The following is a 72,089-nucleotide window of genomic DNA, read 5'->3' on the forward strand; positions in this document are numbered from 1 at the left end:
CTATGCATGTCATTTTTTATTATTTTCTTCAAGTCAAGTTAATAGTTCTTTTTCTGATCTTCCAGTTCACTCTAGGTGCAAGAAGAGAGCATACTCAAGAAACTACCAAATCAATAACTTTCTCTTTTCTGATCCTCCAGATCACCTTGCAGTGCAAGAGGAGAGCATACTTTGATAGGTTATCAACTTCTTTCCTTGAAATTTTTATGTTTTTTTTTTTAAGAATATGGCTACTTAATTTCACTTCCCCGGCAACGGCGCCAAAATGTTTAGTCAATTTAGTGTTCCTAAATTGATGTCATTAATTGTCAACCTGGGGCTCGTAAGCTGATGAAGTGAAGGTGTACTATATGTACTTAAGCAACCTCTTAGAGCTTTTTGTCGTTTGGGGTGTTGTTTGTGGTTAATTTATCTTCCTAAGATGGAGTGGTGATTTATAAACAGATGAGTGATAGTGTGTGTAAGGTGAGTTCTAGATGAGTGAGAGTGTGTGATTAGTGGTTTCTAACTACTTGCTAAAAAGGAAAATCTTGAAAGAAATAAATAACTTGAAATGACTTGAAAGCAAAGAACCACTTTCTAATGGCACTAGACACCATTCATGCTGCTGCAAATAAAAGGTAAGAAAATCACTTTAAAAACCAATGATAATGTTTATCTCTTCCTAACTCCCTGCTTCTAACACATAGTACTGTGTAAAACACGATTAGGAAGTAGCTAAAGATGAGTTAGAAAAGTGATCAAAAATGAGAAAAATCTACTTTAAAGACTAGTTATAATGTTCAGCTCTTTCTAACTCTCTGCATCTAACACATAGTACTGTGTAAAGCACAATTAGAAAGTAGTTAAAGATTAGTCTAAAAAGTACTCAAAGCCAGCTGTAATTTATCAGTATTCTGATCTCTAAAAGATAAACAATTTGTGATAAAGAGACCATTCATATGTTAGCAGACAACTTCGAGAAATTAAACTAAAAATCAGCTATGAAAATAAAGTAAAGGCAGCAACTTTGAATCTGTCAACTGAAAATACCATCAGTTATAAAGCAAATACATAAACACAAAAACAATCCCGGGTTAAAAACCTGCAAAAGAACAATACTGATCAGCTTAAAATAAAGGCTGGAAATGAAATAACATGAAAGTGAATCAAGCTGTACATGTTTCAAAGAAAAGGAAATGCTGAATGGAAAATAAGGAAATGCTGAATATAAAATACTATACAAGGGCTAACATGAACAGGGACCCTCCATTCATACAACCCAAAGAAGACTCAAGGATTTGAAAACTTCAGAACAACGTTGTCTTCTATTACTCCATATGCAGAAAATTACAGTCAAGAGTGCTAGAACAGCACTATCAAAACAGAGTCTTGGAATGCACTAAAATTATAACAAGTTCATAAAACACAGCAACTAAAAAGTAACCTTAAGCGTATGCAAACGCTAGTTTTTATAGGCATCTAAACGATTGCCTAATGCGGAAAGCTAGAAACTGAAAATTAACTAATCTGTCATGCGTAATAAAGGTTCAGCAACACGTCATAAGCCTCGTGGATGAGCTGGAGGTTCTGGTCGTTATGGGAATTGAATCCAGAGTTGGATTATGTCTTCCACAACCTGCGTAACACGGACAACTCACCAGTTGCATTGACGTGACCCAACAGCTTACGCAACACCGTTAATCTGCCTTTGTTGACCGTGGCTTGACCCTCGTTGACCGAAGGTGTAGATGATGTGGCTGACCGAACTAACAGCACAGGAACCTCGAGCACCTTTATTCCTAAGTGCCCATGTGGCTCGTTTTGTAAAATGACACGTGGAACCTTGAGATTAACAAAAAGGCTGCGGAATCATCAGATGGCTGCGGAATCGTTGAATGGCTGCGGAATTGCCAGACAGCTGCGGAAACTCTGTAAATATGTCAAAATCTAAACAAAACAGTCACACATTAGCGAAGTTCACTTAATCATGCTTAAAGACATTAAATGTAATGATCTGGGTTGGTTTGCAAGGAAAATGAGGCAAAAGAGAGAGATGAGTGAGGGAAAACTGTAGGTAATGATGAATAATCAAGTGCAAAGTAGAGGCTCTACAAGACTCTCTAGTGACAAACAAGACAAACAAGAGCAATCCTTCTCTAAACATGCATTTACTATATGGGAAATCAAGTGTTTAGATCCTACCTGTAATCCAACGCTGTTGTAGCAGTCCAGCTCCGCTGATCCGGATGAGCTCCTCCTTCACTTTGAAACCTGCATACACTAACAATCAAACGATTAAATAACACTTGATAATCTCATAAAATAAAACATATTTAACACATAGACCAAGGAGTACATGAAACAACTCATAAATAACAAGTTATTGAGAAGAATGGACTCATTTGCATTAATAGGTAACAAAAGGAACAAATAGAACCTGAGCCTTGGTGTTGTGCAAGTCCCTCCCAGGGTCCATCAAGAGTTCTCCTTTACTTTGACAAAGCTCACCCACTTCCAAATAGAACAAGCAAAGATGGCAATCTCTCCTCACAAGCTTCTAAATGGGAGTCCTAATTCCTGCAGCATTTACCCTTAGAAATGTATAGCTTCCAACCTCCCCTCCTTCTGGCCCAATGCCTGTATTTATAGTGCTCAAGAGGAGGTTAATTAGGTCCACCATCAATGGGATAATCCCCTCTTTGGATGGGATAGCTCCCTTATTGATGGGATAAGTTCCTCTTTGGTAGGGGTGCATGAACCATCTGGAGGCGCTCAATACACGTCGAACAACCTTCTAGAATGCTCTAGAAATGACCACAAGTAACTTTTTAAAGATGAAACTTGCGCATTTTAACCTTTACAGGGGGACACACCTGCCCCTTTACATACAAAGCGTCCAAAGACGCAGCTTTTGTGAACATTGGGTGCGTCCCCGCAGGTAAGGTTGAGAGAACCTGCGTACCCAGAGATAAATACATTTATAAAGACTTTCTCTCTTTTTTGGAGTTTGACATGGAGAGCAGAGGTATAAGACTTGCCTAAGAGGATAGCATGACTGTCGATAGAGCCATACTAACTGTAAATAGTCATGGTGACATTTTTTAGTGTAACAATACTACATCTCCCCCCCCCTTGAAGTAAACAATATCCTCAGTGTTTCCTCTACCTTTATCCCTTCCGAAAATGAAGGAGATGCTTCTCGCAATTTCTTTCATTTCTCAGGTAGCCTCCTTAGGGATGAAATGAGTCCATTGCACTTTAACCTGGAAATGGTTTGATTCTAGATTAGAACTCACTCTTGTTTCAATATCGTATTCAATTCTAGCATGTCTTCATTCATGTTAAGTAGATACTGCCAATTTTTCATTCATGCACCCAACAAAGGTCAGAAATATCAATATAAGCACACCATCAATATTAATTAACAACAACAGGTAGACAAAAAATAGAAATACAAAATTGAAGAAGGATGCAACTCTTTGGTGAGACAATCACTCACTCAGAATATTTCACCACAACAATCACTTGCATTCACCAGGCCATCAAACAATTACATATATATAGGATTATATTATTGTTGAACAACTTCTTAGAATATAGGAACTGCCAACCAACAAAGTATAAATAAGGCAAACAGTTCAACAACACATAAATGGTTCTAATTATAGGAGAATCTTCTAAATATTTCTCCATTACATACCCCCTTAAATTATGGAGAAATGTGTTTTCTACCACAACCAATTGATTCCAACATACTTCAACTTTTCCTTTCTAAGAGGCTTTGTAAAAATGTCAGTCACATTTGCATTAGTATTACAACATATTAAATCAATTTCCTTGGATTGCATCTTTTCTCTAACAAAATTATAATGTGTCTCAAAATGTTTTGATCTTGCTTGGTACACAGGATTGTTGGCTAGCTTGATGGTGCTTTGATTATTACACTAGATAATATTTAGCATTTTATGTACTTATCCAATGTCTTCAAGAACTTGCCTCAACCAAATTACTTCAAACGTAGCATTGTACAAATCTTTGTACTCAACTTTAGTGGATGAGAAAGAAACAATTGGATGTTTCTTAATACTCCAAGCCACAAGCCCATATCCAAGGCCAAATGCATAACCTGAAGTTGATTTTTTGTCATTAAGATTTCGAACCTGATTTGAATCATAATAGCCTACTAAATAAACAAAAAAAAAAATAGCATATTAAATACCAAAGTTAATTGTTCCTTTCAAATACTGAGGAACTCATTTCCTTGCTTTCTAATGGATTTCAAGAGGTTTTGCCATAACTGAATTAGAATACTATAACATATGCTATGTTTGGATTGGTTGTAGTGATATAGTTTAAACTTCCCACTAGTTGACAATACATTATACCACCCACCTCTCTTATCCCATCACTACTGTAGAGTTTGACATTCTTCTCTAATGGTATTGATATTGCCTTACATTGGTCCATTTTAAATCTTTTCAGTAGCTCCCTAGTATGCTTACTCTATGTAACCAATGTTTTTCCACCTTCTCTCCATGTCTCAAGAACTAAGAAATAATGCAATTCATGAAGGTCTTTCATTTCAAATTCCTGTGAAAATTGTCCTTTAATTTCATCAATTAACTTAGAAACATTTCCTGTTATAATAAGATCATGAACATACAAAGAAATCATACTAACATGCCCCTTTTGATCTACCTTGATATACCAATTAGGGTCACTTTTTATTTTCATAAAACCTTTCTAAAGAGAGAAAGATTCAATCTTCACATACCATGATCTCAGGTCTTGTTTCAAGGCATATAATGCTTTCCTTAACTTATAAATAAGCTTCTCTTAATCCTTTTCAACAACCCCTTCTAGATCAACAAGATATACTTCTTCTAGTTCCTCATTCAAGAAGGTAGACTAAACATCTATTTGATGTAATTTCCATTTATGTTTACTAGCTAAAGCAATCAATCTCATTCTATTTAGCTTAGCTACAAGTGCAAAATTTTCTTCATAATCAATCCCCTATTTTTGTGAGAATCCTTTTGCAACTAACCTGACCTTATATTTTACTATACTTCCATCAAATTTAAATTTAGGTTTGAATAAAAATCTATATCCTATGGGTATCTTATTTTTCAGGAAATTTTGTCAATTCCCAAGTATCATTCTTAATTATAGAATCATATTCTTCCTTCATTACATCTCTCCACTCTTTATGTTCATTAGCTTCTATGAAATACTAAGGTATTATGGCATTCATAACTTTAGCCATTAAGGCATAATCTTTAAATATTACTGGTGGTTGAGTTTAACGATATGATCTTCTAGGTACTTTGATGTTTTGATCTCTTATCCTTCTTCATCATGAATAATCTCTTCCTCTTGGTGTAATGTGACAATTAGAGGTGTCCTAGCCACTGGATTCTTCCTCTTTTCATTCCTTCTTATCATCTACTTCCTCTTTGACATCATCACACTTATAAGGGATATGCCATTCATCATATTTTTCATTCTTATGACCTTAATTTGTAATCTCATGAAATAATACATCTCTACTTACAAATATTTTATGTATGCAGGGATCAAAGAACTTATAAGCTTTATGATTAGAATAGTAACCTATGAAAATACACTTGTGGTTTTTGCATCAATTTTCCTCTTGTATTCTTTCGAAACATGAGGGAACGCTTTGCTACCAAATATTATTAGATAACTTATTTTTGGTTTATAACCATAAAATGCTTCAAAAGAAGTATTATGATCTAAAATTTTTTTGGAATTATATTTTTTTAGGTAAACAATAGTATTAATAACTTCCACAAACCAAAAAAAAATTGGTAAGATTTTTACCTTTTAACATTCTTTGTGCACAACTACTAGGGTTATGTTCCTCCTTTCAACTACCCCATTATGTTGTGGAGTATATGGTATTGCATATTGTTGTACAAATGCATGGGATTTGTAGTGTTTCATGAATTTATTTGAAATATATTCTCCTCCTTAATCTGATTAGAGGATCTTGATGTATTTTCCTGTTTTCTTTTCAACCATAGTTATGAACTCTTTAAAATATTAAAATACATCAATCTTCTTTCTCATGAAGTATACCCATGTATATTTCATAAAATCATCAATAAAGATGAAGAAATAATATGCTCCACCTAATGGTCTAGTCTACATAAGACCACATATATATGTATGCACAAGTTGTAGAACATCCCTTTTCCTCTTATATATATGAGTAGGGAACTCTTCCCTATGCATTTTCCCTAACACACACCCTTCACATGTAGAATACTCATTCTTAAGTATTGGAATCCCTTCTACCATTTCACATTTTCTTAATAGTAATAAATAATGAAAATTAAAGTGGCCATACCTTTGATGCCAAAGAGTTTATGTTGAAATTATCATGGATTCCAATGCTTGATGGATTTTGGTTGCCACATTGAGCTTATACAATCCTCCAATTCTAACTCATGTTGCAATGACCTTGAAGTTATGTTGCATGTCTTTCACACAACGTGAATTTACAAATTCAACCTTCAAGACTTTATTAGTTATAGTAAAGATTGATTTTAGATTCTTCTTAATACTACGCATGTACATCACATTGTGGATTAGTTTAACATGAACATGAGGTAATGTCACCGACACATCACCATACCTTTGATTTCATGTGCACGATCATCTCCAAGATATGTATTCGTACGATTGTTAGTTTCATGAAAGTTCTCAAACCAGTGGCTATTGCAAGACATATGTATGGATGCTCCAGAATGAAAAAGACCAAGTATTTGGATCATCTATTTCTGCAGATAGTGTAGCATCTGTAACAAATAGTTGAAGGTTTTTGATGCCATCGTTCATTATTTCTCCTCTATCAACAAAATCACTAGTGTGACTTTTATTTCTATGTTTGGGCTCATGGTATTTTATTTTCATGCAATCTCTAGAGTAGTGTCCAAACTTTCCACCTTAATGACATTTAATATCAACCTTTGGAAATGTCATACCCAGTTGTGATTTTGCAAATAGTGGCTTACCAAATGTTGGCTTTACTTGTGGTGATTTTCCTCCTTTATTACCTTCCCAAGGATTCCTTTTGAAAGGTGGCTTCCCTTTCACCATCAATGCCAAATCATATTTTTGAGGCTTAAGATTCTTTCATCTTTCTTAGGATCCTACATGAGTATCCCTACCAACTTATCAAAAGTGGGAGCTTTCTCCCTTGCTGCAAGACCTATAATGAAAACATGATATTCATCTAGCATCACATTTAAGGTTATAGTGAATAGGTTAGTGTTAGATACTGCTTCACCTACGTCTCCAAGTTTAACTTTAAAATCATTAATTCTTGAAATAAAATTGATAATAATTTCAATTTATTCCATTATAATAGACATAATCTTACTCTTCAAGGACATGAATTGATTTGTATTTTTGATCCATACAATTCCTTCAGCATCATCCAAGTCTCGTTCGACATCTTGTAGCCTCTAATATGTAGTATAATGTTGTCTTTTACAGACATTTGTAACAACACTTTCACCTTAGTCTCTTGCTTCTCCCAATCTTGAATTGATGCAATTATAGCTCCTGCAACTACGTCTGGACTCACTTCATCACCAATTTCTATTGACTAGATATTGTATCCTTCCATCATTATTTGCATCTTAAACTTCCAATTCACGTAAATAGCGCCATCCAACTTGGTTGCTTCATTCAAGTATGATTCTGCTAAGGGATTAACCATCCCAAAATAGAAATTTCTCCAACTTTCAAATCACTCAACAATTTTTAAGCCCACATTCAACAATTGGGCTATTAAAAAGAAGCATAAACAACTTAAGAAAAATCAAACCAATTTTATGCATATTTGTGGCAACTGATTCTATAACAACTCCTTACTTCCTCTAACACTTTCACACTCCTGGATTTGTCCAATAAGGTCACCCCACAATTCCCATAATCTACCAAATTTGCAGCCTCACATATAAATCTATCTTCTTCCTCTCCTTTTTATTTTATTTTATTTTATTTACCACACTTCATGTCAAGATTTCACACTACATCTATGGCTAACTACAACTCACAACTTATCAAAAAAACATCATGAAAATTGAGAGGCATTTAAAACAATAATTATACAACTTCACTTCTAAAAAAATGAGGAGGTAAGACAACTTTTGGAGACGCCCAAGTCGAGATTTGCAAAGGATTTAATAGAAATAGAAATAAAATAGTTATCATGCACCCTAATGTTTGTAAGGAGTTCATTTCATCCTTCATGCCCAGTAATTTTATATAGGTTTTGATGAAGAGAGTATGTGAGCATTTGAAAAATTTGGCCAAATTTCAAAGTTTCAAATCCAATCCAATTTTCTTTGAAATCCACGCCTCCAAAATTGAAGAACCACACATTGCTATTCCTTCGAGTCCTTCATAATTTTCTTCACACTCAACACACTTCTCGAGGTTTGACCCTGCCTTAATAACACCATGCCACTATGCCAAACATATCTCTTCATGTGCACAACAAAACACAATAAGTTTGTTTCATAAATTATGATGAAGGTCGTTATCTCCTTGTCAGTGCATGAATTCCACAACCATAATAAGAAATTTCAATGAGGGTGTGCTTGCTATCAACAATATCGTGAATTTTTTTTGTAAGAGCATTATCACGTCCCTCACATGATTTTTCCAATTGACCTACACCAAACTTAACAAGCACAAGATGATACACATAGTGTGAAACTTTTTATCCTCTATGTGCACTTCTCCTAATCGAACATTTCCGTGGTGTTTAATCTTGAAAGTTTAACACATATAACATTCACTTCACACATCGAATAGAACTTCACACACACCAATTCACACTTTCTTCACCACACCTCTATGCAACAAGTCACACCCTGGACAAAACCACAAATCAAACTCAACATCTCACATGACCCTCAATCTTATAACTGCTTTGATACCAATACAAAAAATAGAAAGACATAATTGAATAATAATACAACTCTCTGGTGAGATAATCGATGACTCGGGACTCTACACCACAACACTCACTCACATTTACCATACCATCAAATAATTACATATGTAATATTATATTATTATTGAAAAGATTCATCAAATATAGGAACTGCCAACCAACATGTTGAAATATGTAACTAGGTTCGGTCTTCATATGTACTCTTGATTCTTGTATATTGTAAAATGAAAAAAAATATTATTATTATTATTTTTTATAGCATGGGTTTCATGCTCAAGGTCATTTTATTTTAGGTCAAAGCACCCATTGAGTGCTTCTAGGTTTTTTCATTGAGTCAAGAAGTCAAAGAGTCATTGTCATATGTAAAAGACCCCATTGGGAATCTTGTAACATGTCAAAAGAATTATTTTTGAGTCAAAAGTGTCAAAATACCCCTCCAAGACCAAGTTAGCCTGGAAGTGAAGAAGTCAGCCTAATTAGGGCATGTTGTCCTCCTTGGAAGCCTATATATAAGAGAGCATTCAACCTCCTATGGACTCACTCACTCATTCACTCATCTATCAAGCGAAGGAAAAGAAGAAGAAGGCAAACAAAGGACTTGAAGGAAGAAGGAAGATAATATTTTTGATCTCTCTCTCTCTCTTTATCTCTCACACGTGCAAAAGGAAGGCTAGGGTTTTGCAGCTACTAATCTAAATGTTTCAAGAATTCAAGGAGGGTCGAAATCTAAGGAAAAAGAGGCAATTTTATCTCTCATAAGGCATAGAAGAAGAAGGATTCCAAGTGAAGGGAGGAGGAATCTATAGAAGCCCTAATTCTCCCACATGTGGAAAACCTACAGCGGGTTGCACATGGCCAAAAATTTCAGACCTGCAGTGGGGGATGAAAATATGATGCTAGGGGTCAAAGTTGTGCTACTAGAAGAGATTTGACTTGCTTTGACTTGGATAGAAGAAACACATCATCAAGAAGGTTTGACTTGGTCCTTCAAGGATATTGATCTTGGTCTGAAGGTCTTGGAATTAGTCATTTGAAGAATATATAAGAAGAGAAGATATTTGTGGGTTTTCCTCTCAAGAGGAGAGGTTTTGGCCCTGGCTAGCAGCCTACATCTTGTGTCCTTGTGTAATATTTATCTTCATGATTTGGTAGTTGTTTGATGATAAGAACAACATAATAATGAGAAAATAAGAAGCTCATAATCAAGAAAAGTAAAATAACATCACACGCAGTTATCAAGTATAAGAGAAATCACCTCATTTATAGCCATATTGATTTCTCAAGAACTTTTTTCTAATTGGCCTATGCCCAACTTAACAACCATAAGATGATACACACAGTGTGAAAATTTTTATCCTCTATGTGTACTTCTCCTAATCGAACCTTTCCATGGTGTTTACTCTTAAAAATGTAACACATATGGCATTCACTTCACACGTTGAATAGAAATTCACATGTAAAACTTTACACTTTCCTCACCCCAGCTCCATGTAGCAAGTCACACCCTCGACAGAATCATGAATCACACTCAATACCTCACTTGACCCTCTATCTCATAACCACTCTGATACTAATACAGAAAATAGAAACACAAGATTGAAGAAGAATTCAACTCTCTAGTGAGATAATCGATCACTCAGGAGTCTACATCACAACACTCACTTTCATTTACCATAACATCAAACTATTACATATATAATATTAGATTATTATTGAAAAAATTCCTGGAATGTAGGAATTGCCAACTAACAAAGTCTAAATAACTCAAGCAGTTCAACAACACAATTGGTTCTAATTATAGGAGAATATTCTAGAGATTTATCCATTATTCCAACATAGGTCACTTGGTATGCTTATCCAATGGATATTCCAAGTGACATGGAATCCATTAAATGACTTCACTATGTAATCTCAAGGCATGGGGATTACCAATTCCATTTTTATACCATTCACATAGTGATCATAACACTTTGAAGTATTAATTACTTACTTTGCTACTTATGATGGCATGCAACTTATAATCTATCACATCATACAACCTCATTGTTCTTTTATCTTTATTTCACAATATCAAATATACATTAGCCATGCATTCTCATTTTCATGGTTGTTATATCACTATGTATTTTTTTCAAGTGGACTCTGTAATGTCCACTTTAGTTATTTTTTCATTCTCTTTTGTCCCCTTTTTGTCATTTATTTTATAAATGATATTTGATCAAGGTATTCATTTCTATTTGGATTTATTATTTAGCTCTCCTTCTAGAGATCCTTTTATTTTTCCTTCCTCACACCTAACAACCATCAAGACCAAACCACAAAAGGAAAAAAAAAAAGGTAACCACCAAAGCAACATAAAGGAAAAAACAAGAAGCAAAATGGCCATGCTCAATGTCAATAAAGACAAGAAAACTGCAACCACTGATGCATGCATAAATCCCCCCACCACCTCATCCATTTATTTTCCTCAAACTCACTCCCTCGAGTTCCCATTTCCTTCTGCATTACAAATAGTTAGTTAAGGTGTCTAGAGGTTGCATGTGTTTTTCCTTTGTGAAACAACCATGGGGTCCTTTCATTATGCACTCTTATGCATGCCAACTATCATGTTAGGACAATTTTCTTAAACATATTCATTCATTTCTGTAGTGCCATAAGTACATATTCATATCATGCACTTAATAAACATTAGACAATACTTCAAATGTTCCTACAATCAAAGAATCACAGTCAATATTTTTAGAACACTTATCTTGAGAACCATTGACGGGTAGCACACTACTGCCTAATGCACTTACCACATTGGCACATGTCAACAGGGATATCCTGTCACTTTCACCACTATCCCATTATCACCTTCTTTTTCATAGCCTTGATTTTTCAAGACTACATACAATGGTTTCATTGGCTCCCCAATCGACTGTTAACATGTTCCTAGTCACATGCTCACCATTGCCCACTATTAGTCATTTGACTCATGTTAGGAAAATAAATTTCTCAGTCTTTATGCATGCACATCCATTACTGTATCCACCTAGCATCTCATTATTTGATATATATTTAGTGAACATGCATCTCTACACTATTTCATATTTTACATGTTTATCATGCCTATATTTTCATTCATCAACTTATGGCGTCTTTCCAAATATTTTAAGGAAAATACATCAAATTAGCAAAATCCAGGTTAATATATTTTACCCTCATACTTATGGTTGCAATCCTCAACTCAACATTTTGCAATTGCATTGAGTTTCTGTAGGGAATCTAGTCGATATCCTTCCTATTTATCATGTTGCATCAACTCAAATCGATTTGTAAGTATAGGAGTTACAAATAGAAACCATACCAACCAATCAAAACTTTCTTGTCATTTTTTGTTTTAGAAAAACTTAACTCTTTTCTTTTGTGAAGATATAAAATAGGAAAATTAGTGAAACCTTCAACAAATCTACAATACGATTTTGTAACCTCATAAAGATTAGATGTCCACCACATATTTCAGGTATATGCCAATCGGGATTACTTTGACCTTTTCAGGGTCCATTTCAATTACTTCTTAGGAAATTGCATGTTCTGAAGGTTAACTCTCGTCTTGATTAAATTCACACTTACTAAATTTAGCGTAAAGATGGTAGTTCTCTAAGTATTTGCAACACTACTCCTAAGAAATTTCATGCTTATATGGTGTCTTGGAGTAACCAATATGCTATTATCACTGCCATTTTTAATTTGAGAGTCTCAAAATGATTTTCCTGCTTTGTCACTTTTTATTTTTTTTGAGACCGATTTTTCTCTCAATTGTAAAATATTGTGATATTCTATCCCAACTTTCCACCATTTTGATGTTTTGAAATAGAAATTTTAAACTAGTAATTCCTATGCAACCTACAATTACCTATCTTCTCATGTTTCTTTTTCTTTGAAATTATCACTGGCCATCCTCTCTTCCACAATTGTTAGCTTATTTAGATGTGTCTTACTAGGAAATCCTCATCACATAATCGTGAACTCTGAAACTTAAGAAAGTTAAGCTACAATAAAATCAATCTTTGTAATTCCTTCATCAAGGACATCAAAAGATTATCTTGAAATTCTAAAAAGCTATAAAATGCTAGAATAATATCACTAAACAAAAGAAACATTATGGCTTTTAAATGATTTTAGATGGAATTAGTTCTTATTACAATCCACATTTTGATTGTTCTTACTAGGATTCTTAACTATTCTATAACTGTAATGAGTTTCATGTGGTTTCCCTCATCAGGAGACCTTATAGTTAAGAATCTTTCTTAGTTCATTAATTCTTCCATAGGTCTTGTTAGTGATGAAACTCGAGGCCTACTCATATCAACCATGGCAGTTTATTTATAGCCATATGTTATAGCTCTTAGCATACTCATACATGAGTTATGTTGTTATTATATGGTTTTTCCTTGATATAGATGTTTTGTATATCTAAACACGTTTTAACAAATTTTGACATTGAGTATGCCTAGAATAATCATTTTGAGTTCATCATATTTTCTGCTATATTTTATTTTGTATTCTACAGGGTTCTCAACCCTTCTTCTAATCATGTTTCCAATTGGTATATGCATACCTTAACCATGTCTAGTATAACTTTTTATTTTTTGTATATACTCCAATGTTTCCTTTCAATTCAATCATAAATATCAAATCAAATTATTTATAGCGTAGGTTTCCAAACGTTCTTAGCATATTTGATGTGATTGTTCTTTTAAATAAATTCCTGAGTATATAAGCATGTAATTTTGTAAATATTATATATTCCATAGTTATTCTCGTTATTCACCCAATATATACATATTTAATTTTTCTAATTTTTATATTATCCATGTTTGATTTGAGAAGGTCTCTGTGTTTCATAGCATTTACTATAAGTTTTGTCCCTTTGTGGCTTACTTCTTATTGCTCTTTAGTCATGGACATACCAGATTACTTTTCCATTGGGTTTATTACTTTCTTATCTTTCCACTAAGTATTTCCCTCATCCTTTTTGTTTTCCTTAGTTCCTTCTTCTTCTCTAAATGATTTGATCAAAATCTAGCACTTGAGAGCCCTTTCTAGGTAGGCTTTGTGCGAAGAGGTAGTCATGGACTACTTGTACCCAAAAAGTTCTATAACTACTATCGAAGAGTATTTTAGTGTAATAACTAGGTATTTTATATTTTAAAACCATGATTACCCTCTTATGTTTTTCCTAGCTCCCTTTTAGATAGGTCGAAGTAGATATCTAATATAAGACATCTATGCCTATCAGTGTTGTAAGTTATATACCAAAACTAATTTTGTGCAAGTTAAAAATATATTGCAAACATTAATAGTACAACACATGGTTATCCTTGTAGATTATAGTATATGTAATACACTGCATCCACAACTTCATCAACATATGCTACATCCTGCAAACTAACAAATAACCAACATACATGTAATTTCAAAATTTGTAGGTATAATCTCATATGTAAACATCCCAACTTATGTCTTGAACATATCTATCTACTATTGCTAACTCTTTAATAGATTAAGATAAGTAATTCTATAACTTTTACCTTACACACCTATACATGTATGCATTTCTTGGCTTGGCCATGTAAGTGTTTTCTCTATATCCATAGATTATTAGCTTCTTTGTCTACTCAATATACAAACGAATATGGAATAGAGTTCACTAATTATATAATATATTATTACTCAATTGATTTATCAGAAAACTTATTGCACTCACGAATGCCCAACATACCTATTCCTATGGGTAGGGGTATTCTAGCAACAATTGGTTAATATCTATGCAAACTTAGCCACTTAGTAAAATCATATAAATTATTCACAATACAATACTATTTTTCTTGTGTTTGCACTTGTTGTGTAAAATGAAAATTTGTTTTGTTCCTCATTATGTAAGAAACATTTACTGTGTTCAATTATGGTTGTGATCACACTCAGAGGCCACATCCATTAAATTCCATTAGATGCATACATCATAATATTGTTTTTTCTTAAGCTATAGTCATTTTATCACTTTATTAGTCTCATTATGTCATGATAAAATGAGTGTATTAAAAGCATTCTACACTGAAGCTCTTGCCTTCGTGGTTTTCCCTCTATAATAATTGCAATTTCACTTGCTAGAAAACATTTGATTCAACTATTTCAATTATTGTGTTACTATAGAGGTGTAAAGTATATATCCTGCTAAGGAACCCACACCTAATTAACATTCTTTAAGTATTTATCTATTGTTGCATGGATTTACAAAACTTTGTTTTTCAGTAATCCCCCATGGTCATTAAATAGTCATAAAAGGGTTGTTTTCAAATATTGATTTCATGTTATATTCCTATAGTACATACATATAAACATATGATATCAACGACCCTTCTTCATAAGTCGATACCATAACATGTATATTGTAACACCCACCGGTTATCAACACGCTATGGTTGTTTGTCGTTATGACTTGGGATTATTTATAATTTTTAAACTTAGCATTACAATATATTTATCACTATATTTTTTATTTTTTATGGAATGCATATGTTTCAGACCCTGTAGTTTCCTCATAGAAACAGTTTTTTGGGCTAGATTACACCCTAGCAAGCATACATCCCTATCAATGTGGCTCAGTTGTGACACTTCACCTGGCCATTTGATCTGCTAGAGTGGGAAGGGTCGAGATCTATGTTGAAGGATCAAATGATGGTCATTACTTTGGTCGAGAGGTAAGGGTAACTACACCCCCCCCCCCCCCCTCCTCCCCCTCTGCTATTCTTCTCATTCTTTCATTTCATTGCTCGGTGCTATGTGAGAAAAATGAGGGTTTCTAGGTTGTAACTTTCTTCTAGTTTTTCTTCTTATAGCTAGACCTTCTCCAGAAAAGATTCTATCCTTACTAAAATTTCTATTAGAGTGAAATAAATGATGAATTACAGTAACAATTAATCCTTTCTTGCCAGGTAATATTTGGCTACAAACGTTTCTTTATTTATTGACAAAGGATGTTATCCTCCTTCCTCTTTAATTTTAAATTATTTCAATTATTTAGAGTAATGATTTCTATGTGGCAATGTAAGTCTATGGTTTTAGGGAGAGACTTGATTATTAAGGATTACTATGTCTCTGATACGATGTTATCATATTCAACTTCCAATTTTAGGATATGGCTTCAATTCTTCCACCAACTAAGCTCCTCAATTAATTTCACTGAGGTTTCCCTCTTCTATTATTACTTTCTTTTTCTTCTCATGTCGTATTTGTGACTTCTATGATATTTATTTATAATCGGGGGTTCTATGTTTGTTGTTCTTGACCAAGGAACTTTCTCCCACTTACCAGTTTCTTTGTTTACTTGAATTGGCTCGAGTTGGGAATTTTCGACCATGAATTCTAAGAGCTGGGTTTTACAAAAATTTCTAGTATAACCCAAGACATATCTTGTCTTCTTAAAAAACACCTAAAATGATAAATCATTTCTCTTTCCACTTTGTTAAACCTTACACCATATAATATTGATAATAGGTCTTATCATTTTTCTTTTGTACAAGTTTTGGGTTGCGGCCTCGTTTCATCTGATTTAGAGGGAAAGATACTATGAATAACAAATACTTGTATTCTTCTCTTTCCTCGCTATAATTTAGAATATTAGGGTTAGGTTAAAACCCTTCTTACTAATAGTAATACAAGGCCAAGATTCTTGGTCACCATCTAATTCCTTCTTAGGTAAATTATGTTAAAACCCTTCTTATTGACAATTATACAATGCCAAGATTCTTGGCCACCATCTAATTCCTTCTTAGGTAAATCATTATACTGGAAACTCTATTATTTTGTCTGAGGGTTTGTTTGATTTTTTCTCTTATTTATTCAATCTTGCTTCTAATCATAATAATTTATCCCCTTGGGTTGTAATGCCTACATATTAGGGTTTTCAAGAAGAAACATGTTAAGTCTTTTTTTTTCATATTTAGGTGCTCTTTAGGTACCTATTTACCTATCACTTATTTTCTTCTCCCTCTTCTAATGCATATTCTTTAACACAAAATTGTTGAACTTAGGCCACTTATGACAAAACCATGCTTTTGTTGGTTTACCTTTGTGTCTAGAAAGTTTTATATGTATATATCTTGGTAGCCAAGTTTGTGACTACTTTTGATTGGTCCATAATTTCAATTCCTATGTTCATTAGTTTTTCTTTTTTACCAAAACTGATTTTTCCTTGTACTGTTACTTTTTCTCAGTTGAGGTTGAGTGAAGTTTGTCATTAGTCTTGATAAGAAAATACTTTCTATGTTCTTGTGATATAAAATAAATGCTTAGTTCCCAACAATTTTTGGAATTGTGTCATTCTTATATGGTTCTTATTTTTTTTAAATTACTTTCACATATCCATATAAATAGATAGATAGTATTTTACCAGTTGAACTCAATGTTCATTAGAAAAAGAGGATATATTCTTGGATACCTGTTAATATCACTAGTTATGTATAGAGATCTTAATCTTATTATTTGTTTAAATAAAATACTATGCATGTCTATATTTCCATTGTCTTACTTTATCTTATATTTTTCCTCACATAATTATGACTCAACGTATTATTCTAGTTATCTATATAGAGCACGCTAACACACTTATTTGTATTTACTCATTTACATATGAATATTAGATCTCTTATCCAGTCCCTAATCGAGAAAGAAACTCGCTACAGAAGGAACTAAATTGCATGACTCTTGGTTTCCAAGTTTCTGCAACTTTTGTCCCTTCAAGGTTCTTTTACATAAACAAAAACTACATGATATTAAGGATTAACTCAAAGGTCTCTTCTTGGGTGTTATCCAATAACCATGCTAACCCTACTTTAAATGTGTGTGTGTGTTTTTGTGTATATTTGTTAAAACCATAATAAGAACATATACTTCTTTACCCAGATTATTTATACGTAATTAATTCATAATAGAAATTAGACCTTTTTTTCAAGTGACCATATATCAACTAGATACTTATTACTCATTCCCATCTTTTGCATAACATAAATAATCCTAGTACAAAAATTCTTAAAAGATCCTAAAAAACCAATCCATTCACTTATATGAGTGTTTCAAATCATAATAGGAGCAACCACGCTCCACCCAACCAGTGAAATGTTGCCTCAAAAATTCCCCTCGAGACTCAGGGAACCCTTCTGTAAGGAACTAGACCAATGTCTTTCACAAATTTCCTCCTCAAACCCTAGCAACGTCCTTCTAGATCTGGGTTAATATTATTTTTCTCATTTAGGTCCATTATTTCTCTCCCATTAGAACCTCAATTATCAGATTTCTTTTTTCTCCCACAATCTCTTTTCCTATTATTCCACTCATGACCTTTCTCTCCCGAAATTTTCATTTTGGTGGTAGGAATATTTCTTAAAATGGAGGATTTTTTTTTAACAGTGGAAAATATCACTTCAAAATTGTCCTTTCTTGGACTATAGCTAATTCATAATCGATTCCTGATAGTTAGGAGCCTGAGTACTCACGTGGTATCTCCTTTTATCTTTTAAAATTAACAATAAGTAGAATAAAAATATTTCATTCACATCAATATATTAATACTTACTTCTGTCATTGAACTTTAGTCTTGGCCCCACAAACAATACTTACACAATATTTACAAGTAAATATAAATAATAATGTCTGCAAAAGGAATTGCACTAGGGGTATCACACTGATGGAGATCCTTCAAATCTAAGTGGGAGATTTATAGGGAGGGAAATTCCTCTTCCACAAAAAATGGCCCAGGAGTCATTTGGGCCTAATATGCCTTGGGGAGAGGAGGGCAAGCATGGATGGAATATTTATAAGAAAAAGTTTGATAAGAGGTAGGCTTACCTCTAATCCCTCTCATAGATGAAGAACCACAAAAATTGTGGCATCTTTACTAATGTTGTAAATTGAGAGAGAAAATCATCATCCAACTTCTTACCTTGAAAAAGAAAGCATTGCATGCCTTAGGGAATACTCACTTGGAGCTTTAAATAAAACTTGAGGGCCCGAACCAGATCTGAGGAGGAAACCCTAATGAGTAATGAATATGCAGAGGGGGGCTTGACAAAGATGTGATAACAATTTGGTGAATTTGGCACATGATCTCTCGAAAACATATAAGCAAGGAGTTGCGCAGGGATTCCTTAGCCCTTCGCTCTATGGGAGCCTCTAACTTCCTTTGGGTGGAGCTATAGATCATCATAAGTTTCAACCACAATATTACGGTCCTCTAACCTTGTGACAACGACAACTGTTATAGTTTTTTGTCACTTTTGTAACCTTACGGCCTTCATGGCTCCCTTTTGTGTAACCATTTTTCTCTTGGAGTTGATGGCATGAGATTCCAAAACATTTTCTCTAGCTTCAGAGGCACTCCCGACTATTCTTGGAACTAGATCCAACGCCATTGCTAGGGTTTACATCCCAGTTTGTAGATCCCTTATTCCTAACGAATATTGAATGATTGCTTCAAAATTGGGGGCTTTATTTTCTTCTTCTACGATAATGGGAGTGGAGGAGGCTAAGGTCATAACAAATGCTTTGGGGATCCTTCAACCCACATACAATATAGACGTTATTGACGCTATGGGAGTCATGAACTAGGTTAATTACTCAAATATTTTGCTTCACTCTATAATATCATAGTATTATCTGATAAACCATATTTCAAAATAAACACCTATCTATGTAATTAAAAATACTACGTACCTAAATATAATTAAATTATATATATTTTTTCCAAATATAACTTGCATTTATATAATATGATTTATAATATAATGTAATATTATTATCTTATATTATATTTTAAATCACATTCGAATATTATTACACCAAAAGATGCTCTCCAGCCAAGTATGGTAGAGATATTGTAATGTTTAACATTTTCACTAGGTCAAAATAAAGTAATTGATAATTATGATTATCAATAAAACTTCCCAATGGGATGATCACATTGTTGAGGAGTGGGCCTTCGGGGTTGACCCCACCACTGTACAATGTGATGTGCATTTATGAGAAAGGGGCATAGTTCACCCCCATCATGCATCTACATGCAGATCACTCGTTGGACATTTATGGCTATTTAACCCTGCAATCTACCTTATTTTGGGTTTTTTTGGAGGAGGTCTGGAGTAGAGGCAAGGTTGAGGTTTTGATCTCCCTGCTACTAGAGGAAGCACAAAATTCTTGCATGGTAGAAGGGTTAAAATTGATGTTAGTAAAGAGGTGGTGGGAGGACTGTTTTCATTGGTGTGTGTAACCCTTGCATCAATTTCTAGAGTTTGATGGCACTGGTCTGTGGATGTTAATCACTTACATATATGATGAGGTGGATCAAGTTCTTTTCCTTTTTTCATATGTTGTTTACTTCTCATGGTCATTCAAATTCTATCTTTGGTTACTAATCAAGGGTTATTGTTATGTTTTGGTGGAGAGAGATACTGGTTAGTACTAGTCTTGGATCTGGTCTATTATTATCTGAACTAAGAGTGGGGAATTTTGGTATGTATGTTCCATGTTTCATGTTTGGTAAGGGGTATTTCATGCCAAGTCTGGATAGTTTGGTAAAGGTCCTCTCACCCTCCTAGGCTAGCTCAGAATTGCATAATTACTATAGGACTAGTCACTCTAGTTGGTTCATGGTTGTACATTTGGCTTAATTTTAGGTGTCAATGAGCTCCATATTGAGTCAAATTGGTTTGGTGGAGACTGAGCTTGAGGATCTATCGAATTGTGGGATCTAGTTCATGTGGTATAATGATGGAATTATCTCGTGTAATATGGCCCTTGGTAGTGTCTCATTTGTTTTATTTTCTTCACTTTGCACGACACAAATGATTTAATTATTGTTACATGTGTGCCCCTCTTCTTGTAGCCATGCCTCCCAGGAAACATATACATTGCAAGAAGGGAGGTCGGGGAAGTATCCCACAAGGCCAGCGAAGAGCTAGGCTTTTCACTCAGGACTCTATAACAAATTATTTCAACACAGCGTCACTAAAGATGCGAAGAGAAATAAGAAAATTGGAAACTTAGGTGGGAGTAGAATGACAATCCCACTGGAACTCTAAGATTATGGATGACGTTTATTGCTATATGTTGGACCCTGGCCACATCAGGGGACATGAAAATTAGTATCTAATTTAGTGGATTTACATTGTTAGATGAAGACACTGCTTGGATTGGTCTTAAAAGGTAAACAAATAGAAAGGTATAATGTTTTTGTCTCTTTGGAAGACACCAAGATTATGCTGGGGAACCAACACTTCACCTTGGACGAGCTAGACTCAAGACTAACCCATGTAGAAGGCCACATTCATTGTTGCACCTCCTAGATTGAGTACCAGGGACCATACTCCCATCTCTTCCTCTGATCTGAATGATGTTTATGATATTTAGTTTATTTAGAGGCATGTCATGTTTTGTGATGCCTTCCTAGTTTGAAGGGCCTTTCTTTAATGTGGAGCTAGTTATTTCATTTGTTTTTGTACTATGGGATAAACATAAAAAAAGAAAATGGACTATGGGTACTCATGTATCCATGGGAGAAAAGAGAGAAATCTTTTCTGACTGTATGTAATAACTATGTATCTCTAAGTTATTTTGATAATATAAAGTGCTCTCTCTCTCTCTCTCTCTCTCTCTCTCTCTCTCTAGATATATATATATATATATATATATATTAACTCACTCAAATTACGTAAAAATAAAAAATAAAAAACATAAATTGGTATAATTATAATTAATAATTAAAGCTTCCTAGATACATCTCAACTCTAAAGAGGGATCAAATCTCTTTTCACTTTAAAAAAGGGTTTGCACCTCAAGAGATTTTAATATCCTTCCACCAAGAGTTAAGATGGATCAAATATGGTATTATATTTTAAATCATATTCCAAAATGTATACCTAATTAGGTAATTAAAAATACTACCTAATTAAATATAATTAAATTACAATTAATTATAATTAATTACAATTAATTATAATTAATTACAATAATATTATATGTATGTTTATTTATTTATTTTAATATTATAATTCTCTCTCTCTCTCTCTCTCTCTCTCTCTCTCTCTCTCTCTCTCTCTCTCTCTCTCTCTATATATATATATATATATATATGTATGTATATATATATAACTCTCATTTATATTTTTGTAAATAAAATATAACTCTCGTTTATATTATTGCTAAAATATAATAATTATTCCTTCGAGAGGCTTTCGACAATCCACTAAGAGGGAGATGTAGTCACATAATATTACATTTAAAAGCAATAAAATAATACTTAAATTAATAAAATAAAAATAGTATTAAAAATATCAGCCATTAATTAATCATATAAAGTAATTGAAAATCAACTTAAAGAGTAATTGAAAGAAAGAAAAATTAATATTTAATTTCTTAAATTACTTAATATGGAGTTCACAAAAGGCATGTAAACATAATATTATTATCCCTATCACAAAAAGTTGATATACACATTTGATTCATTGCTTGGCCATATTTTAATCAGTTATTTGACCAAAAATTAAACACCAATCTATAAGGTTGACATTATAATATATATATATATATATATATATATATATATATATATATAGATATATATATTGATTTCACTTTTTTACACTGTGATTGGTTCATTCAACTTGGGTCTTATTTGGTAATGATGGATATGTACCATGGATGGTTGTTAGTTGATAAATAAGCTTGTACACATTGTGGCAACATGGAAAAATAATATTGTACGCATTGTGGCAACATGGCAATAACATTATTGAAGAGCTAAGCAACGTGGAAATAATGTTTAATATTGAAGCATTTGCGCACCCAACTGCAACATTTAACCTATAGTGATCACTATATGCATCGCACTCAAATGTAGCATTAAGTGTTGTTGTCGGGTCACTTACGCATCGACCACCATACTCACAACCAAGAGTTGGACACCATTTAACCCTGCTATTTTGTTTGACATATGACCTCACAAGATATGACATCATGTCTATTAGACATATGGCACCTTTTTTATTATCCCTACCACATTATTGTGTTCATTTAGTGTATGATAAAAATTATTGTTTGTTGGATCTTGCATGTACATAGGACGAGATTGGGTTTTAAGTGGCATTTAATGGATTATGTTTGTTGTGGTATAGTCAGATATGGATTAATAATTATATGACCAAGAATAGAGAATGGAATGCCTTGCTGGAGGTACAAAGCACCATGGATAACAGGGTGGTAGCCATTTAGATAGCATATTCAAAATTAACGGGGCAATGTTACTTTGATGAAAAGACAAGCACTAAAAACAGAGCCAAATCTCTTGGCCACTACTTGCAAAGGGGTTATTAGCTCTTTTTTCCATTTTTGTGAATTGAAAAGAGTAAGTTTAGGAGCTTCATAATTGGTAAGCTTAATTGTTAGCTTGCAGATAAAAACCTACGTTGTAGTTATTGAGTTTTGGAGCTTAAGAATTAGTAAGTTTAGTTGTTAGCTTGCAGATAAAAACATACATTGTAGTCGTCGTAGTCAATGTTAGTTCTTCAACTGGATTTATTAAGTTTTCTTTTTCTTTTTCTTTTTTCGCTAAAGCTTGTGAATATATATAATTTGTTTTCGTTCAAATCTTGTGCATCCGTTAGAAGACATTGTGATTAAATGTGTGTTGGTTGGTGATTATATGGAGAATTTGTGCTTGAAATTTAGGTTTTTTTTTACATTCCAATTAAATGAGTGTTGGATGGCGATTATATGGAGAATTTGTGCTTGAAATTTAGTTTTTCTGGGTATCATGTAGGCTACCCATTGTATTCTACAATTTTGCACATTCCACATTCTTCTTGGCTCATGCCATTGCAGATAAATTAATCAACAATTGTATAATTGTATATAAACATTAAATTATTTATTTGATGTAGCATAGACAACACTATTAAACTATATTTATGGTCTACACATTAAGTTTAATTATTTTAATAAGGATTATTTTAATTTATACATATGATCTTACATGTTCCCCATCAAACTAATAACTTACCAGTTGGCTTGCAGACAGAAAACTATGTTTTAGTTGCTCAGTTTGGAGTGGGTCTTGGCTTAATAGGAGCTTCAAAGTTGTGGATTGGAACTGGTAGTTAGTCAACCACTTTCATCTAGATTTATTATCATTTTTAGCATACACAGGAATAGATATGTAATTTTTCTTCATTTTTTTTCCAATTGCTATCATATTCTTTTTAATATTTTTTCATATTTGGCTCTGTGGTGCTTGCATTCAGACTCTTGAATAGAATATTTTCCATCATAAAATTTAGTTATGAATTAGGTGGCATTGTCTTTTTCATTTTTGTAGATGACTGCTTGCGTGGTTTGTATGGTTGTTGTTAGACAACATTATTCTAGCTTTCTATGAGGAATTATAGAGTTTATCTAGTTCTATTTTCTCGCTTCATCTTGTAGATATATATAATTTGTTTTCCTTTGAGTGTTACACTTCCATTAAAAATAATTGTGGTTAAATGAGTGCGCATTGGCGATTATATGGAGAATAGTTGTACATTAATTCCTAGTATGATTTTGAAAACCTTGTGTTGAGACTTTCATTTCTCGTTTGTAAGTTAGGTTTTTGCCTTCCTCGTTGTAGGTATCTTTGCATCAAGGATGTACAGTATTCAGAATATCCTTCATCCTAGATGTATAGGCTCCTACTCTTGAAAAGCTTGTATAGTTTTTTTCTTAATTTGTTTTCTTATGTTTTCAAGTTGAAAAGTTAGAAGACAATGAAATTTTAGAACAAAGATCTGCAAGTCAATGCAAAATTCTAGTTCAAATGGCACATGCATTGTGCTTAAAATTTAGGTTTTCTGGATATCATGTAAAGTTCCCATCATATTCTGCAATTTGGAAGATTTTGCATTCTACCAAATTATAGTGCTACAATTACAAAGATTAGTTATAGGAGAGTTAAACATGGATTTCCTAATAGTCTTGTAATGTGTGGGAAACATTTTCCCAACATTTGGAATTTATAACAATATTCATTGGCCTTATACATGCATTGAAATCATAATGATGGCCAATGAAATGAATTATAGAAATTATACTATCTACATTAGCTCAAATGTCTTATCAAGAATATCTTAAAAAAAATAGCTACGATTTATTTGTTACAAAATCTCCAAATTCATGGCCTTTTCAATCAAAATCATGACAATGAGATTCTAGATGCTGATAACAACAACAAGCAAAAAAAGCCAACCAAAGCTTCAACTAGCAACTTTGTCTTCTCTCATCAGGTATCATCCTCATTCTTTGACATTGTGTTTTTAGTCATATACCCAAATTCTTCATTTTTTTACTTATGCAACCATGATAAGCATTTTGTATTAATTTTCATCTTGCAAGGATGGAAAAATTTCATAAACAATACTTTTATTATGTCTAAATTGTCAGGTTGTTGCAGAGATTAAGCATTAATGCTAAAAGGAGATTGAATATGAAAATGAACATATCCAAATTTTATGTTTCATACTTGATCAAGAATACAAATGATTTGCTTGTTACTATGTTCATCTACGAAGACATTTATACTTCAAAAGAATCTTTGTTATGTTTCCAGAGTTTAAACATATGAATCAAAAGAAAAAAAAATGTCGATAGTGATATTACTATAAAAATATTTTTACCTTTTCTTTTGCATATATGTTTTGCAAATCTTTACCTCTAAGAATTTTAATATTATGTTATGGCATACAGCATGCAACAATAGTTTGTTTCACAGTTTAATTATTGTGCCACACTAGTCTTTTCAATTGTCCCGCAACGGTATTTTGGGAGGAGGGTAGCCCACAAAGTTGTTTTAATGAGGTGGGGGTCTGAAATCGTTATGGAGCTTCCAAGTCATAAAACAGTTTTCTCCATACAACTTATTTTAGACCCCCCTCCCTGCGCCATAAATATCAAATGTATAAGGGGGCCCGAAACCAATTCTCTTCCCTTGATCTAAGTGCTCCCATTCTTGTTGTTCATGTTATTAAGACATTTATGTGCAAATTAAATGAAATAAATTTATTCATGCTATCCCCTTAAACGAAGTAATAATTTATATTTCCACCTTCAATGGATTGAATAAAATATTTTAATATACTTAAAACTAGGATTAAGCATATTAATTATTTTTGCAACACCACTTTGTATAAGCATTTCGTGATTAATATCTTAATTAAATATTATTATATGATTAAGAAAAGATTGTTGAGAATGGAAACAATAAAATATTGATATAATTTTCCCTTCAATCAAATTAGGAGAAAATTGTTGTTCCACATTAGAAGACAATAAGAATGAGTTAACTATATTAATTTCACTTAGTTGGCTTAGTTAACTTGGTTTCAGGGCCTAACTTGAGTCACGTAGAGTGGTTCCTAAATTTTAGGATCCTAGGTTGAGTTTAATTTAAGTTGTAATAGTTTAATTCAGTTAAACTAATTTAATGCCAGTTACACTAGTTCCAACTATTAGAGGAACTAGTAGGAGGTCTAGCAGTGGGGTACAGATTTAGTGTTCAACCAGTTAACTAATAAATCAACCATAATTAACTCACGCATGCATAAAGTTCAAGCTACCCAGTTGAGATTAGAGTTCAAGGGCAATGCACTATCAGTTGTGTAATTTTCAAAGTAGTAAAGGTGGTGCATGCAGTTAGAGAAGGGCTTATAGGGATTGCACAATTAGGGATGGGGTGCCTTCCCTAATTAATAGGGGGTTAATTCCTTCTGAAGCAGTGCAAGGAAATAGGAGCTTGGCAGGAAAAAAAAATGGTTAATTATTGGCCAGCGTCATCTTGTGAGGTAGTGAGATAGATTATACTTGTGTAAAGATTGTTCAAGCTTGAACAAGCATTGTATTTCTTCTTTATTTTCTGACTAATTCAATACAAATAGGAAGGGGTTTTGAGCAGTTTCTTTCCCCTTAGATAAATTTCTAAGCATATGTGATTGAATATTGTCTCATGTTTTGTGATTTTTCAATTGATTAATTATTTTTGCCGATGAGTAGAGTCGATTCAAGTCTTTTGTTTTAGCATATTACATAAGCATTTTGAATACAAGGATTTTCTACATGTAATCAGGGATGGAACCATAATAGAAGAGAATATAATTCAAAGTCTGTGTAGGAGTTTCAAATTACAAGATCAATGTTGTGGGTTTTCTCCGGGACTAAGAACATGACTTCCACCGGACTCAGGCTTGAGTATGCTCTGGAAGGAACCACAAATTTTGTGGCATGGAAGATCTGTATGGACTCAACAATATTAGATGATAAAAGAATACTAGATTACATTAAGAAAGATATAGTAAAACCCCCATCATATGATGCCCAGGATATCGCTCAGTGGATAAGGGGTTTGGCTAAAGCGAGGAGAACCATATTGGAGGGAGTTCAAGATCATATGGTCTTGAATATCTATGGGAAAGAAACTCTATTCGCTATGTGGAAAAAATTGACCAAATTTTTGACAACAACAACAACCATAAGAAGCTAGCATTAAAGGACAAGCTTCATAGCATCAAGATGCAAAAGAATGACACAATTCCGTAGTACCTGAGAAAGTTTACACAGTGTTGTGATGAACTTGGCAGGGTTGGTGTGACTGTACCTGAAGAAGATTTGGTAGCTATAGCTTTGTTGGGTCTTCCTAAGAGATAGCATAATTATCAAACTTCCGTGAATGGTAGAGACAAACTACCGAGTTAGGAGCGGTTATGGCCTGATCTAGTGCAGGAAGAAATAAGGTGGGACAACCTAGATGGGACCTCATCCAAAGAAGAGGAAGAGGACCTTGCATTAGTCAACAAAGGAAATAAATCCAAGGGAAAGAAGTCCCAAGGCAAGGAGGGAAAGAAGAAAGACTTGTCCAACATCAAATTCTTTCATTGTCATGAATTCAAGCACTATGCCACAGAATGTCCACAGAAGAAGGAAAGCAAGAAGGTCCATGAATTAGCCGCAGCAGGTGAAGCTCTAGCTTCACAATTTGAGCTTGATTTTACTCTCATTGCATGCATGGAAAGCACAATAATAGGAATCATGTGGTATCTCGACAGTGGTGCCTCATTCCATATGACGGGGAATAGAGATCTCTTCAGTGACTTGGAGGAGAAAGACCTCAAGTAAAAAATTGAGTTTGGAGATGACGAGAGGTATAGTGTGACCGATATTGATACAATTACCTTTCAAAGGGATTTTTTCTCCCTGCTCAGACTCAAGGATGTGATGTTTGTTTTGGGACTCAAGAATAATATTATTTCTGTTGCAGTTTTAGAAGGTCGTGGCTACGATGTGATATTCCGAAAATAAAAGGCATTCTTGAGACACATCGCCACAGGATAGGTGAAGCAAATCGATGTGCGAGTCAATAACCTGTATGCACTTGAGGTCAAAAATGCATGCAAATCCTTGAGTAGAAAGGAAAAGGTTAGAGACTCAGTGGTTGAGAGGGAGCATAATTTACCTCTCAAAATGAAGCCTCAAAAGAAACCTCAGTAAGTTGTGGAGTAGCCAAAATTGGAGAAGCAAAGAGGAGATAGAGTGGAAACATCCCATCAAAAAAAGACCTCTAGTAGGGGTAAATTTTGAGCTAAGTGGGAAAATGGAGCACATGCATCCATACCTCTATGCATGAGGTGGGGCAATGTGAAGCAATAATCCCAAGAGTTGCAGAAATTTTGGCAGGGTCCATTGAGGTAGTTTTGTCTCATGGATCATTACCTTGCTATGGGGGCCCATGGTATTCAGTAGCAGGAGGATCAATTTTAGTCATATAATAAGGAGTGTAGAGAAGTGTTGACATCATAGCAGGAGGCTCAGTAGGAGAGTCAACAAAAACATAATTTTCCCAGTAGACAGTTACAAATTGATTCAGTGATTATTTTTTATTTTATTCTCAGTTACAGGTGTTGTAGTTGAAGTAACAACAATGAGAGGTGTTCCATGCAATACATTACAAAGGTGTTGGATCAAGGTAGACATGAATCCTTTTCCTGTTGAGAGGGAGTTTTGACAATGGAAACAAGAAAATCCTGATTTAGTTTTCCCTTGAATTAAATTAGGAGAAAATTGTAATTCCACATCATAAGACAACAAGAATGAGTTAACTAAGTTAATTTCACTTACTTGGCTCAGTTAATTCGAGTTGAGGGCCTAACCTGAGTCATGTAGATTGGTTCCTAAATTCTAGGAGCCTAGTTAATGTTAGTTAAACTAGTTCCAATTGTTGGAGGAACTAGTAGGAGGTCTATCAGTGGGGTGCAACTTCAGTGTTCAACCAACTAACTGATAAATCAACCATAGTTAACTCATGCATGCATGAAATTCGAGTTATCCAGTTGATATTGGAGTTCAAGGGAATTGTACTATCAATTGTATAATTTTCCAAGTTTACACATGGTGCATGCAGTCAGAGAAGGGCCTATAGGGATTGCGCAATTCATGATTTGGATTTCCCTAATTAATAGGGGGGAATTCCTTGAGAAAAAACACAAGGAAATAAGAGCTTTGCAGGAAGCATAATTGGTGAAGTATTGGCCAAAGTCATCTTCTGAGGTAGTGAGATAGATTATACTTGTGCAAAGATTGTTCAGGCTTGAACAAGCATTGTATTTCTTCTCTATTTTCTGACTAATGCAATATAGATAGAAAGGGGTTTGAGCAGTTTCCTCCCCTTAGCTAAATTTATGAGAATATGTGATTGAATCTTGTCTCACGTTTTATGATTTCTCGATCGATTAATTATTTCCATTGATAAGTAGAGTAGATTCAAGTATTTTGTTTTAGTATGTTGCATAAGTAGTTTGAATCTATAAGAAATTTCTACACAGTATCAGAGCTGGAATCACAATAGAAGAGAAATGATTTGAAGTTTGTGCAGGAGGTTCAGATTACAAGATTAGTGTTGTAAGTTTTCTCTAGGAATGGGAAGATGACTTCCATCAGACTCGGGCTTGAGTATCCTTTGGAAGGAACTACAAATTTTGTAGCATGTAAGATATGTATGGAGGCAGTATTATACGATAATAAAATACTAGATTACATCAAGAAAGATGTATTAAAACCCCCAACATCTGATGATAGGATTTCGCTTAGTGGAAAAAGGATGTGGCTAAAGTGAGGAGAATCATAATAGATAGAGTTCGAGATCATATTTTCTCGAATCTCCATGGGAAAGAAACTCCATTATCTATGTGGAAAACATTGACCGACTTGTTTCAGAAAATAAACTACCATATGAAGTTGGAACTAAAGGACAAGATTTGTAGCGTCAAGATGCTAAAGAATGACATAATTTTGTATTACCTGAGAAAGTTTACACAATGTCATGATGAACTTCGCAGGGTTAGTGTCACTGTAGATGAAGAAGATTTGGCAGCTCTAGCTTTGTTGGGTCTTCCCAAGAGCTAGCACAATTATTAGACTTCCATGAATGGTAGAGACAATCTACCGAGTTGGGAGAAGATATGGTCAGATCTAGTGCAAGAAGAAATAAGGTGGAACAACTGAGATGGGACCTCATCCAAATAAGAGGATGAGGACATTGCATTAGTTAGAAAAGGAAATAAATCCAAGGGAAATAAGTCCCAAGGTGAGGAGAAAAAGAAGAAGGACTTGTCCAACATCAAGTGCTTTCACTGTCATGAATTCAGGCACTATGCCATGAAATCTTCATAGAAGAAGGCAAGAAATAAGGATCATATAGTAGCAACAATAGGTGAAGCTCTAGCTTCACAATTTGAGCTTGATTTTACTCTCATTGCATGCATGGAAAGCACAGTAATGGGAATCATGTGGTATCTTGACAGCAGTGCCTCATTTCGTATGACAGGGAATAAAGATCTCTTTAGTGACTTGGAGGAGAAAGACCTCAAGAATAACATTGAATTTGGAGACGACGAGAGGTATAGGATGATCGGCATCGATACAGTTACCTTTCAAAGGGAGTCTAGCTCCCCTCTCAGACTCAAGGATGTGATGTTTGTTTCGATACTAAAGAAGAATATTGTTTCTGTCGCTGTGTTAGAAGACTGTGGCTACGATGTGATATTCAGCAAAGGAAAAACATTCCTGAGACACATTGCCACGAGACAGGTGAAGCATAGCGATGTGCGAGTCGAGAATCTATATGCACTTGAGGTTGAAGATGCATGCAAAGACTTGAGGAGAAAGGAAAATTTTAGATACTTGGTGGTTCAAAGGGAGCATAATTTACCTCTCAAAATGAAACCTCAGAAGCAGCCTCAGCAAGTTGTGGAACAACCACAATTAGAGAAGAAAAGAGGAGACAAAGTGGAAACATCTACACAAGCAGAGACCTCCAGTAGGGGGAAAGTTTGAGCTAAGTGGGTAGAGGGAGCACATTCATCCATACCTCCAGGTATGAGGTGGGGTGATGTGAAACAATAGTCCCAAGAGTTGCTGAAATTTGGGTAAGGGGTCCATTGAGGTATTTTTGTCTCAGGGATCATTACCTTGCTATGGGGGCCAAAAATATTCAGTAGTAAGAGGATCAATGTTATTCAAATACTGAGGAATGATGATCAATGTTCACAGTAGAATAGGAGGCTAAGTAGCAGAGTCAACGAAAACACAATTTCCCAGTAGACAGTTACAGATTGATTCAGTGATTATATTTTTATCTCATTCTCAGTTGTTGATGTTGCAATAGTAACAAAAATAGTGAGAGGTGTTGCATGAAATACATTCCAAAGGTGTTGGGTTAGGGTACATCTGATTCCTTTTCTTGTTGAGAGGGATTGTTGAAAATGGAAACAAGAAAATCCCGATTTAATTTTCCCTTGAATTAAATTAGGAGAAAATTGTAATTCTACATCACAAGACAATAAGAATGAGTTAACTAAGTTAATTTCACTTAGTTGGCTCAGTGATTTTGAGTTGAGGACCTAACTTGACTCATGTAGAGTGGTTCCTAAATTTTAGGATCCTTGGTTGAGTTTAATTTCAATTCTGACAGTTTAATTTAGTTAAACTAAGTTAATGTCAATTAAACTACTTCCAACTATTGGAGGAACTAGTAGGAGGTCTAGAAATGGGGTGCAGCTTCAGTTTACAACCAATTAACTGATAAATTAGCCATAATTAACTCATGCATGCATGAAATTTGAGTTACCCAGTTGAGATTGGAGTTCAAGGGCAGTGTACTATCAGTTGTATAATTTTCTAAGTTGTACAGGTGGTACATGCTGTCAGAGAAGGGCTTATAGGGATTGCACAATTCAGGATGGGGATTTCCCTAATTAATAGGAGGTAATTCCATGAAAAATAACACAAGGAAATAGGAGCTTGGCAGGCAACAAAATTAGTTAAGTATTGGCCAGAGTTAGCTTGTGAGGCAGTGAGATAGATTATACTTGTGCAGAGATTGTTCAATCTTGAACAAGCATTGTATTTCTTCTCTATTTCTTGACTAATGAAATACAAATAGGAACGGGTTTTGAGTAGTTACTTTCCCCTTAAATAAATCTCTAAGAATATGTGATTAAATATTGTCTCATGTTTTGTGATTTCTCGGTTGATTAATTGTTTCCGTTGATGAGTAGAGTAGATTCAAGTCTTTTTTTTTAACATATTACATAATAAATTTGAATCTACAAGGAATTTCTCATGGTATCAGAGCTGGAATCATCATATAAGAGAAGATAATTTGAATTTTGTGCAGGAGGTTCGAATTACAAGATCAATGTTGTAGGTTTTCTCTAGGATTAAGAAGATGAATTCCACCGGGCTCAGGTTCGGGTATGCTCTAGAAGGAACCACAATTTTTTCTACATGGAAGATCTGTATGGAGGCGGTATTGGATAATAATGGGCTACTATATTACATCAAGAGATATGTAGTAAAACCCCGGACATTTGATGCCAAGGATCTTGCTCAGTGGAAAAAGGATGTGGCTAAAGCGAGGAGAATCATATTGGAGGGATTTTGAGATCATATTGTCTCAAATCTCCATGGGATAGAAACTCCATTTCCTATGTGGAAAACACTGACCAACATGTTTGAGAATAATAGTGACCACTAGAATATGGCACTGAAGGACAAGCTTTGTAGCATCAAAATGCAAAAGAATGACATAATTCCGTAGTACCTCAACAAGTTTACATAGTGTAGTGATGAACTTGGTGGGGTCAATTTGATTATCCCTAAAGAATATTTTGTAGCTCTAGATCTATTGGGTCTTCTCAAGAGTTGGCAGATTTATTACGATTTCGTGAATGGTAGAGACAAACTACCGAGTTGGGAGCGGTTATGGTCTGATCTTGTACAAGAAGAAATAATGTGGGACAATCGAGAAGTGACCTCATCCAAAGAAGAGGAAGATGACCTTGCATTAGTCATAAAAGGAAATAAATCCAAGGGAAAGAAGTCCCAATGTGAGGAGGTAAAGAATAAAGATTTGTCTAACATCAAGTTCTTTCACTGTCATGAATTCAGGCATTATTCCACGAAAATTCCATAGAATAAGGAAAGAAAGAAGGAGCCTGCAGTAGCAACAACAAGTGAAGCCCTTGCTTCACAATTCGAGCTTGATTTCACTGTCATTTCATGCACAAAAAGAACAATGATGGGAAGCATGTGGTATCTCAATAGTGGTGCCTCATTCCATATGACGAGGAATATAGATCTCTTCAGTCACTTGGAGGAGAAAGACCTCAAGTAGAACATTGATTTTGGAGATGACGAGAGGTATAGCATGATCGGTATCAGTACAATTAACTTTCAATTGGATTCTGGCTCCCCTCTCAGACTCAAGGATGTGATGTTTTTTCCAGGACAAAAGAAGAATCTCATTTTTGTCACGGTGTTCGAAGATCGTTGCTACGGTGTGATATTCAGCAAAGGAAAGGGCTTCCTGAGACACATTTCCATGGGACAGGTGAAGCAGATCAGTGTGTGAGTCAAGAACCTATATTCACTTGACGTCAAAGATGCACGGAAAGCCTTGAGGAGAAAGGCAAAGGTTATAGACTTGGTGGTTGAGAGGGAGCATAATTTACCTCTCAAATTAAAGCCTCAAAAGCAGCCTCAACAAGTTGTGGAGCAACCACAATTGGTGAAGTAGAGAGAAGACAGAGAAAAAACATCTACTCAAGAAGAGACCTCTAGTGGGAGGAAATTTCGAGCTAAGTAGGCAGAGGTAGCACATGCAACCATACCTCCAGGTGTGAGGTGGTGTGATGTGAATCAATTGTCCCAAGAATTGTAGAAATGAGCAGGGTCCATTGAGGTATTTTTGTCTCATGGATCATTACCTTGCTACGAGGTCCCACAATATTCAGTAGCAGGAGGATAAATATCACTCAGATACTAAGGAGTGCAAAGCAGTGTTGACAACAGAGTAGGAGGCTCAATAGAAAAGTCACTAGCAACATTGCTTTCCCAGTAGACAGTTACATATTGATTCAGTGGTTGTTTTTTTATTTTATTCACAGTTGTAGATGTTGTAGTAGAAACAACAACAATGAGAGGTGTTGGATTAGGGTAGATGTGAATACATTTCTTGTTGAGAGGGAGTGTTGAAAATGGCAACAAGAAAATCATGATTTAATTTTCCCTTGAATTAAATTAGGAGAAAATTGTAATTCCACATCACAAAAGAATGAGTTAACTAAGTTAATTTCACTTAGTTGACTCAGTTAATTCGATTTTGGGGCCTAACTTTAGTCATGTAGAGTGGTTCCTAAATTCTAGGAGCCTAGGTTGAGTTTAATTTGAGTTGTAATAGTTTAATTTAATTAAACTAAGTTAATGTCAGTTAAACTAGTTCCAACTGTTGGAGGAACTAGTAAGAGGTCTAGCAATGGGGTGCATCTTCAGTGTTCAACCAGTTAGCTGATAAATCAGCCATAATTAACTCATACATGTAGGAAATTGAAGTTACCTGGTTGATAGTTAAAGGGTAGTGTACTATCAGTTATATAATTTTCCAAGTTGTATAGGTGGTGCATGTAGTCAGAGAAGGGCCTATAGGGATTGCACAATTCAGGATGAGGATTTCCCTAATTAATAGGGAGCTAATTCTTTGAGAAACAATGCAAGGAAATAGGAGCTTGGCAGGCAAAAAAATTGGTTAAGTATTGGCTAGAGTCAATTTGTGAGGCAGTCAGATAGATTATACTTGTGTAGAGATTGTTCAGGCTTGAACAAGAATTGTATTTCTTCTCTATTTTCTAACTAATGCAATACAGATAGGAAGGGGTTTTATAGGGATTTATTTTGTATGAATTTGTTCTATGAGTATAATATAGCTAATAGTTGAAAATATGTGTATCATGATCATCAAAGAATCTGATGGATGGTATAATCATGTTTGTTTTTTAGATATTATATTTAATAATTTAATTTGAGAATGTTATTTTTCTTGGTATTATGGTCATGTCTACACTTCTATAAAACTAATTAAGTTATAAAGTGAAATTAATTATGTTTGAAGATTTAATGGATGAGCCACTTATATTTGTTTTTAAACATGATATCAAATGAATTTGATTGACAACTTTTATTTTCTTAATGCTATGGTGATGTTGATGTGATTGAATAATTTTCATTTATTACCTGATTATTACTACCAATATCTTATTCATGAAGTGAAATGAAATTGAAATATAAATATAAATGTAAATGAATTGTAACTTGAATTAATTTCTGACTGAATGATGATGCCCTCTAGTGGACAACCATCATCTTTGTAGTGTCCTATTAGACTAACCTGGGTCTTTATCACCAACAGTCTGTAGATCCCTCACGCACATGAATTCAATGTTGACCCTACTCCCCCTCTCGGCATATTAACCCATGGAATTATGGCCTCACTCTAGTTTTTCCCGATAACCATCCTGCTCAAAACTTAGCCTCTTTCGAGCACCTACTCTATTTTGGCTACCATTGTAACCTCTATGCCCTTTGCTCATCCCTCTGACTCCAAGTTCTTCAACATGAGTCATGAAAGAGGTAGCGGTCCTCGTGTTGGGCGTGAAAGAGGTAGAGGTCACCCGCCCACCTCCCCTCTCCTAGATGAAGACTGGATCATGTATGACTACACACCATTCCAGCCTACATTCACCGTCAAGTTTTATAATTGGAGACTAAAGAAGTTCGTCAGGGTCATAACACTCTCTGGTCTCTCCATAATATTCTTGCTCATTGCCTCTTTTCCAAGAACAGGAGAAATCTTAGGCCACCTACTAGATAGCCAAGCTTTCTGCCACCAATTTCCGTGCCACCACCACCTTGTGGTGTCTCTCCCTTGATCTTGACATCAAATTCCCTCTTGATGTCCCCTCTTCCTCCTCCCCTAGTCCCTCCACCTTCGTCTTTATTCCCATTGGTTATGTTTCTCATCCAACTGGTATGGCTACTGGTAGTCACCCCTACCTAGTTTGAAGGAAATGGGTTGTAACAATGCCTATGGAGAACACTTAGTCGAGGGCTCCAATGATTTCTCCTCCTCATTCAAGCTCGTATGGGTGTTACATCATTGAGGAGACTCTTGCTGAAGCAAACACAACTGACCCTCTCGACAATGGATGCAAGTGACCACAACAAATCAATGTGCCCCTTGGCCATCAAGAAGCTAACTAAGCACTCCCAGTTTTCCTCCAAAAATGACATTTTTATGTTCTATTTTCATTTCAACGTCTATCAAACGGTGGTTCGGTTCCACCAAATAACACTCGTTTTGAATTTTGTAATGTTAAGTTTAAACATTGTTTTGTTGATGCATTGCACAAAATTTGATCTGAAAACTCTGGAATGGTTCTCTGTTTTCCTCCTCCAAATGCAAAGAACCTCATTAGGTGATGGGTGACAACCCCACGATTTTGTGAATGCACTCTATGCATATTTCCACAACAATTTTTTTTTAATTTCCAATGGAATTTGAATTAAAAGGTAAAGTGGAATAAAACTCATGGTTATTTGTCAATTAAAATGTTACATGATTAAGATGATTTGGATGGCATACATAGAAATTAAAAAGAAAATTTAGGAAAATTTCATTTGGGTGCTTTGCTCAGTTTGAACTCTATGCATATGAAGTTCGAGTCTACCATTGATTTAGCAGCATTATTTGTTAGTTAAAAAGGGTGCAAAATCCAGTTTCGCTGTCGATAATTTGTTAGTTAAAGCTTGAAAAAAGGTGCAAATCTCAGTTTCACTATGGATAGAATTTTAATAATGAAACTTTATCCCACAGTATCCATAATAAATTATATAAAATGTGCAAATCTCAGTTTCACATGGATAAAATTTTAATAATGAAACTTTATCCACACTACCCATAGAATAATGATGGTACAGGTCTTCGTACACTGCTCATTCCACGCTATCGGCGCAGGGCTTTAGAATTTCCTCGACGTGTATGGCATCCCTAATGTCTATGAATGAATTGTAAAGCAATCGAAGGGTCGAGATCTTGTTGGTTCGCCGGTGGTTTCTGTCAAGGCTTAGGCTCCCCTGTTTTTTTGCGTCGTAGCAGGAGAGATATCCAATTCGAGAGGTGGCAGTATTTTTCTTGATATGGACCTCTATATATTTCGATCCGCCTTTCAAATGGACGGATCTGGAGATCCTCAATTCTATGCGAGCCTTTATGCGACATTATGGCATTTTATTCATAGATCCGCGCCGCCAAAGCTGTTGTGCGGTGCCTATGTTTTTTCCTCAAGCAGATCTAGTGGTTTCGCTCTTATTGCAGGTTTACTTGAACCCAAGGTCATCAGATCCTTATTATTTTGCAGATATGGCTGTGGACCAGTGTGACAAACTAGATTCGAAAAAAGATGGAGGTGCCCGGAAGTCATTCTAAATATTTGTGAAAACCTGAAATGGAAAATTTGTTCTATTCTGGGTCGGGGGGTTCAATCTTGTAAAAGAGTTTAAGCAGATTCTGGGTCGGGGGGTAAATCATTGAAGTATCATATTATTATGAAAGATTATTGTATATTTATTTCTCTTTCATTATTTTAAAATTGATATTGTGTGGAGGTTCTCTAGGAACTAGTATAGATCCATTTTAAACACTGATCTAATTTTTTCACATGAAAGTTTTGAGTCAACATTATTTAAATGTTTTGTATAGTTTTTTTTTATCAAGATGATCAAAATTTCAACTTTGATTATGGATGTACAACGTTACACATCATACACACTATAGAATGAGCCTCTCCGCTCAACCAACGATTCCAAGGGTTTAGTTTCATACCGAGATGAAATGAAAAGAAATGGAGAGTTTCAATCCCATCTCGATCGGGCGAAATATTCTGGCCCATTCTAGATTTGTGAGGAAGTAGCTCGCTTTAGCTAAGAAAAGCCAGAATATCTTGGTCCCTTATATCGTTGATCTGATGGAACATTCTCCGGTAATGACAATGAGTACCCTAGAGGTAAAGGATCTATTTTACTTTCTCCAATCACGAGCTATTGTATGCAGGTTTAATGGTTTTTAGCCCAAATCTCAGGATCTGCACCAGTGGATTTACTCAAATTGGACCCCAATTGCTACATTCATCTGTGTTCGAAAAGATTTTTTTATCATACTATTTGACACGTAGAAGGATTTGGATTATGCTCTAACGATGGACCATTGTTTTGGGGGAGTGCATGTCTTTTTATCACTCCATGTTTCCTAGGTTTTGATGCCAATACTTTGGTGGTTTCAAAAATGTTAGTTTGGGTGAGAATGCATAATCTTCCTCTTCCTTTTTGGCATCACCAAGTATTAAAGGGAATTGGAAACACTTTGGGAAAATACATAAAAAAATAGATTTAGAAAGGACTAACAAAGGAATTTTTACTTTTGCCTGAATCCGTGTAGAGGTAGATCTTAGTAAAGGACTACCTAATGGTATCCACTTGCTACATAATAGTTTTCATTGAACACAACCTCTATATTTTGAGAACACAACATCCAGATGTCACATTTGTTTTCAGAATAGACATTTACAAAAAACATGTTGAGAGACAAAGAATTTCCCAAGTAGGAAAAATAAGAAACCCAAAAAGACAAACGAATGGCAGGTCCCAGATTTTGAGATTTCAGAAGAAGAGGAAGAGGAAATTGTGGTGAATCAAATGAGTGTGGAGGTTTAGGAACACCAACTTGACACACTAGGAAACAAGGGGGAAGACTAGGTTGGATCAATAACAAAAAGGTAGAGAATTTATGAAAAACAGAGATCATAGTGCATTAGTCGATGGAAGCACTCCCTCAACGAGAGACGGGTGGAGTGAAACAATCCCACACCTCACAAAGTTTGGATTCAGAAAAAGAAGCCTCTTTGAAGGCCGATATAAGTCAGTTAGCAATTATAAGTGCCACTTCCTCCCAAGGAGTCCCACGAAAAGTTGAAAGAAGAAAGGAAGAAAGGGGTAGACTATCCAATTATAAATGTCACTCCCTCCCAAGGAGTCTCGCGAAAAATTGAAAAGAAGAAAAGAAGAAAGGGGTAGGTTATCTGGCCTTTTCTACGCTTGGATTATATTTAGTTAATTTTTTATTTTTTTTCAGGTTGAGGATGTTAACATTTAGTTGGCTTGACTGAATGCTTTTTAGGCAACTAAAAAATTTAATTTTGTTCATTTTAGATAATAAAAAAAATATTTTTCCTTGGGAAAAAAATCCCACACTGCCCATAATAAATTATACAAAAATTTAAGGTTGGTTTTGATCTAAGTTTATTATTTAATCCAAAAAAACATTTATATAAATTTGATTTGTATATGTAAAAAGCTATGCACATACAATAATGTTTTTTTACAGTGATATATTAATTACATGATAATAAATTGTGTATTGAATTTATATATATATATATATATATATATATATTAAACTAAACATTTTATCATTACAAATGTATAAAATTTAAAAATATATGATAAAATAAATTTGGAATACAAATAAATATTGTTTATAGTAATTTATCATATGTGTTTTAAGTTATAATATTAATTAAGTTATAATATTAATGAATTGATATTATATGGGTTGTTATTAGAATAAAGTTTTAATAATTAATAATTAATATGTAGATAGAAGTGGATTTAATTTGTGTGGAATATATTTAATAATACATGATACAAGATTAAGATTTATATTAAAGGTAGTTATGTTATTTTTGCTTGTTAAATTAATTAAAAAATATATAAAAACAAATTAAATTAAAATATATAAACAATATTTTCCTGTAAAATGATTTATAATTTTTTGGAAGTATGGTATTTAATAAAACATGGTATAGTAACAAAATTTATTTATAAGTTAAAAATTTCCATCATAAAATGAATATCTATAATTAAAAATATATTTTTAATTCCTATATTAATCCTTTTAATAATAATAATAATAATAATAATAAATTTTAATTATTTTTTATGATATTTTTTAATTTTAGAAATGTGACATGTATCTTGAGATTAATGTTTTGATTCATGTTAGTGTTTATCAACCATTTATATAGTTACACTAATAATAAAGAGATAATTCTCTTTTATAAAAGAAATCTACTTATTTTTACTACAGAACTTTTTTCCTCTCAATAAATTAGAAAAATTAATGTGTCTAGAATTAAAACCAATCAATACTAAATTATAAAGAAAATTTTATTTGCACATTGGAATTGTTGTATTTTCAAATCACCCATTTTAAAGCAAATTATTTGATATTTCTCTACAAAATGATCTTATTAAACAAAAAATAACAGAATATTAACTAAATATAATTGTACAAGATCTTGGACATGATCCGAATTTAGTGAAAAAGATTATTGTTCCTCCTCCATCTAGGATAATTCAATAGTTATAAGTTGACCACTAGGAACTTATATATGATGAAACAATATTGAATGCAAGATTAGCTACATGTTGGCATGCATTCATTAATTGCCTAGGATAAATAGGTACAGGTCGTTCATTGGAAATGCCTTCAGTTAATTACAAATTCTTTTGGTTATGGTGAACACTATATTACTCCAACATACTGATTATTGTTTTGATACCATAAATATTGTTATCTTCTCAAACTTGTTTTTTGTGCAAAACCCACTTGATGACCTACATAATATACTCTGTAAATGTGCTACATACTACATTAGAAATTTGTTTTAAATATCAAACATACATGTATACATCCTATAAAATCACTTATCATCAGGGAAATTTTTAAGAACCTCCCTCAATTTATATGTATAATAAATGGGTGTATCCCCATGGTACATAGGAAAAATGGAAGGTGATTTTATTAATAATATAATATTTATATATAATTTTTTTTGGCGAATCTCTCACCAGATTATTTTATTTTTTAAAATCATGGCGAATTACTAGTACAAAATGGAAATCACTAAGAAATGGTGCATCACTAGTACAAAATGGCAAATGACTAAGAAATCCAAGGGCTGTTGCAGTCACTTGGCACCAAGAGGGTATTCAAGAAAAAACTGTAAAATAACTTGACAACATTGTTGGTGAATTAGCCGAGCTTGACTAGTTACCATCAAGCACACCACTCTAATGACTAAATCATACATATTTGGAACTAACAGTTGTCACCTAACAATTGCTTTCAAAATTGATAGTGCAATGATAGTTGATGTACTCTCTAAATTGACAAAGAGTGGACATTAGAGAAGCATCTTTAATGGATCATTTGAGATGGTTGTATTTTCATGTCTCAAAAGCATAACAAGTAAATTAACATAAGACTATATTAAGGAAGTATCACTCTTTCATGATGTTAGGACCATATTAAAAACTGAGGAGGTAATATAGCTACTCTGAATATCAATAGATGGAAGGGGAAGTCTCAATAGACAAGCCAACCATTTCACATAATGTGATATAACTCCACATTTAACATTTCACAAAATCTTTCATGCAAGTTGAAGCTACTAATATCAAGACCAGGAATACATCTAGAGTTTAGGTATATTTCAATTGAATAAATGTCACGCATGTGTCCAAACTCATTGTGCCTTCTAGTATATAAAGGAGAAGGAAAGCGTATAGGTTTTATTTCATTCAATTTATCAGAGTGGGGAGTAGTAAGTGAATTTTATTCAATTTTTTAGAGTGGGAAGTAGTAAGTGAAGGGTGCAGTTTCAATCTTTTCATGTATTTCCTATTTTCAACAATAAAAAATGTTGAAAATAATAGCGAGTGAAGGTCTTCTTAACTTGTGCCTTAGTCAAGAAAGACTTCAATGTGTTCTTTTGTCAATTACGAGTTCATGGAAAAGGACAAGTTAGTTTGTTCATGTGCTAGTTGGAGGCTCAATTATGTGGCTCTCCATGTGCGAGCTTATATTTGGAAAAAAATGAGTGAGAACCTCAATGTCTAATTGTGGCAAGGACGAATTAGAAGAGTCAATTTGACTTAGTTAAAAAATAAATCACAAGACCAAGTTCTAAAAATAAACTTGCCAGTTATAGCACGTTCGAATAGCATAAAAGGAGGTCGAAGGCACAAAATTCAACAATGGTTTTGTGCACTAGGTTGTGAGAAAGGACAATAGCTCACAAGTTTGTGAGAAAGTGCACAAGAATAGTGTGAGCTTATTGCTTGTGGCGTGCATATTATTAAGTACCAAATGTGCACATATTAAGAGATTTGTAATAGAAAATAGAAGGAACTAGTAGTTGTAACCTAACAATTGCTTTCAAAATTGATAATGCAATGATAGTTGATATAATCTCTAAATTGACAAAGAGTGTACATTGGAGAAGCATCTTTAACGGATCATTTGAGATGGTTGTATTTGCATGTCTTAAAAGCATAACAAGTAAATTAACATAAGACTACATTAAGGAAGTGCCACTCTTTCTTGATGTTAGGACCATATTAAAAATTGAGGAGGTAATATAGCTACTGTGAATATCAATAGATGGAAGGAGAAGTCTCAATAGACAAGCTAGACATTTCACAGAATGTGATATAACTCCACATTTCACATTTCACATTTCACAAAATATTTCATGTAGGTTGAAGCTATTAATATCAAGACCAGGAATACATCTAGAGTTCAGGTATATTTTAGTTGAAGCAATGTCATGCATGTGTCCAAATTCATTGCGTTCTAGCATATAAAGGAAAAGGAAAGCGTATAGGTTTTATTTCATTCAATTTAACAGAGTGGGGAGCAGTGAGTGAATTTCATTTAGTTTTTAGAGTGGGAAGTACTAAGTGAAGGGTGAAGTTTCAATATTTTCATGTATGTCCTATTTTCAACAATAAAAAATGTTGAAAACAATAGCAAGTGAAGGTCTTCTTAACTTGTGCCTTAGTCGAGAAAGACTTCAATGTGTTATTTTTTCAATTACAATTTCATGGAAAAGGACAAGTTAGTTTGTTCATGTGCTGATTGGAGGCTCAATTTTGTGGTTCTCCAGGTGCGAGCTTATATTTGGAAAAAATTGAGTGAGAGCCTCAATGTCTATTTGTGGTAAGGACGAGTTAGAAGAGTCAATTTGACTCAGTTAAAAAATAAATCACAAGAGTGAATTCTAAAAATAAACTTGCCATTTATAGCATGTTCGAATAACATAAAAGGAGGTTGAAGGCACAAAATTCAACAATTGGTTTGTGCACACGCTTGTGAGAAAAGACAATGTCTCACAGGTTTGTGAGAAAGAGCATAAGAATAGTGTGAGATTCTTTCTTGTGGTTTGCATATTATTAAGTACCAAATGTGCACATATTAATATATTTGTGCTACAAAATAGGAGGAACTAGCAATTGTCACCTAACAATTTCTTTCAAAATTGATAGTGTAATGATAGTTGATATAATCTCTGAATTGACAAAGAGTGGACATTAGAGAGGCATCTTTAATGGATCATTTGAGATGGTTTTATTTGCATGTCTCAAAAGCATAACAAGTAAGTTAACATAAGACCACATTAAGGAAGTGTCACTCTTTCGTGATGTTAGGACCATATTAAAAACTGAGAAGGTAATATAGCTATTGTGAATATCAATAGATGGAAGGGGAAGTCTCAATAGTTAAGCCAAACATTTCACAGAATGTGATATAACTCCAAATTTCAAATTTCTCATTTCACAAAATCTTTCATGTAGGCTGAAGCTAGTAATATCAAGACCAAGGATACATCTAGAGTTTAGGTATATTTCATTTGAAGCAATGTCATGCATGTGTCCAAATTCATTGTGCCTTCTAGTATATAAAGGAGAAGGAAAGTGTATTGGTTTTATTTCATTCAATTTATAAGAGTGGGGAGCATTGAGTGAATTTCATTCAGTTTTTTAGAGTGGGAAGTAGTAAGTCAAGGGTGCAGTTTCAACCTTTTTGTGTATTTCCTATTTTCAACGATAAAAAATGTTTAAAATAATAGTGAGTAAAGGTCTTCTTAACTTGTTCCTTACTCAAGAAAGACTTCAATGTGTTCTTTTTTCAATTACGAGTTCATGGAAAAGGACAAGCTAGTTTGTTCATGTGCTAGTTGGAGGCTCAATTATGTGGCTCGCCAAGTGCAAGCTTATATTTGGAAAAAAATCAGTGAGAGTTTCAATGTCTAATTTTGGCAAGGACGAGTTAGAAGAGTCAATTTGACTCAGTTAAAAAATAAAACACAAGACCAATTTCTAAAAATAAACTTGCCAGTTATATCATGTTCGAATGGCATAAAAGGAGGTCGAAGGCACAAAATTCAACAATTGTTTTGTGCACAAGGTTGTGACAAAAGACAATAGCTCATAGGTTTGTGAGAAAGTGCACAAGAATAGTGTGAGCTTCTTGCTTGTGGTGTACATATTATTAACTACCAAATGTGAACATATTAAGAGATTTGTGCTACAAAATAGGAGGAACTAGCAGTTGTCACCTAACAATTGCTTTCAAAATTGATAGTGAAATGATAGTTGATATAATCTCTAAATTGACAAAGAGTGGACATTGCAGAAGCATCATTAATGGATCATTTGAGATGGTTGTTTTTGCATGTCTCAAAAGCATAACAAGTAAATTAGCATAAGACTTCATTAAGGAAGTGTCACTCTTTTGTGATGTTAGGACCATATTAAAAATTAAGGAGGTAATATAGCTGCTGTGAATATCAATAGACGAGATTAGGGGATGTCTCAATAGACAAGCCAGTCATTTCACAAAATGTGATACAACTCCACATTTCACATTTCACATTTCACAAAATCCTTCATGCAGGTTGAAGCTATTAATATCAAGACCAGGAATACATCTAGAGTTTAGGTATATTTCATTTGAAGAAATGTCATGCATGTGTCCAAATTCATTGTGCCTTCTAGTTTATTAAGGAGAAGGAAAACCTATAGGTTTTATTTCATTCAATTTATTAGAGTGGGGAACAGTGAGTGAATTTCATTCAATTTTTTAGAGTGGGAAGTAGTAAGTGAAGGGTGCAGTTTCAATCTCTTCGTGTATTTCCTATTTTCAACAATAAAAAATGTTGAAAATAATAGCAAGTGAAGGTCTTCTTAACTTGTTTCTTAGTCAAGAAAGACTTCAATGTGCTCTTTTGTCAATCACAAGCTCATGGAAAAGGGCAAGTTAGTTTGTTCATGTGCTAGTTGGAGGCTCAATTATGTGGCTCTCCAAGTGGGAGATTATATTTGGAAAAACGAGTGAGGGCCTCAATGTCTAATTGTGGAAAGGACGAGTTAGAAGATTCAATTTGAGTTAGTTAAAAAATAAATCACAAGACCTAGTTCTAAAAATAAACTTCCAGTTATAACACGTTCGAATAGCATGAAAGGAGGTCGAAAGCACAAAATTCAACAATTGTTTTGTGCACAAGGTTGTGAGAAAATACAATAGCTCATAGGTTTGTGAGAAAGTGCACAAGAATAGTATGAGCATCTTGCTTGTGGTGTGCATATTATTAAGTACCAAATGTGCAAATATTAAGATATTTGTGCTACAAAATAGGAGGCCCTGTGCGCACAAGTTTAGGAGCCAAGAAGATAGGCTAGTGCGCAAGGATTTCAAACCTATTTATGCACAAAGGATAGGAGTTGCGATCAAGTAACATTCATGGAAAGTTTAGGCTAGGTTAGAAGGAGAACAAATTTGTTCTCAATAGACAACTTGCCTTGTATTTGATTTGTATACTCTTTTAATAAAATACCAAAACAAGGAGAGGGTTTTCCCAGTTGGGTTCCCTTAAAAATTAGTGTCTCTTGTGTAATTGTGTCTTTAAGTTGTTTAATTACATTTCTTCTATTGTTGAGAAATTGTTTGTCTTGGCAAAAAGAAAAGTAGTTTCAGATTGTTCATTTAAGTAGCAAGCAAAATTTCAAGGAAATTCAACAATAAATAGTGATGTAAATTGATTTTTAGATATGTGCATGTGTTGCTACTTTCTTTAGTGTGATGTGTTTCAATTCCTAGTAAAAATCAAATTGAAATTTCAACAAATATTTTAGTTTTTGATTTTCTAATTAATTAGGTTTTAAATTAAATTAAGACTATTACCATCTTGGTCGACATCTCTTATAAATGATGTCATAAACACTATCTCTTAAGAAGGTTAAAATAAATGTAGCCCCTATTGACCCAATATTGAACATGCCTTAAACTAAAATGAGAGCCTAAGAACTGAACATCGAAGTATGTAATATGAGTTGGTGATCTCAATCTCCTTCACCCTAAGGAAGAAATGATAATCTAAGAAGACCCTTCCTACTTGTTGAAGATTGTAACCGCTCAATTTTACCCAAGTTTACCATCAACTATGAAGGTCATAGAAAATGTGTTAATGCAGTTGTCTGTCTCTGCACACGCTTGAGGAGAGAAGTCAAAAGGATCACATCATCAACGAAAAGAAGAATAAGAATGAAAACTTACACCCATTGTTGTCATATGTATGCCCATTAAGGAAAAACTCCAACTCATTGATGTAAATCCCAATCAAGGTGGGAGATAGTTGACACCCTTTCTTGAACATACTAGTTCTCTTGATAAAATTTGTGTGCTAAATGGAGACAATCCAGGAAAGACTTATACAAGCACTTGATTCCTACCAAGAGAATCTAAAAATTGCTAATGTCTCTAATCATTAAGAATGGGCCTGTTTGAATGTGTGAAGTGGCTTGGATCAGGTATATAAATTTTAAATATCACATGAGCCTCTGAGATGCTAATAGACATGCTATAAGTGACAAAGATGTTTTCTCCATACATAAAAGCTACAAAAGCTAGGAAAGTTATTACATGAGCTGTAGAAAATCCTATAGATTCACAAGCTCATGCAATGTACTAAAGCATAGGACAAGAATCTACTTCTACTTTCAACCAGCAGAAGCCAATTGATCGATGAAAACAATATGAACAACAAGCAGATAAATCAATGGCACATAACAAAAGATGTATCTAGGAAAAAACATTGCTCAAAACCCTGCTACCTGTATTGCATATATCAGAAATATGAGTGAAGATACAAAGCTTGTTCTTACTAGAACAATTCCAAACAAGTATGCTCAACTCTCTCATCTCACAAACTAGCTCATGGAAAATCCTTAGCCTATTCAGGAGCTCTCCAAGCCCCTAATCTCTTGTGTAATTCCTAGGACGAATAACCGGTATTTAAAGGGAATTCATGCTTCTAAAATTACGCAATCCAAACATAGGATCAATCACTGATGATTGCATGGTATTTACACTCCAGTAAATAATACAACTGATAGTACACTGTCCCTGCACTCTAGTCTCAATTGGGTCTTTCTCAGAATCAACATGCATGAGTTTATGATGAGGGAATCTTCAGTTAACTACAGTAACACTTCTAGATGCACTAGTGCACCAACTGGTTGTTAGTCCTCTATTAGTTCTACAAACAATTTGGAACTAATTTAATTGAAATTAACTCAGTAAACTGAGTGCTCTAATTTCCAACTCATTTTAAACACATACTAGACCCCTAAAACTAAGGGAGAACATATACATGACTAAAAAAATAATTCCAACTCAAAATTCCTAATCTAATTAAGTTAATTAAACTTAGTTAAATATTTACTAGTTGATTTGAGAATAGAATTTGATTTTAATTCTGAGTTTAATTCAAGGACAAATTAAACTGGAATTTCTTGTTTCCATTTCTCAACACTCCCTCTCAATAAGAAAGGGATTATTAGCTACCCCGATCCTGTCTCTGTGAAACTTGAATTTACATCTTGACAATGCCTTTTTCAAAATGTCAGCATCTTGCTCCTCCGTGGGAATGTACTCTAACAACATAATCTGCCTCAATACACAATCTCTGAGATGATGATATCAGATATCAATATGCTTGGACTGATCATGAAAAAATGGATTTTTAGAGAGTTTGATACAACTCTGATTATCGCAGTAAATCACAGTTGGATCCATCTGCTGACCAAACTAACCAACCAGGATCTTCCATATCCAGATGGCCTCACATGCTGCCTAAATTGCAACCATGTACTCTACCTATGCCGAACTGAGTGTAACTGATCTTTGTTTCCTATTGTACCAAGAAATTGTCTTTGACCCAATAATTAACATCCCTCTTAATGTGCTCTTCATTTTGGATGGACTCCCTACCCAATCTAAATTGGTGAAGCCTTGAAGCTTCACTCCCTTTATCTGTATGTACCATAATCCATACTGAGAAGTGCCCATGAGGTATGTCAACACATGCTTTGTCGCCTTCCAATACAACTTGGCAAGCCTAACCATCACTTGACTAAGTTGGTTAACGGCATAACACATGTCTGGTTGTGTGTTCACCAAGTACATGAGTGAACCCACAAGCTGCCTGTAAACAATAGCTTCCACTACTTCCCCTGAAGTAGCATCCTCCTTCCTCGAGTTACCTGCTAGAGGAGTCTCCATGGGTTTTCTGCTCTCCATGTAGAATATCCTGAGTATCTCATTGGCATACTTTCCCTGAGACACAAAAAACTCCCCATCTCCCTACCATACCTCCATGCCAAGAAAGTAATGAATGAGACCCATGTCCTTCATCTCAAAATCTCTTGCAAGGTCCTCCTTGCAATATTTGATCAATTGATCATCACCTGTCAGTATGAGATCATCAACATAAAGTATGATGATCAACAGTTTACCTTCCACCACTATTTGGTACAAGTTCACATCTTCTTCACTCTTTGTTAAGCCTAACCTGGTGAAGTAGCCATTTATCCTGGTGTACCAAGCACGAGTTGTTTGCTTCATCCCATACAACGCTCTCTTGAGTCGACATACATGTGACTCACGGTCAAAGGTCTCAAAACCTTCAGGCTGCTCTATGTACACCTATTCCTCAATCATCCTATTAAGGAAGGTTGTCTTCACATCAATCCGATGTATCTTCCAACCCATCTGTGATGATAGTGCTAATATAGATATAATTAACGATTACCTTGCAACAGGAGCAAAGGTCTCATCATAGTCAATCCTCTCTACTTGGGAAAAGCCACGGGACACAAATCTAGCCTTATGCTTCTCCACACTACCATCTGCAACTTTCTTTACCTCATAAAGCCAATGAGAACTCACCACTGAATTTTCCTGCGGTCTCAGGAACACATCGAAAATGTTGTTACAAATTATGGAGTCATACTCCTCCACCATGGCATCAACCCAAACTGGTTATTGCACTGCTTCCTTAAAGGAAGATGGCTCTGTCACAACACATTCACCCATAAGAGCCATGTATCCAGTGTACCTCTCAGGTGACCTCCTCTGCCTATGCTGAGAAGTGGGTGCTCCCACATTCTCCCATGTATAATTCAACAACTTGTCAACCTCACTGGCATGCTTTCTTCCCTCTCTAGAAGACTACCTGAGTGGATGTATCCACTCCCAGATCCTCTGCATGTGGTTTCTCCACATCAATTTGAGGCTCCTCAACCTTAGGAGCTAAAATCTCCTCATCCACATGTAGCTCAAGCTCCCTCTCAAGGGAAACTCACATGGCCTTCTCCTCATCGAATCTGACATCCCTGCGAACCATTGTCATCCTGTTGGTCGACAAGTACACCCGATAGTTGTGAGGTGTATCAGTGTACCCCACAAATATCCCTAACTCTATTTTCAGCTCAAGCTTCTTCCATGCATCTTTGGTCACATGAAAATATACAGATGACCCAAAAATCCTAAAGTGACCAACATTTGGCCTCTTACCAGAATAAGCCTCCTCTAGTGTCTTCATTTCAAGTATTCGATGTGGGCTACAGTTATGAACATAAACCGTTGTGTTGCATGCCTTAGCCCACAAGTGTAGTTGTAGGTCCTGATCATGCAACATCGCCCTTGCTGCCCCTACTATGCTTTTGTTCTTCCTCTCAACCACCCCATTCTGCTGAGGGTTATGGGGTGTCCTCCACTCCCATTTAATTCCTTCCACTTCATAGAATTTCTTAAACTCTTTTGAGACATACTCATCACCATTATCACTTCGTAGAGCTTTAACCTTCTTTCCCGAATCTTTCTCCACGAATGCTTCAAACTCACAGAACTTTGTGAAAGTTTGATCCTTTTTTCTGCATGAAAAATATCCACCATAATTTATGAGAATAGTCATCAACAAATATAACATAATACCTGTGTTTGGCCATGGATGCTGTCGAGAATGGTCCACACACATATGAATGAAATTTATCTAGAATAGCCTCTGCTCGATTGTCTCCGTTATGAAAGGAAGGCTTGGTGTATTTTCCCAAAGTAAACCCATGACATGTATCAACTTGCTCATGCACACCTTTGGGAAGATCGACAGAGATCTGTTATAATGTCTTCAAAGACCCATGATGCAAGTGGCCCAATCACATGTGCCACAACTTTCCAACGTCTCATCTCTGCACCCTTTCTACTTTTGTGCTCAAAGAAACACACTTCTCTACCTCCATCTTATAGAGATTCTTCACCCGAATGCATGTCTTCTTTACTTGACCCGTGGCTATGTGTCAAAGGAACACCTTTCCTTTCGAGAAGATCACATCATAGCCTCTATCCTCAAGCATGGAAACGAATACCAAGTTCTTCTTCAGCCCAGGCACATACATAACATTCTTCAAGGTGAGTGGAGCCCCATGCTCCCTTTGAAAAGTAATCATGCCCAATCCAGTAACACTATACTTCCCGTCGTCACCCATCTCGATATGCATCTGGATATCTTTCTCCTCCATGTCACTGAATAACTCTTTGTCGTCAGTCATGTGGAATGAAGCTCCACTGTCTAAGTACCATACACTCCCCATCATTGATGACACCATGCATGAAATGAGGGAAAATTCCAATTTGAATTGAGAGGCAAAGTCCTCACCAGCTGCTCCTCCTGAGGAATTCTTCTTGGAACTCTTGAGTGGACAATTTGTAGCAAAATTTCCCAGTTCATGACAATGAAAGCACTTAACTTTCGTCATGTCTTTCTTCTTACCTCCATGATAATAATATGACTTGGAATGGCAAGATTTCCCTTGCCCCTTCTTCACCTTAATCACTAACGCATAGTTCTCTTCATCATCAGTCTTTGATGAAGATCCATCCTTGGCGTTCCTCCTAATCTCCTCCTGCATCAAATCTGACCAAAGTCGTTCCCAATCTGGTAACTTCTCTCGACCATTGACAAAGTCCTGATAACTATCCAACTCTTTTGGAGTCCTAGAAAAGGAAGACTCACCATATCATCCTCAACAACTATGATTCCAACACTTCCAAGTTCATCACGACACTGAGTGAACTTGGTTAAGTATTTTGGAATTGTCTCGCCTTTCTCCATTTTAATTTTTTGAAGTTTTTCCTTCAGTGCCAATTTCCTTTGGTCACTGTTGTTCTGATACAAGTCCCTCAATGTTTTCCACATAGAATACAAAGTTTCCTTTCCATGGAGACTCGAGACAATGTGGTCTTGAACTCCCTCAAGGATTATTTGCCTCGCCTTTGCCACACACTTCTTCCATTAGACCAAATTCTGTGCATCCAATGCTGCTAGCTTAGGAATTCTTGATCAACAAATTCCTTCAAGCCATTATCCTCTTGCACATCCTCCATTATTTCCCTCCAGGCTATAAAATTTGAGTTTCCTTCCAAGGCATACTCGATCTGCAAACCATAAAACAACATCTGTCAATCTTGAAGTATGTATTGCAAATTCGAATTTCACCTATAACTCAAAACTCAAAACTTCGAAATCTCCTCTAGTATATTATTCTCAGCTCCCATACCATGTAGAAAATCCTATAGATTCACAAGCTCATGTAATGTACTAAAACAGAGGACAAGAATCTACTTCTACTTTCAACCAGTGGAAGCCACTAGATCAATGAAAAAATATGAACAAGAAGAAGATAAATCAATGGAACATAACACAAGATGTATCTGGGGAAAGCCACTGCTCAAAACCTCACTATATGTATTGCATATATCAGAAATATGAGTGAAGATACAAATCTTGTTCTCACTAGAACAATTCCGCACAAGTATGCTCAACTCTCTGAGTTCACAAGCTAGCTCAAGCCAAATCTTTATCATATTCAACAACTCTCCAAGCCCCTAATCTCTTGTGTAATTCCTATGATGAATAACACATATTTAAAGGAAATTCATGCTTCCAAAACTACGCAATCCAAACATAGGATCAATCTCTGATGCATGCATGATATTTACAGTCCAATAAATAATATCACTGGTAGTACACTATCCTTGCACTCTAGTCTCAACTAGTTCTTTCTTAGAATGGGCATGCATGAGTTTCTGATGAGAGAATCTTCAGTTAACTAGAGCGACACTTGTGGATGCACTAGTGCACCAACTGAATGTTAGTCATCTATTAGTTCCACAAACAGTTTGGAACTAATTTAATTGAACTTAATTAAGTAAACTGAGTGATCTAATTTCCAACTCAATTTAAACTCATACTAACCCATAAAACTTAGGGAGAACATATACATGACTACAAAAATACTTCCAACTAGAAATTCCTAAGATAATTAAGTTAATTAAAATTAATCAACTATTTACAGTTTGCTATGAGAATAGAATTCAATTTTAATTCTCATTCTAATTAAAGGACAAATTAAATTGGAATTTCGTGTTGCCATTTCTCAACATGAGCTCCTCTTGTACTAGTTTTTAAGAAACTAAAGGATCTTAGTCTATTATTTTATTTCACATATGATGGTACTCAATGTACAAAAAAGGTTTCTCGTTGAGTCTCTCCTAGCAATTGGGATAACCACAAATGAAACACGTAAATTTAGAGTGAATCTAAATGTACCTGCTAAAACAGTGCCCATGTATAAAGCAAGGCTCTGAAACTGTTTTAATTTCCATCTTTTAATTGCAGTTATTAGTGCTTTATTCAAGGGAGAGGATTTCCTTGAGTGTTTAAATACAAGAGTGGGAAGCATAGGGTTGCATTGTCTAGGTGATTATTTGAAGGGATTTGCCACATTTTCATAAGCAATTTCTAGCATAAATGATCAAAGGATTAGATCCAAAATTTAAATTCTTGTAAAAAAAGATGACCACTTCTACAATGCATGGCTGATGTCTTGATTGTTTTTTTGAATGCTAGGCTTTGTACTTCTAAACCAAATGTAAATTCAAAAATGAAGCCTACATATAACCCCTCAAAATGTTTTGGGGCAAAATAGACCACAAAGAGAGATTTGGATTCACCGCATTGATATCTTGAACTATATTACCAACTACCACAATGTTGTAGGCACTTGTATTCTAGAGTCTAGTGAAAATTTTCATCATTCCATGGTAAGTTTACAACATTTTTGGTTCTATTTATCAGAAAAAGGAGAGACTGGTAGTATTAATGACTTAAAAGAAAAATTGGACTTTAGTCCTCTACCAATTATTTATTTGTATTGACAAAAAGAAGCCAAAAATTTAGCCTTATAGGGAGAGAGAGAGATTTTCAAAGAAGAATTCATTATCAAGATGAGTTTTAAGGTAACCAAAAGAGTGAAAGGTAGGACTTCAGATGAGAAACTATGGATAACTTTGAAATCTCTTCTTCCCTGTTCTTTTTATTTTTCACTCCATGTGGAAAAGTCTAAAACGTTTACAATGGGGCAACAATTGGAAGAAACCATGGAGCAACAATGGAGCTAGGAATCCAATCGTAGGACTTCAGAGGAGAAACCATGGATAAAATTAAAAACTCTTCTTTTGTGTATTTTTATTTCTCAATCCACGTGGAAAAATCGAAAACCTTTGCAATGGAGCAACAATTGGTAGATAATTTATCTAGGAATCCAATGCTTGGCACTAATTTACTTTATTCTATCAATCTTATTGGATGAAATTCATTTATATTCAAGTCATAGAAGTTTCTGATTGCTTCTCAACTATTACCTATACCAGGCCTTCTTCAACCTATCGTATTTTAGGAGAGCTCTGAAACCTTTTTACTTGTCCCAAAGCCTTATCTTTGAAGCTCAGTTGACATACAAGTGGGGCATTCAACATTCTGTTGGCTCACTATGACTAGAAAATTTGACATTTAGGTTACATAAACCACCATAAGGATTTTCCACTACAGTTATAGCTTGCAATTACATCACAAATAACAACCATAACAAAGATTTCACAATAGCTTGTAATTTCATATCAGATAACAACCACAACACCAGAGTTCATAATGCATGGAATGTTAGTAAGATAAGGGAAGATCCCATCACATGAAGCCTGGGACATGGAAACTTGCATCTCAAAATCAACTTTCATATTGATAAAGTTGGTGCAAATAATTGTGAATGTGAAAATTATTCATCAACAAAATGTTTTGAGAATATTAACACCAAATATTGACAACAAATCTGTGAAGTGATGTGTCTGAAAAATATTTCTCCACCTAAATCATATCACATAAACCTTAACTTTGAAATACTAGCACCATCCAAAATTTCAAGTTTCAATAGTGGATGACATGAGAATATCCATCATTTCTAAAGAAAATCCCCATCGCTTTCAGAAGCTACTGTCACACATGAACATTCAGTGGATATGGTGTGTTTGAAAAATATTTTGGACATTGAGAAAAGTAGTTTTTCTGTGATATTTTTCAGAAAACATTTCCTATAGTGTCATAATATACATAGGCTATGGTCACAATCTAGTCAATTTCATAATATTTCCTAAGCTTAAAAAATAAACAAGTATACAAAAACCAAACCTACCAAAGATTTCATTCAGAGAAGAATGCAGATTCGCCATGCCTGTAACAGGGAAGAAGGAGAAGCTAGAGGTTGCAGAGGATGTCTCCAATCTTTAACATAAGCATATGACATCCTACTAGAAATAGGTGACAATTTCAATCATTTTTATTAACACTATCATCAATACTAGAAATAGGTGACAATTTTCTTTGTTCTATAGAATGTTGTTATCCCTTGGGAGATAGCCTTTAAGCCATTCCTCTTCATCTCTCTCATGTTCTTCAAATGGGGTGGGCACTTGTTGAGATGCTCTTCTATGTATAGTTCTAGAATTTTCACCAGCTTTGTTTGCTACAATAGCTTCCCTAGACAATGCTAATGGCAATGGCTCATGCAGAGAGCTCCCAACATAGTCACCAATAGGAGATATATTAGCTGCAATAACTTCCCTTGAGAGAGAGGAGGATGAAGGTGAATCATGAAGAAGGCCTAATCTATTCCTCTGTGAAAAAATAGACCTAATTAGGGGAAAAATCCTAGACCGAGATGATGGCAAAGCAAGACGATGCAACTGTTGCTGACAACGATGATTGTGACTAGAACGAAAGTTGGAACATCCTTCTGTGGGAAAATTAGAAGAAACCCATTGTGATGCTCCTCCAACCTAGGGTTCATAATGTTGGTGTTCAACATAATGGCTTCTACTCTCTCTCTTTGGGTGAGCATATTTCTCCTGGATGTTGAGTGTTGTTGCTTCAACTGTTGGGCCAATGATATCTCCTTGGACCTATGCTGTGAAAATTCTCTGGCAATAGTGATTTTCTCCTTGGACCATAAGAAATGCCTCCAAGCAGACCCAGTATGCTCACTGTTTGATGGATACAATTTGAAACGCTCATAGGAGAGTCAAAAAGGAAACAAAAGAAATCATAAATGAAATATGATAGGTTGACTTCCAATGCTCAAATCTGTAAGACAATATAAAGCATTGATAAGAATTTCATTTAAATGGAATCTTCAAGATAAAGCATTATCAAAATTTTACTCAATGTAATCTTAACTAAGAGAGAAAAAATAATTCTTATAAGTGTATAACTAATAATATGCCAAGTCTTAAATAATTGACATTTCAGTAGATGTCACTATAAATCTTTCTTCATCTATCACATTAATTGCCACTGCATTGAGTTCATACATCGCTTATAACTTCACCAACAAAGATGTACCCCAATGCACTAAAAACGGTTTGCTTTAACTACATTGACTAATAATGATATAAATATTGGTGATATAAAAATTGAGATATATAAAATAACGACCAATGTTTGATTCGGGGTGTTCAAATTTGAGACATCCCATAGAAATAAATAATAATTGCAACTCTTAAAATCAATTTTATAACCAACGAGATCATCTATTTTAATTTGTATAAAAGGTCTAGTTTGAGTTAGTGACAGCCTTGGGAAAAACACAATGCATGTTAAAAATGTAGAAACTATAAAACTAAAGCCTAATGTTTTCATCTTCAATGTTGTCTCGTAATTTAGGAGATCTTTTGGTTTTGAACTGAGGAAGTTGGGAAGCTCAAAAGTAACTCCACACTTGTTTGGGGTCCACATTATCAACGTCACATGGAAGGTGCACACAAGCAACGAAGAAGAAAAGGGAGCTATTGTGAAAACAATAAAAAAAACTACTTATTAAGATAATTTGGATTAGGGGATGGCTCCAGTCAAAAGCTACAAAATTTATACAAAGAAAATTGTGTTGATTACCTTTATCAAGATCCTTGGATACACAAAAAGAAACTGTCAAATAGACTATTCTATGCCAAATCAGTAATGTTTTCACAAAGATTATTATCAGGATCTAACAAACCACAGGAACCACTAACTAAATCACGGACTTCTACTTTCCAACTGGTATAACGTCATAAATAATTACATGAGTAAAATATATGCTTACAAGGGTATAATATGGATGCTTATTAGTGTGGTCATTGTTGCAAAACCATAAGAGGAATCCTTAATAGGATCTATATGCATTGGTATGAAAATAATAAGAATAATGCCTGAGTATGAAGAATGCAATTGAGAGATTAGGTGCCTAATATGCTCTATTTAGGGGTTTAATCCTTGGGATCTAAGCCCTAAACTTTTGCCAACTCTAAATAGAAAATAATTAGAAAATCGATGGGGAATGCCCTGGAGGATTTATAAGCGTTGTTGCAAAAAAATAAAATATATAGCGATGTCCAATTGGATCAATATTTACAGGGACCATTGTGAACATTGAAAACATAAGATGGCTTGCCATTAGGATGAACAAACATAATAAGAAAGGAATCCTTGTCAACCTCAGCAAGGACCATTTCAAAACATAAGAGGAGTGCCTCTCTGTAAAGATCAGGGCTAATACCACACTATTTACCTCCAATGTAACTGGAGAACTTGCATTTTTTAATGGCTCCTTCAATGGTACTCTGTACCTCCATCAATATGCTGTGACTACTATAGCGAGGAAGCTTTTGATGCATCCCAAAAGGTTGTTTTTCCCCTAAATTTATATGGATGCCTCTAACTATGTTAGAATATCACTACTCAAATTACTAAATTCCTGTAATTTTGTTGCACACATCTAGGATTTCCTTGTGCTTTCTAGCTTCTCTCTCAGTCCCTAATCCAAACATAACCTCAACTAAGATCAAATTCTCTTGACCATTGCTACCAACAATGACATGAAGTGATGTCCCCTTCACCTACATTTGCAAGTGGAAGAGGCAGTCACCTTCCCCAAGCTCCTCTAGTGACCTTTGCAACAGTGATTGTGACGTTGGATTCTATGTTGATGATCCATTTTATTTCCCTATCCATGGGATCTGGTGGCCTTCACACTAAATCAAGTTTGAGGATTTAAGCTCATCTAATAACCATGGTTGAGCATAACTTTGGCATTGTTGTGCCAAAATATTTTATGGGTGCTGCACCATTTTCCCATGTCCTTTGACTTCCATATTTTCACTAGGTATCTTGAGATAGGTTTGCACACTAGTGACTAAACTATCCAAGAAAACACCAAGAGAGTTTCACATTAGTGACTAAACTATCCAAGAAAAATCCAAGACCATAACATGTCTCTTCTTGCTCCATTTCAAGTCTTCTTTAACTTGTTGGAAAGAGGAATTGAAAATTGCACCAGATGATAAATCATTGGGCATCAAAACCTCAAAAAGTGAGTGGGAAGGCCCCAAAATATGTATCAACCATATATGACCCAAAAACTACCAATATCAAGACCATTTTTTAGATGGCCCTAGATGGGCACCTAGATCATGGCAAGTATGAGGAAAACCATTCCTCTAATAGATTCCTCTAGAAACAATGTATTTGGGATGCTTTAAAGGGAAATTTGATCAAATGTATAGAATATTAGTAGATATTTTAAAGAAAACTTTACATTTATTACTTTGAAGAAATTAGGTTCGTAAGAAATTGCAAAGCTATGAAATCACTTGATTTCACAAACCAAGTATAATATTCATGGTATAAATGATATAGAAGTTAAAATACACTAAAGGGACAAAAACCAAAGGAAGATTCTCACCTCAAAGTCTTTAGGACATCACCTAATTCCCTTTGTTTAATCAAAGACCAGGTCTCAGCAACAACAACACTCCACCCTTCAAATTCTGTCCAACAAACCTCAAGGCTCAAACATTGCCTAGAAAACAACAATGTGAATATAAGCAGTCAAAGCACGAACACATGTACTGGACATCAAAACAAAAAAACACCCTATATAACAGATTATCCTCACTATAGATCAATTGGAAAATAAAAATCCTTATAATCACCTTAGAACAAAGCTAAAAGCAAGCTCCATCCTTATATAGAATGCATATACATCAATTCAATAGAATTTGGCCAAATGGAGAAATCGTAATAAAAAATAGCCAAAAACTGGGCTAGAATTATTACATCAATTTATGTGCTAGATGTTTTTTTTTTGTTTTTATCTCAAAAATTTAAAGGAGAGAGTTAGAGTCTTAACTAGAAGATCTTAGTTTTGGGAAAGAGCAGGATTCCTCTTGAAGCCAGGGTCTCCAGAATCCATTCCAGCAATTGTTTGTCACCACCACACCAGTGTGGGCAAGGCTTCCAAAATATTCCACTCCATCTTTGAAAAGAAGAAGTCTGTGAAATAATTGGGAATCCCTTTGGAAAATATATTAACTCAAGAAGAAAGAACAAGAAAACTAGAGTATTCACCTATGCCAAATTAAGCATTGAACTAGATCTCAGTAAATAACTGCTAGCCGGTTATTTTCGATCAAATGTCACAGTAAGGACACTTCCATCAGCTATAGTTCCTGTCACAACACAACCACCTTATGGAAAACAACCACAGAAGGTAGCCCAAACAAGATCCAAAAAGAATACCCCCTATTCCAATACAACTTCATCAATTTTGTCTATGTTTATCTTGGCGCCTTCTAGACATTTCTTCACTATTTGCATGGAATTTCCAAACAAATTAGTGTTGAGCTCTTCAAACTTGGGTCTTGTGATATTCACATTAAAATCTAATCCTTGTAGACATTGTTGTAGCATTTTTTGGTTTTGGTAAGTTAGAAACAATTAGACAAAAAAAAAAATGAAATGAAAATATATTTTAGAAAATGTTAAGCTAGGATATGGACAAAAAGGGTATTGAATAAAAAATGTTAGGAATTATTTTCATTTATATGTCCATATAAAAGAAAATGTTTGGAAGATGCCCTAAAAGATGAAGGAAAAGATAAAATGTTAGGTTCGAGAGAAAAGAAAAAGAAATAAATTTTGAAAGTGTTGCAAATCTAAATGCCGCTACTTTTACTTTAATTCAGTTTGAAAATAATAGTTGTGTGCAGTTTGTTTAAATGCCACACTAGTTTATTTAATCCAATTATATTGTTTAATCATAACTGGATTTGTTTTAAATTGAGGGTCATAGGTAGAAAATAAAATTGGCTCAACAGTTTATTTTGAGCCAATGGATAAATAAGGTATAGAAGTAGATTGTTTATAAAAGAAATATTGGGTTGCTAGCTCAAATGCACTCTGAAAGGATAAGTGAAAATGTTAGGAGTAAAAGGGTAGGTAGAAATGTGAAAATTTGGAATATCGGGTGATTATTTCCTAAAGTTCAAAACATTGGGAAAAAAAATTTGGTGACGGACTTCAAATAACCAAAGTTTTCATAAGCCAACATTATTTCATATATATATCATCGTCCATTTATTAAAAGCCCAGACCCACAGCCGTCACATCCGCCTACGATATTGTGACCCCACCATCATTCCCGCTCGCATGTTAAAAACCCCCCATCTCACCTCTCATCCCACATACTCTTCCATAATCTGATGGCTCGCAGCCCTCCTTGGCCCTCATTCACCATCCGAAGTTTATCGGCAACGGTGGGCGGGGAGTCAAAACGGACATTTTTTAATACCGCACACCAAAACACATTTTTGCGCCTTTTAGTGTTTCGGGACTTAAAATCCTGAAACCACTTACCACTCCATCTTACCCCTGAACGTGGTATGTCACATAACTGTTTACCGCCACCCACATCACCCTCCACGTCACGTTCCATCTCACATCTCCCATCTAATCAACCACCACCTAGCCATTTCCAATTCATTTCCACTCTCGTGCATTTATAACTCATACATCTGTTAATTAATCCGTTGGGTAATTAATGGCAATTCAAATGTTCAACGCCGCCCTCGCTCCACATTTTTGTTCATAAACACTGTATTATTCATCAGAAAGCTTACACAGTCAACCTCTACAACTAGATTAATCTTTTAAGATTACTTGATCAACAGCTCAGCCACTGTCTGGCATCAGAGAAACCATTCATCTTGTTCGCAAACACATCATCTAGGTTTACTTTTCAGTTATCTATTTTCACTGTGGTAACTCTTTTCACACTAATTCTTGCCATTTACAATCTGCATTTTGTTTGATAAATTGCCTCCCAAGGGAAAAGAAATTGCAGAGGACCAAAATCTTTTAATTCACCCACAGTTCGACTTCCATGATGTCCCATTGGTCAACAAAGAATGTAAAATCATTGAGACTTCTTCTCAATTCGATTTATTTGAAATCTATTGCTAGTGGGAAGATCAGCTAATAGACTAGACTGATGAAATTGGGCTCTGGGAATCTCAATTACCTCATTACATTTTTCCACAAATACACAAAGCACCAGAACTTGTTAGAAAATTCCATGAGTCTTATGATCCCAACCAAAGAGAAATTATCTCACCGACAGGATAAATCCTCTGTCCCATCAATTCTGATTCCATTGAGGAAATGTTGCAGGCCCCTGCCACTACACCAACCCGTCCTTTTTCCCACGAAAACCTGATGGAAGCTTATCAAAAATTTGACTTTACCAAAAGATCCCAGACCCTAGAACTATTTTTAGCAATTGGTAGTCCTCTACCAAAAAGAAATCCTCCTTATGATTAATCCATATTTCCTGATAGTACCAAGCATATTATCACTATCCTCTCTTATTTGCTTGGTTATAACTCTGATCAGTTTGTCAATGAAGTCATCCTTGGTTTCTTATCCATGTTTTCTGTTGATTCTAAGCCTACTATTATTTATGATTTCATTCATTTCATAGCTGAAGCCATACATGAAAAATTTGTCAAATTTAATGCTGAGGAAGTATTCAAGTATGCTTCAGTACTTGTTTATATTTTTGTAGATTTTCAGGGAGACAAATTCCCATTTTCTTTACAGAATCTTGATGAAGAAGGAAAACAACAATCAGTGATATTTTGGACCTCAATGGGGACGAGGGAGAAAGAAGAGTTCACATATAAGCAGTTCATAGAACTATTTATTCATCCATCTATCAACCTTATGAGCAGCACTCCAGTAACAAGGATCAGTGAGGAGATTGTCAAAGAATTACAGTTCATATATCAAATTGCAATAGGGGATTCGTATTGTTACCAAAACTACATAGAAATCAAGGTTTGTGGTTGTTAGCTTCCTCCCTACAAACTCCCAAAGTGCCTCCCTGTTAGAATCTTTGCACTGGAGTACTTAATGCAAAGGTTAAATGCAAATGATGTACACTTTGTGGCTACCAAGAAGAAGTCACAATTCAAGCTCAAAGCGCAAGTTGGTCCATTCATTTGTAATACCAGGGCAGCAGGAGAGGAAGGAGACAAATTGTTAGAGGAGATGAAGTTTTCTCTCAGTTTCTCTTGGTCATATGACCCATTGGGAATCATCTCCAAACGCAATGTGTAGAATAAATTTACACCATATCATCATACATCCAAGCCTGAGATAGAACAGTATAAAAATCGGTTGGAATGGATAGAGAACACCCTCCAAGAGGCTGAGGAGCAGGCAGTTTCTGCATCGAATGTGCAAACTCCACTTGCACAGGAAAAGACAGCCAAGAGAGGGAGGGAAGAACAATCCTCACCTGCAACAGAGGCAACAAGCTAGGGCTTTAAGGTTTTTCACAGGAAAAAGAGACCAAGGATCTCTGTGACTGTTGATGCACAGTCTGGTGGATAGTTTACACAATCTCCAACTCATTCCACTACTTCTCATGAACAACAGATAGTTCAAATTAATAGAGACATTCCAGAGAATAAGGAGGAAGACATTTTCCATGTCTTCAGTGAAATCAAAAGAAAGAATGAAGAATTGAAATTGAATACCTACACCCAGTTCTAGAAGCATTCTTCTAGCTCTCAAGCTAGGCTTCTTTCAGTCTTCGATTCTGAGAAGGGAAAGATGCAGATGGCTTTCTTGCAGGCCCAAGTTCCTCAGCCTAGGACTGCTGCACAATATCAAAAACACACTTCTTTTGAGTTCAATGTCAAGGATGTGCATCCAATTGACCAAATTGAGATGCACAAACAAACTGGGAAGAAGATTGCTTCAACCTTCACAAACACTGTTATGAGTTTGTCAAAAATGCATGTTACATTGGCCAACACTCAGTCACAGCTAAAGTTGGAGAAGGTCTCCTCGTTATCAAAGGATACCAAGATTCAAACCTTGGAAAATCTAGTGCTCAAGATGGGATATGATCCCTCAAACATAAATGTTGTAGAGGAGCTCATTAAGAAAAAAAACACTGAAGTTGCAGCATTAAAGAAACAATTGAAATTTCCAGCCTGTGAGGATCCAATGGCCAAAGAAATAAAAAAGGATAGAGACTCAAAAGTCTGATATGATGAAGCTCATAATAGAGCAGAATTTGCAAATTAAACCAATGGTGGAGAAGATGGAGAAATTGGCAAGGAAAAGGAGGAAGTTGTTAAGAAGACTCAAACTTCAATGGATGTAGCCTCTCTTGCAGCAATTCCTGTCACAAGGGCTTGTACATCAACAACAGGTAGAGAAGAAGGAGCTGAACAGCTTACTGAAGTTGTTTAGAACTTGTCTATCCAGACAGGAGAAATTAATAAACTAAAGGATGAACTCAAACAATTACAACTTATGAATTCCATAGCAGACAGTTCACATGTAACTGAAACAAACCGACTCAAAGGCCAGGTGGAAGTATTATTGAGAGAAATCAAAGGGTCCTTCTTAGGAAAAAAATTGGGTTTAGCAAAAGAAATTATGTGGGAAGAAATCATAGAAGCAATCAAGGAGATTTGGCCCTGCATCAAGATAGTATTTAATCAAAAAGATCTCTTAGAAAAGGCTCAGGAAGCAGTGGAAACCATAACTAAGCAGTTGGAGGATATGTCAAGGACTTCCTCTGATATAATCAAATTCCTAAATTCCAAGGATGACTATGAGCTTGAGGAATTAAGAATAAGTGACAGAACTGCAACGATATTAGAGGTAAAGAAGATTATCACCAAGAAAAATCTCACCCTCCAGCTACAAGAAAAGTGCAGTAATGTCAACTCAATAGTTCAGAGGTTTTTCAACAAGATAGAACCCTTGGTCAGCAAGGGCTTACCTTCTATGATGGTTATTAATGATAAATTAATGCCAATCGAGGATTATGTTAAGAAGCTAACAGAGGTGGGCACCCATGCAACTTCAGTTTCAAATATCATAGGGTCAGCAACACCAACACTCATAGAAAACACACTCAGGGATACTTTTTTCATCCTGGATGAAATTAAACATATATTTTTAGTAAAACCTACTTTTACTAAATATACAGAGATGGATGAAATCTACAGGAGGGTAACCAAGATTTCTATCCCAGATAAGAAATGCTGGGAAGAATTGACAGATTTACTTGATTAAGGAATAATCGAACAACATTCAGCTTTTGAAGGGACAGTCAGCCAACTTCAACCATTTCAACTTTTTCAGCAATAGTCATCAACAGCCCAGCACCAAAATAGTGCTAGATCAACAAGCAGTTTTTATTTTGATTTTGTAATAATCTATTTTTGTAAAAGCAGTTTAGGATATTTTCTCATTCTACTGTTGTATAAATAACTCTCTTCATGATTTATTAAGGGTTGCACCCTTGAAGAAGCATTTCTATACATTTTATGTACTTAATTTTTCTGGATCATTAATGCAAAGCAAAGGATTTTGAATTCTGCTTTATACAGTTTGTGTTTCTTGTAAGTTTTTCCAGTGTTACTCGTTATGTTTTTCTTCATATACTTATGTCTTATAGAGATAATTAGGTAGGAATAATTGGATTTCAATCTATTCCTATAAACTTCTAAAGTGATAATCTATAAAGAGAATGAATTGATGGACTGTTTGTTTAATTAATTTCCTCTAAATTAACAAATCATCAGCATCTTCTGTAAGCTTAAGCATATTTTCTTAAACCTTTAAACATAGTTTAAAGGTTTTCATACTTTTGGTTATTTAATTTTTCAATTTGAAAATTGTGATAATCATATTGTTTTTCTGTTTCTGCTCACCATCATACAAGCTATATCACTATGTAAATATTTATAGCACCCCTTTGCTGAGATATTAATATTATTCAAAAGGTTAGGCATTTCAGTTCTGCATCTGTTTCATCCATTGGTCCTCCAAATTAAAACAAAACCCCCCAAAACAAGTATCTTAGATGCTCTGGCATAATCTTTGACCATTATTATCTCAGAGATACAACATCAAATTGGCGTCGTTGCCGAGGATTCAAATTTCATTGAGTTTTCCTGGAACAACAATATTCATTCTATTCCTTTAAGGTGATTAAAGGTCTATAAAGGTTAAAATCCTTCACCTGGTGACTCCACTCTTCCAAATTGGCACCTTTTAAGCATCCCAAATCTTGCTTAGAGGCTGACTTAGTTAATCCTCTGTCGGATCCTGAAAAAGTTTTGAGAAAGGCTAGTTTTAAAAGGGGAAATCAACCATATTCTTCTTCCTCTTCAGTCTTACAATCTGAATATTTAGTATCATTTGACCCTTATAGTGACATTCCATCCAATCCAGATTACTCCCACTTATCACCTAGGGTTGCTGAACTTTTAGATAGGGGAGTTGATTTTAAATTAGCTTTCCTTATTCATTCATTTGAATCTCATCCAGAACCCTCACTACTACCAGGATCACCTAAAACTGATTCTGATTTGGGTGTTAATTTACGAGAATACAAACCCATAGATTTCATATCCCCTACCACTTATTCATTTCCTTCCACTTCTAAACAACCTAAATCTTCTACTTTTGAACAACCTGAAGAGACCTTCTCTGTATATTCAAATCCTCTCTTCGAAAAAAAAGAGAGTATTCATCCATAGGTCCAAAAGTTAGTTCTTAAGACTCCTTTAAAATCATTCAGGAGATCCCCTCCTCCTCCTTCACCTCCAATTAGTTCTTCACCCCCTTAATCACCTTCTTCTACTTCTTCTTCATCTTTTTTAGCTTCTTCATCCACACAAACACCTCATACACCACCTCCCACTATGGCTTTCCAACCTATTGTACAGGCTAGATATGCAGCTTTAGTCTTACCTCCTAACCTCGATGCATTCCCAGCTGGATACTTGAAATACCTTCTCAGGTATAATGGAGAAATTGGTCCCTCAGCTGAGGACCATCTTCATGCTTTTCTAGAATTTGTAGACAACATGGATATAGAACAGAAAAATGTTTACATGAGATTGTTTGTATAGTCACTTGAAGGAAATGTGAGAATTTAGTTTAGGCAGTTCCCTGTAAATTCCATTGGAAATTGAGACGAACTTACAAACATATTTAAAAATCAGTGGGGTGTGAAGAAATATCCTCTTTACTTTCTGACTAAGTTTGATGAACTTAAAAAAAAAAATTTGGTGAACTTGTATCAAGTTTTATCAAAAGATTCAATAAAATTTATCATAAAATGCCCCGTGGTTGTAAACTCCCTGTAGCAGCAGCTAAGTCTAGGTTTTCTAAAGCCTTTGACGATGATTTTGCTGTAATGCTAAGAGAGAGAACTTCAAGAAATCTTAAAGATATGCAAACAAATGATAAAGAGGTAGAAGCAAATAGGGCTGCCTCAACTTCTTTGAAAGATAAAGAGGAAAAGGCTCAAAGAAAACTCAAATCGATTCAAGAGGCCTCTAGTTCCTCTAAGACTAAAACGAAGATTCTAAAATAGATGAAATAACTTCTCTTCTTAGAAATCTATCTAATAGAATTTCCAAGATTGAGACTCAACCTAGGAAAATTCAACAAACAGTTACTAGACCCCAAAATCAAAATCAAGGTCAGTATAAAAGAAATCCACCATTACAAATTCTTCAGAAACCTAGTAATGATCAGCAGGTTCCCACTCCTTTATTGATATATGACCAACAACTTGATGATAATACTATGACAATTATTGAAGATATCAATAGTATGGATACTTCTTCTAATCAAACAATTGTTATTCCTCTCTCACAACAAAATCAGGTTCAAGAAGATCAAGAATCTTCACAAGTTTCTAAATACCATGCCTTCTCTGAATTTTTAATTGCATAGTTGAACAAGAGATATGATCTTAGGCCTAGACCTAGCCCTAGAAGACCTCCTAAGGAAACTCCAATAATTGAACCTCGTGCCAAAACTACTGAAACTCAAACAACTATTATTCAATAATTAGATCAGTCAATTGATACTACTCAAAATGATAAAAACAGTTTGATTACATTTAATGTTGAAAATGAGTTAGAAAGAGTTAAATCCCTATTCCACTTTCAGAACTTTCTAAAAACCCTGGGTATAAAAATCAAGTCTCCAAATGGATACAAAACACCTCGGTTGATGCTGAAAGTGATATCATTAGTCTGCAAGATGAAAAACTAGCAGTTGTCTTTCGCCTTAGCTCAGATATGATAGATGAAATAGTTCCTCCTTTCTATGTAACTCTTAAGACAAATGATTCCATGTTATATAATTGTATGCTTGATTCTGGAGAATCACATAACCTCATGCCAAAAACTATCATGGACCATTTGAAACTTGGCATAACTAGATCCTATCATGACTTGTAGACCTTTGATTCCAAAAGGGTGCCTTGCTTAGGATTGATTAAGGATTTAGTAGTCACCCTTGCCTAAATTCCAATGAAAAGTGTAGTACTTGATATAGTCGTCACAAATATCCCTCCCAAATTTGGAATGCTCCTTTCTATGTCTTGTTGTTCCAAATTAGGGGGAATGCTTCAGATGGATATGTCTTATGCTACTATTTCAGTTTATGGGGGAGAACAACTAAGATTATACACAGAGGTAAGATTTGTGCACACTGTTTGCAAGATAGACCAGCCAAGGAACCATCACATTTATGCAAATGATCAAGATTTTGGTTGCTTTCAACTCTCTTCAAACCAAGTACATGAAACTCAAGTTAAAATTGAAGATGTAATTGAAAGTCCTGTACCAAATCAAACTGATATATGGAAACTATTCTTTGATGGATGGAGCAAGAGCTGGGGTAGTTTTAATTTCACCAGAAAAAGAAAATATTACCCAATCATGCAAACTCGACTTCGAAGTTACAAATAATGTGGTTGAATATGAAGCTTTCCTATTAGGACTGCAATTGGCCAAAAGCTTAAAGGTTCAAAACTTAAGCGTTTTTACTGATTCAAAACTTATTTTCAAGCAAGTAAGAAACATATGTCAGACTAAACATCCTAGACTCAGGTCTTACCGAAATGAAGTTTGGGATTCAGTTGAAAATTTCTTTGATGCTTTTAATTTGACTTATATTCCAAGAGATCAGAATATTCATGCAGATGCCTTAGTTGTTTCTGCTAGTTCATTTAAAATTCCTGATCAGACTGATGTACTCTATCAAATACAAGTCAAATATAGGCCATCCATCCCAGACAATCTAAAACATTGGCAGATATTTGAAGATGATGAACATTTGAAATATTTTCTACAGGTTGTAGATCAATTTTCTGTTCTACAAATTGATGAAGATAGAACCGAAATAAACGAAAATACAAGTGGAAATGATACTTCAGATTTCAGTTCAAAAATTGTTGATCATGATATTATACAATTGTCTAACAATTTTATTCCCAAAGGCTTAATTCCTTTAGAAAAATTGTTTGATCAAAATGATGTCCTTCGAAACCCTCAGTCCATTTCTTCAGAAGATGACATAGAAGAAATTAATATTGGAACAAAAGATGATGTTAAAAACATCAAAATTTGTGCATCTCTAGATTCTGAGATCAAAGCTCAATATCTTAAGTTACTTCAAAACTATAAGGATGTTTTTGCATGGACCTATGCTGATCTAAAAACCTATGACACTTCATTAATACAACATAAGATTCCTTTGAAGCCAGAAGCAATACCTTATCAACAAAAACTTAGGAGGATTAATCCAACTCTTCTACCAACTGTAGAAAAGGAAATTAAGAAAATTCTAGATGCCCAGATCATTCTCCCTCTTAGATATTCTAATTGGGTTGCAAATTTAGTTCCTGTTAGGAAGAAGAATGGAGAAATCAGACTTTGTGTGGACTTTAGAAATTTGAACAAAGCATCATTAAAAGATAATTATCCTTTGCCCAAAATGGATCAGTTACTTCAAATGGTTTCAGGAGCACAAAGACTTTCAATGCTTGATGGCTTTTCAGGTTATAATCAGGTAAATGTTGATTCAACAGACAGAGAGAAGACAACCTTTACTACACCCTGGGGTACATTCATGTATGCTAGAATTCCATTTGGCTTATCCAATGCTGGAGCAACATTTCAGAGAGCTATGGACGTAGCTTTTGTGGGTCAGGTAAATAAATTTGTGGTTATTTATCTTGATGACATTACTGTTTTTTCTAAATCTGATCAGAAACATCTAAAGCACTTGATGAAGGTTTTTGACAGGTGTAGAAAATTCAGGATATCATTGAATCCTAAAAAGTCTTTGTTTTCTATCAAAGAAGGAAAATTGTTGGGCCATATAATTTCAAAGGAAGGAGTGGTGATTGATCCAAAGCGTGTGTCTGCCATTGAAACATTGACCTTACCTAGAAACAAGAAAGAGATTCAAGCCTTTCTAGGCAAGATTAATTTTTTAAGGAGATTCATCCCAAATTATGTAGAGATTGTAAAGGATATAACTGACATGCTCTGAAAGGATCATGAAGTTAAATGGACTACCTCTTCCAGGCATTCATTTGATCAGATCAAGAAAGCTATCTTTGAAGCTCCCACCTTGGCCAGCCCTGATTATACTAAACCATTCAGTATCTTTTATTTTTCCTTAGAAACAACCCTTGTTGTTGTTCTATTACAAAAGAATGAAGATTCCCATGACCAAACCATAGCCTTTTTCAGTATGGTTATGAAATATGTCGAGCTTACGTATGACATAATCATGAAGCAACCATATGCCCTCATTAATGCCCTGAAATAATTCCGAATGTATGTCCTACTTTCACCTATTACTGCTTATGTGCCTAACAGTGCTGTGAAAATTGTTTTAACCCAACTAGACACTTATGGGAAGAGAGGTAGATGGATCACTCAAATACTGGAGTTTGATCTAACTATAAAAACTACAAAGCTAGTAAAAGGTCAAGGATTAGCTAAGCTTCTAGCTGAATCCAACTGTAAAGTGCTCGGAATCAATTCTGTTTTAGAAATACAAGGGAAGAATACACAAGAACATTCTATCCTTGCAGAAGGGGAGAATACACAAGAACCTTCTCTTCAACTTGAAGATTAGAACCCATAGGAACCTTTACCTTCAGATCAAATCAACCCTTTACACATTGATGAAAAAAATTTGTTGTCAAATTGGTATCAAGACATTGTAAATTTCTTGATAAAATTTGAATGTCCAGCATCCTTCTGCAAAGCCTAATGTAAAACAATTAAATTGAAAGAAGTCAAGTACTGCATCATAAATTCAAATTTGTACTAGAAAGATCCACTGAATATTTTGTTATTAGGTTTAACAGAATCGGAGACTGAAGGAATCATTGATTAGTTTCATACAGGATTTTGTGGAGGACATTATGCTTGGAGAGAAACAGCATACAAGATTTTAAGAGGAGGATTTTATTGGCCAACATTTTTCTTACAAGTAGGGGCAAAGGTCAGAGGTTGTGTTCCTTGTCAAATGTTTGCTGGTAAGCAAAAACTAGCAACTCTTCCACTGGTTCCATCAATAGTCTCAACACCTTTTCTTCAATGGGGATTAGATTTTATTGGAGAGATCCATCCCACTTCAAGTAATCAGCATAGATGGATCCTCACAGCAACAGACTACTTCACTAAATGGGTGGAAGCAATTCCAGTAAGAAATGCTATTGATTCAGTAGTAATCAAATTCATTGAAGAAAATATCTTATCTAGGTTTGGTTGCCCAACTCAAATTGTCACAAATAATGCAACAACATTTTCTAGTGTTAAAATGATTTTTGCCAGAAATATCAGATTTTGTTACATCATTCAACTCCATATTACCCTCAAGGTAATGGCCTTGAAGAATCCTCAAATAAAAGTCTGGTAAAGGTAATAAAAAAGACTCTAGCATATCATAAAAAGAGCTGGGATTCTCATTTAATTTATGCAATATGGGAAAACAGAATTACTCCAAAAAGATCTACTGGAAAATCTCCTTTTCAGTTAGTCTATGGGAAGGATGCAATTTTCCCTACCAATTTGGCTTTCCCAGTGTTAAAATTCCTGCAGGATTCAACAGATGAACCTGATGATTTTTCAAGAAGAATAAATCAGATTATTGAACTGAATGAAAACAGAGATGAAGTTCAATACAAATTGAAGAAATATCAGAATAAGATGAAGAGCCTGTTTGACAGAAGAGCCAGGGAAAGGGACTTTAAGGAAGGTGATCTAGTTCTAAGATGGGATTCCAGGAGAGAAGAAAAGGGAAAGCATGGCAAGTTTGACAACCTATGGTTTGGTCCTTTAGCAATTGTTGAAGTAAAGGGCAACAATACTTTTGTGCTACAAAATCTTGAGGGACTATATTCCACTTATCCTGTAAATGGAAGGTTTCTCAAACATTACATTCAGTACTGAGAAGTTGAAATAGATTTCATTACTACCATTGTAAAAACTCTGGTTTCTTTTACTTTTCAAGTTGTTAGTGTGATTTTTTACAGCAAAAGACTCCATAGCCCGAGGAGAAGGCACATGGATCTGCAAGTTCTCTACATTCTATAGGAGAAAGCAGTCCCCAGATGGAGCCAATGTTGTAGCATTTTTTGGTTTTGGTAAGTTAGAAACAATTAGACAAAAAAATAAAATGAAATGAAAATATATTTTAGAAAATGTTAAGCTAGGATATGGACAAAAAGGATATTGAAGAAAACATGTTAGGAAGTATTTTCATTTATATGTACATATCAAAGAAAATGTTTGGATAGATGCCCTAAA

The sequence above is a fragment of the Pinus tabuliformis genome, chromosome 3_1 (assembly GCF_031772625.1).
Source record: "Pinus tabuliformis cultivar Carrire ecotype Pingquan chromosome 3_1, CPIR1, whole genome shotgun sequence".
Classification (NCBI taxonomy): Eukaryota; Viridiplantae; Streptophyta; class Pinopsida; order Pinales; family Pinaceae; genus Pinus; species Pinus tabuliformis.